Source organism: Hylobates moloch, unplaced genomic scaffold (genome assembly GCF_009828535.3).
Source record: "Hylobates moloch isolate HMO894 unplaced genomic scaffold, HMol_V3 SCAFFOLD_6, whole genome shotgun sequence".
Classification (NCBI taxonomy): domain Eukaryota; kingdom Metazoa; phylum Chordata; class Mammalia; order Primates; family Hylobatidae; genus Hylobates; species Hylobates moloch.
The window spans coordinates 5,527,905-5,599,488 of record NW_026652281.1 but is presented as its reverse complement, the minus strand read 5'-3'; the positions used below and the strand labels follow the sequence as shown (position 1 = coordinate 5,599,488).

General features: G+C 50.1%; 1 protein-coding gene across 1 annotated transcript; it reads right to left on the bottom strand.

Moving 5' to 3' along the window:
* Window positions 1-15,363: 15,363 nt before the first annotated feature.
* Window positions 15,364-67,871, bottom strand: COTL1 (coactosin like F-actin binding protein 1). Its single transcript, XM_032156298.2, has 4 exons — window positions 67,631-67,871; window positions 67,291-67,373; window positions 40,180-40,337; window positions 15,364-16,722 (listed from the first exon to the last, which is right to left on the bottom strand). The coding sequence occupies exons 1-4, from the start codon at window positions 67,705-67,707 to the stop codon at window positions 16,612-16,614; spliced, it is 429 nt and encodes a 142-aa protein (XP_032012189.1). The 5' UTR covers window positions 67,708-67,871; the 3' UTR covers window positions 15,364-16,611.
* Window positions 67,872-71,584: the final 3,713 nt, after the last annotated feature.

The following is a 71,584-nucleotide window of genomic DNA, read 5'->3' as shown; positions in this document are numbered from 1 at the left end:
TAATCTAATCACAGAGTGATACCCCCATCATATTTGTAGGACACTCTATCGGTTATAGACGTCAGCCTGCAGCAGTGTCTGTCAATAGGGGACTAGTTCATCTCCATAATCTCAAATACTGGAGAGTTTTTCAATAAATGAGATATCTCTCTATGAACATTTTCCTTGAGGCATTGTTAATGACATGCAAATAATTGATGCAATTTCATCAGTTTCCTTGATGTAATTGCAAAACTACACAGACACATATTATACATATATATATAATTTCATGTATAATTGTATATGTACAATTTCACTTACATATATAAAATTTCATTTTGTAAAAAAAAAAAAAAAAAATCTACGCATGGGAGCGGTGCCTCACACCTGTAATCCTAGCACTTTGCGAGGCCAAGGTAAGCAGATTGCCTGAGCTCAGGAGTTCAAGACCACCCTGGGCAACATGGTGAAACCCCATCTCTACTAAAATACAAAAAATTAGCTGGGTGTGGTGGTGGGTGCCTATAGTCCCAGCTACTCAGGAGGCTGAGGCACAAGGACCACCTGAGCCCAGGAGGCAGAGGTTGCAGTGAGTCTAGATCATGCCACTGCACTCTAGCCTCGGCGACAGAGTAAGACTCTGTCTAAAAAAAAAAAAAAAAAAAAAATCTGTGCATACTTATACAAGTGTGTGTATGTGTGTACATGCACAAAGAAAAGTCTGGAAGAATATAGACCAAACTATAAATAGCAAGTACCTCAAAGAAGGGAGGCAGTATGAAGCAGAATTTTCACTTTTTATTTGATATACTCTGTATTATTAAAATTAGTTACATTGAATATGTATTACTTTCACAGTTAAAAAGATTAAGGGTCAGGCGCAGTAGCTCACGCCTGTAATCCCAGCACTTTGGGAGGCTGAGGTGGGTGGATCACCTGAGGTCAGGAGTTTGAGACTAGCCTGGCCAACATGGTGAAACCCTGTCTCTACTAAAAATACAAAAATTACCCAGGCATGGTGGCACACACCTGTCATCCTAGCTACTCGGGAGGCTGAGGCAGGAGAATCACTTGAACTCGGGAGGCGGAGCTTGCAGTGAGCTCACACCAGTGCACGCCAGCCTGGGCAACAAGAGCAAACTCTGTCTCAAAAAAAAAAAAAAAAAGATTAAAACATTAAATTTAAAAAAAGCTCACAATGTAATCACTAAATTTTTAAGGTTCATGAAGGAAAGGTGGCCCCCCCTCACTGGCCTCCTCCTTACTGGAAGAAATTCTCAAGCCAGGCTTGTCTTTTGTTTTGTTTTTTGTTTGTTTGTTTTGAGACAGGGTCTCACTCTTTCACCCAGGCTGGAGTGCAATGGCACCATCACAGCTCATTGCAGCCTCAACCTCATGGACTCAGGTGATCCTCCAGCCTCAGCCTCCCAAGTAGCTGAGATTATAGGTGCGTACCATCACACCTGGCAATCTTTATTTTTCTGTAGACGTGGGGAGTCTCATTATGTTTCCCAGCTGGTGTCAAACTACTGGGCTCAAGTGATCCTCCCTCCGTAGCCTCTCAAAGTGCTGGGATTGCAGGCTTGAGCCACTGTGTCCAGCCCAGACTTGTTATTTTTCAGTTTTGAACTATTTCTTAGTGACTCTTGAACTTCCTCATTGTTAAGTGAGAGGTCTAGAAATCAGAGCGTGGTGAGGACCCGGAACCACACCCAGTGCTTTGTTCTCTCAGAGGGGCCCAAATACCTCTGTGCAGGCAGCTGCAGGGTAGAAGGACTGTCCACACTGGAGGTCAGCAGCACCCCTGAGACCTGAATCAGGCTGAGGGTCAAGAGCCGGAGAGGATGGAGCGGGACGGGCTCACACACCAGGCAGCAGGGATGGGTTCCCAGCGGGGTGGTATAAGTCAGGCTTGGTGCCAAAAGTAGGAATGATTCTATTCTGCCAGAGGGCCACAGACTAGGCCGCCCCAAAATATGCCATTCTGGCATCAGGATTATTTTGAGTTGAAGACAGCTGAGAAGCAGATGAAGGAAAAGCTTTGCCCTCCCCTATTTAAGCAGGACATAGATTTCTTTTTTTTGAGACAGAGTGTCTCTCAGTAGCCCAGGCTGTAGTGCAGTGACATGATCTCAGCTCAATGCAAACTCCGCCTCCTAGGCTCAAGTGATTCTCCTGCCTCAGCTTCCTGAGTAGCTGGGACTACAAGTGTATGCCCCCATGCCCAGCTTTTTTTTTTTTGAGATGGAGTTTCCTCTTGTTGCCCAGGATGGAGTGCAGTGGTGCGATCTCAGCTCACTGCAGCCTCCATCTCCCGGGTTCAAGCGATTCTCTTGCCTCAGCCTCCTGAGCAGCTGGGACTACAGGCACCTGCCACCATGCCCAGCTAATGTTTTGTATTTTTAGTAGAGATGGGGTTTCACCACGTTGGCCAGCCTGGTCTTGAACTCCTGACCTCAAGTGATCTGCCCGCCTCGGCCTCCCAAAGTGCTGGGGTGACAGGCGTGAGCCACTGTGCCCGGCCCTAAAAGCAGGACATAGATTTCTAACAGTGCCTCCTGGCCATCTTTCTACCAGGAAGGGCAGAAATTCATCACCAGACACAGCCCTAGAACCTTAGCGCCCAGATGGCACCACAGGAATCTACGTAACAAACGTTGCTAACTGGCCCTTATCTTCTATCAGTTTCCCCATCTTTGCCTTCCCCCAATCTTCTGTTGCCCCAGAAACTCCCAAGACCTTTTTTTTTTTCTTTTGGTCTTGTCCCTTCTGTACAGATGTGTTGCTTTTTTGGTTGAGGTAAAATGCAAGTTCAAGTTCTCACCACCCCTGGAGTTACTCGTCAGTGGGTGATCCTGGGTGTATTTGTGACACTCATGTTAATAAACTTCTGTTGGTTTTTCTCTTGTTAATATGTCTTGAGACAGGCTCTCACTCTCACGCAGGCTGGAGTGCAGTGGCACCGTCACAGCTCATTGCAGCCTCAATCTTTTGTCATTTCACAGGGCCTCAGCCAAGGAACCTAAGGTGGGTAGAGGAAAATGAACAATTTCCTCCCCTACATAAGTATTTCAGGCAGAAGACAACTGAACACAAAGTGTTTGATGCTGACAAAACTGACGGGTTGGATGGAGGGCTGTAAGGACCCCCCAGATGCTGCAGAACCGATTCACCAGCGAGGCTGCCATGATCAGGAATATGGAGAATCACAAACCTGCCTGAAGGACTGTTGAGCCAAGCACACCCTCAAGGCTGCAACCTAGGGATCGGAGGCCCCACAGCTGCCTCCGCACCTGCCTCTGCACACCCTCAGAGCTGCAACCTAGGGATCGGAGACCCCACAGCTGCCTCCGCACCTGCCTCTACACACCCTCAGAGCTGCAACTCTGGGGCCGGAGCCCCCACAGCTGCCTCCAAACCTGCCTCCTCACCTGCCACCAGGCACCCATGAAGCTGGAGACTGGACGCTCATATCTGCACAACCTTGCCTGCCAAAAGAAAATGGGCCACTGAGACATGCTTCTGCCTCCCTCCTGTCTTCCAGATCTCATGTGAACGTGCTTAAGTGTCACAGCCAAATGTGCCCCCAAAACCCCGGATGTCAGAGAGTCTGGGTAATTCATTTTAAGTTTTCAGTGTTGAAAGCCCTGGAAGGAAGTGGAAACGGATGCTGAGTACCAAGAGTCAATACCCAGGATGGGGACTACACCACGGGAGGCCGAGAACTCAGACTGGGGCTCAGGAGGCAGGAGAGAATCGAGCTACAAGGTCCAACGCCATGTTCACTGTCTGAGCGGGGCCACGCTTGCATTGCTCTACAGAAACACCTGAGACCGGATACTTTATAAGAAAAGAGATTTAATTGGCTCATGGTTCTGCAGGCTGTACAGAAAGCATAGCACTGGCATCTGCTTCTGGGAGGCCCCAGGAAGCTCCCAATCACAGCGGAAGGCAAAGAGGGAGCTCACGTGGCGTGAGCAGCAGCAAGAAAGAGAGCGGGCGAGGAGGGGCCACACACTTAAACAATGAGGTCTCACAAGAATTTACTCACTATCGCAACGACAGCACCAGGGCATGAGCCAAACCATCCATGAGAAATCCACCCCGCCCAGGAGGCGGAGGCTGCAGTGAGCTGAGATGGCGCCACTGCACTCCAGCCTGGGTGACAAAGTGGGACCTTGTCTCAAAAAAAAAAAGATAGAAATCCACTACCATGATCCAGTCACCTCCCACCAGGCCCCACCTCCAACACTGGGAACTACAATTCAACATGAGATTTGGGCAGGGCCAAGTATACAAACTTTATGACCACTCCAGCTGCAGCGAAAGCCTTGACACCTTGACCTGGTCCCCAGTCTAGGTTTCCTGGATGACCTTGTGGTCTTTAAACAGAGTATCGGGGTCAAGTTTCTCTGCTTTAACTTCAGTGTGGCTAAGCACATTCACTCCTGCGAAGCTTCCACTCGGATAATTATTGATCATCACAATCTTAGTGGCCGTTCTGCATTGAGTGGCCGTTGCTTGCCAAGCACTGCGCTGAGAGCTTCGTGAATTACTGTGCATCGGGTATTTTGCAGCAACCGTATATGATTAGGACTGTTGTTACTGTTATCGTTTAGAAGGTGATGAAACTGAGGCTCAGAGAGGTTGTTTTTGGAGACGGAGTCTCTCACTGTCGCCCAGGCTGGAGTGCAGTGGCGCGAACTCGGCTCACTGCAAGCTCCGCCTCCCGAGTTCACGCCACTCTCCTGCCTCAGCCTCTCCAAGTAGCTGGGACTACAGGCGCCCGCCACCACGCCCGGCTAATTTTTTTTTTTTTTTTTTTTTTTTGTATTTTTAGTAGAGACGGGGTTTCACCGTGGTCTAGATCTCCTGACCTCGTGATCCGCCCGCCTCGGCCTCCCAAAGTGCTGGGATTACAAGCGTGAGCCGGTGCGCCTGGCCTGGAGAGGTTTTATAATTTGCCCAAGGTCACACAGCAAGCAAATGACAGAGCCAGGATTAGAACCTATTTGCTGAACCACGTAATGACATTGGCTGCCACTATTCATTTTGATTTTATTTTTAAATCAGAAAACAAATCTGTGCTTCCTAAATCAAGTTTGTTTGGAAGGCAATTGTCCCAAAATATAAAATGCATGGGGAGGTGAATAGTAAAAGGAGTGCTTTGTAGGGAAAGAACCACAGCCTGTGGTACTCAGTGATCCCTGTGCAATTTCAGAGCCAACGTTCTGTTCTACAAGCATGCCTCTTTATTCCCTGTTCAATAGCTACTGGGACTGCATCCATGCTGGAAGTTACTACCCATGGAGCCACAGTGGGAGGCGGGCTTGGGGGAGGCGGGCCTGCTTCTTGGAGGATGCTCTGTGATCCTCCCTGAAGCAATCTACAATATGGTCCCAGAGTTGCCATAGCAACTCCCCATCTGGGCTATTTAAATGAAATAAAGGAAGCAACTTCTGTCTGCAGACTATTGTGACTTTGAAGAATGATTCCTTCAGCAGACATTTAACAGTGTCACCCAGGGGTGGCAAACGCAAATGCTCACAGGAAGCGAACAGACAAGGTAAAGGAGCTAAGGAAAGGACGGCAGGGAGGTTCAATGGGTAGCTGGGGGCTGGAGGGCCCTGGATAGTGCACCTCCCCCTGCCCCCATCCACGCAGGCAGCTGCAGCTCAATCATAGCCCCCTGTTACTCTGCAGGAATGTAAACCAAAGGTTACTGGATCTTCAGGTTTGTCAAGAAAAGCTGAAAGCTAGATTTTTAGGTGAAACCTTTGCATCTTTAAATGTTAGCACCCAATCCAAACTTCGGACTGGGGCTTCCAGGCACTGTCGTGCAAGTCATGCCCTGCACAACTCCGAGGACGTCAGTTTTGTGTTTGTTCAAGTGTGGAGTGCTCCCTGCAGTAAACTGCACACTGTGCAGCCAGATGTGTGTAGTCCTGTAATGTCAGGGGGCTGAATTTGGCTTGTCACCAGCACGCCAATTCCAATTCTAAGTATCCTGCTGTAGAGGTCTGGCTAGAGAAATTATTGTTCAACTAACCAGTATAAGCCACCAAAAATAGTGAATAGCGTTCATAGATGTGAAAAGGTGTTCACCATATACTGACATGTGAAAAAAGCACATTACAAAAATATAAACAGAGCATCATCTTAATTTTTGAAAATAAAGATGTACACATTTCATTAAAAAGTCTGCAAAGAGAGAGGAGGGAGGGCATTAGGAAAAAGAGCTAATGCATGCTGGGCTTAGTACCTAAGTGATGGGGTTGATAGGTGCAGCAAACTACCTTGGCACACGTTTACCTATATAACAAACCTGCACATCCTGTACATGTACCCCAGAACTTAAAATTTTTCAAAATAGTCTGCAAGGCTACACCCCCAAATGTGACAACAGTAACCTCAAAGAGGTATAAAGTCATTTTTATTTTCATCTTCTTTATCTCTGTGTTTTCTCAATATTTTTTAAGGCCTGTAAATACTTATAAAATTAAAAAATTTAAGTTCATTCCAAAAATTCTTCTAATGGCTGGATGCAGTGTCTCACATCTGTAACCCCAGCACTTTGGGACGCCAAGATGGGCAGGTCGGTTGAGCCCAGGAGTTGGAGACCAGCCTGAGCAACATGGCAAAACCCCATCTCTACCAAAAAAAAAAAAAAAAAAAAGAAAGGCTAGGCGTGGTGGCCTGCACCTGTAGTCCCAGCTACTTGGGAGGCTGAAGTGGGAGGATCACTTGAGTCTCGGCAGTCGAGGCTGCCGTGAGCCATGATCGAGCCACTGCACTCTAGTCTGGGCAACAGAGTGAGAGCCTGTCTCAAAAAATAATAACAATAATTCTTCTAAAATGAAATCAAAGTTTGTTTTCTAGCAAAAAGGAAGAGAGTAGGGCTGTGGCCAAAAGCAATGGTTTTCAAACTCCAACGTATTTCAGCATGGCCCTGGACAGTTAGCTCAAACACAGATTACTACCTGCCCTGGCTGTGCCTGGGATAGGTCTTGTGGAATGTGCTGTTTAAGCAAGTATCCAGGTGACGCTAGTGCTTCGGTCCCCAGACCATGCATTCCAAACACTGGAACAAAAGCCTTATTAGGTTCTATCCTCTGTAAAGATATTCTCATAAGAATATCTAAGAATCATCTGGTAAACTTGTTTAAAATGTAGTTGTGGGACCATCACCAAAGACTGAAACTCACTGGGTCTGGAGTGGGGCCCAGGAACCTGCATTTTCATAAATATACAGGGTGGTTTTGCTGTAGGTGGTTTCTGGGGACAGCCTTTGAGAAGGAGGGCTCTAAAAGCCAAACTGGAGATGGCACTGAGGGATTGCTGGTCTCTTTGTGGTATGAGCTCATTTAGGTGGCATCCATATATTAAGTGAGCAGCTACTGGGCTCCCACTGTTTGCCAGGCACTGGGCCAGGAGCTGGAGGAGCTGGAGGAGCTGGACAGATGTATAAGACATGCCCCTGCTCCACTAGGGATGATAGGGACTGTGGGGAGCCAGACGCAGCACCCAGGTGGAAGGCATCTGAGGAGGCTGGGGGATGGGGACAAGGGTACAGGAAATGAGGGCCTGGGCAGTGAGTGCTCCCGGGCTGAGGGAGGCCGTCTACAGGAGGGCACTGGGAGCTTTGGGGGCCATTCAGTCTCTTGACCTTTCAGACAAAGAATTTGGTTCTCAGCAGCAACCAGCCGCATTGTGGTAGCGTTTGAATCTTCAGACTCAGAATTCGTGCATTGAGCAGCAATCTGTCCTCTCTGTTCTTAATTGACCCGCTGTAAGAACCCTCAGTACTTTCTTCTTAGCTTCCGACCGACTCTTCCAACAGGTGTACTTTAAACCAAATCACCTGTTCCAGGTGAGCACTTTGACATTTCTCCCTCTGATTGACATGTACTACGTGAATTCCCTTCTTTGTTTAAAAAGCATTTCTTAACTTTAATACTCCAAACAGACAGAAAAATAGGCAAAATTATCTAATTTCCACCTACCCATTACACAGATGCTAACATCTTACTATATGCCTCTGTAAGGTGTGTTACCCAGATGCTAACATCTTATTTCCTTCAGCTTTTTAAAAATACATGAGCCCAGAAAGACACACCAAAACTCCACTCCAGCACTGTCATTCGCCTCTTCCCTCCCTCCTCCCACCCTCCTCCCAGGGCTCACTTGTCATTTTCATTGTGCCCGAAGCGTCTCTGCTCAGGTGGACCTACTCATAACCAAGGTCTTAGGATTTTGTTTGGATATTTAGCACAAGTGTTATCACTGTGCCCCTATCACTTGGTAAGCTGCCTTTTATACCTGCCTTTATGTTCTGAGGTTTGTCAGAGTCATCACAGCATGTCTCGCCTGTGCATGCATGCAGTGGTGTGGCCTGTCCTCAGCAGTAACACCAGACATGGGAACTGCTGGGGATGAATCAAGGAGCAAAGAATTCAGTGCCTGCTCTCATTCTCTCAGGTTTACCAGAAATAACCCATGGACCGTAGCCTTCAGTTCAAAGGGGCTTTTTCTTTTTCTTTTTTTTTTTTTTGAGACAGGGTCTTGCTCTGTTGCTCACTCACACTGGGGGGCAGTGGTGAGATCGTGGTTCACTGCAAACTTGACCTCCTGGACTCAAGCAACTCTCCCACCTCAGCCTCCTGAGTAGCTGGGACCACAGACACATGCCACCATGCCCAGCTAATTTTATTTTTCGTAGAGATGGGGTCTCCGGCCGGGCACAGTGGCTCACGCCTATAATCCCACGACTTTGGGAGGGTGAAGCTGGAAGATCAATTGAGTCCAGGAGTTTGAGATCAGCCTGGACTACATAGTAAGATCCCATCTCTATTTTTTTTTTCCCTGAAAGTCTCGCATTGTTCCCTAGGCTGGTCTCGCACTCCAGAGCTCAAGCGATCCTCCTGCCTCAGCCTCCCAGAGTGCTGGGATGGGAGGCATGAGCCACCGCTCCAGGCCCAAAGGGGCCTCTTTACTCGTTTATCTCCCAGTTGCAGTGGCAGCTCCCTCAACAAGTTCCCAGCATAGGCAGATAGAACAGCCCCTGCCCCAGACTCCCTGGTGTGCCTTTAGCCTCAGGGCAACACCTGCCTCTCCTGCCCCACCCAGAGGGGACCAAAGTCCCACACCTGGCACCTGGGGAGCACTTAGCAGAACCCAAAGCCTGGAGCGCACGGCAGCCTTCACAGCCCCCTCCCGGTAGAGGTATCTTAAGACTCCCTCAGAGACGATTAAAAGGGAGGAGGACTCAGGGTAATGGGGCCAAGCTGCTGGGTTGGAGGATCCAGACAGGTGGACAGGCGCACAGGACAGCTGTCCTCCAGGTCCAGCCCTGGGGCAGAACCAGAGGCAGGAGCCAGCACCCAGGCGGAGAAGGCCAGAAAGGCCTCTGGTCTCATTGCCTAGTTCAGCACAGACTAGGTTTGAGCCCCGTCTCAGCAGGTATGGATTCTGTGTGTGGCTCAAAGAGCTGGGCAGGGCCCCACCTCCTCCCCTTTCAGACTGGGGAACTCCACTGAAGCCGACTCACTGACCACTTAGTGAGCACCTACTGTGTGCAAGACCTCACGCCAGGAACTGGGATAGGGCACCTGCCCCAGAGAGGCGCACAGTTAGTGGGGGAGGGGAGAAGCAACTGGAGGAGGGAGGGAAGAGGGCGGACTCATTCCCCATGGCTGCCACAGCCAATCACTACACCGGGGGCTTAACACAACACGAAGATATTCTCTCACGATTCTGGAGGTCAGAAGTCAAAAATCAAAGTGTGGGCAGGGCCATGCTCCCTCTGGAAGTTCTAGGGGAAGCTTCCTGCCTCTTCTAGCTCCTGGTGGCTCCAGGCTTGCAGAGGCCTCACTCCAATCTCTGCCTCTGCCTTCACGTGGCCGTCTCTCTCCTCTCTCATCTCTCTTGCCTCCCCTCTCTCTTGTCTCTGTCTCAAATCTCCCTGTGATGCCTGTTATGGGATTTAGGGGCTGCCCTAAATCCAGGATGATATTTAGTTATATCTATAAAGACCCCTTTTCTACCTAAGATCACATTTACAGGTTCTGGGGCACAGACAAATCTTTTGGGAGCCATCATTCAGCCCACTTCACATGGCGCACAAGGAACCTTCTAGAAGAGGCAGACCAGCAGAGACCAGTCTCTCTCTAGAGGGAAAGACAGGAGCCTTCAGAAAAGTAGAGGAAGGATGTCAGGGCCCGGATGCGGGCATGCAAGGAGGAGGGTGGACAAGGTCCTGGCTACAGGGACATGCAGAGCCCCTCTAGCCCTTCTGGAAGTTTGCCCTTGACCACAGGATGCTGAGTGGGTGAGGGGTAGCAAAAAGCTAACATGGAGCTGCTGTTGGAGAAAGGTGAAATTCTCAGTTTAGGATGAACTGTTCTGATGGGCAAGGAAAGGCTCAAAATTAAGGCATACTCCTGCAGAAAAAAAAAGCTCTAAAAAATATTTTTCCCTTAGTTTCATGACTTAAGAATTTATTCGGCCAGGTGTGGTGGCTCATGCCTGTAATCCCAGCACTTTGGGAGGCCGAGGTGGGCAGATCACCTGAGGTCAGGAGTTTAAGACCAACCTGGCCAGCATGGTGAAACCCCATCTCTACGAAAAACACAAAAATTAGCCGGGCGTGGTGCTGCACGCCTGTAATTCCAGCTACTGAGGAGGCTGAGGCAGGAGAATTGCTTGAACCTGGGAGGCGGAGGTTGCAGTGAGGCGAGATCGCGCCACTGCACTCCAGCCTGGGTGACAGAGTGAGACTCCATTTCAAAAAACAAAACAAAACACACACACACACACACACACACACACACACACACACACACACAAATTAGCGGGGCACGGTGGCAGGTGCTCATAATCCCAGCTACTTGGGAGGCTGAGGCAGGAGAATCGCTTGAACCTGGGACGCAGAGATCGTGCCACTGCATTCCTGCCTGGGGGACAGAGGGAGACTCTGCTTCAAAGAAAAAAGAAAAAAGAAAAAAAAAGGAATTTATTTACATTCAAACAAAAATGGAATGTTGCAGCTGCCTCATCTGTCAGGCTGGGAGGAATCTCGGAGCTGAAAGCAACCCCGGGGCAAGGCCAAGCTTCTCTTGCTCCCAGAAAGTCTCACTGTATTGATGCCACCTGGTCAGCACAGTGCACCGCAGACCAGAACTCCCGGGCTCGAGGTGTCTTCTGCCTGAGCCTCCCAAGTACCTAGGACTACAGGTGTGCACACTGCGCCTGGCTAGCTTCTGTTTTTATGCTGTTGGGACACCATGGCCATGGGAAGTTTGACCGCCTGGTCCTTCCTCCTCTTTGGATAGCAACCTGAATTACTGAAATTCCTGCTCCATCCTTCCTCCAGCCTGCAGGGAGCACCTACAGAGGGAGTGCTGGGGAGTGCTGTTGTCCTGGTCCGTGAGGCAGCTGAGGACCCCGGCAGACTAACCAGTCTCTTTCCATTGCACAGAAAGTTAGGGCTCACTCATTCGTTCACTTCTGTGAGATCCTACAGCACGACCTCATGAAAAGATGCTTGAACCCGGCACTGTCTGGGTTCAAATCCTGGCTCAGCTGTTTCCTAGGAGGGTGTGGTAGGCTGTATTTCTCTTCACAAACACTTGGTGACCCCCCCTTGCAAGAGACTGGTGCATCCCTGCCCCGCTGAACCTCGTGTAGATGTGTGACTTACCTTGGAAACTCCTCAGAGGGGACAAGCGTCCTGACTAAGGTCACACGGCCTGTAGGCGGGGAGCTCGGGTTCCAACCATTCCCCTTACACTGTGCTGGCTCCCAGTCCTAGCCCCACCTTCCCAACAGGGATTGAACAGCCATGTCTTTTGCTCCCTCCCAAGCCCCGCCCAGGTGGAGACATTTGTGTATTCAAAGTGATGCCAGCCAAGCCCTAGATTCGTAAGAGCAGCCCACGAGTGGCGACATTGACAAGCAGGGGTAGAAGGATCAGACGGCTCCATCACTGCCTCGGGGTTAGGCCTGAGCTGTTCATGGCCACAGCCCTTGCTCCAAACGAGGATGGTCCCTCGGGACTGTGAAGAGTTCCCATCGGAATCTAACAGATCACACCACGCTAAGTACCTGGCAAGGCTCAGCTCACTTAGTCCTTATAATACATGCATGAGGGAAGTGCTGTGATCTTTAGAGGGGGAAACTGAGGCTCAGAGAGGTGACACTACTGGCCAAGGTTATCTGGCAGGTGAGCCACGGACCCTGGACTCAAACCTGAGCCCAAGGCTGAGCTCTGAGCCATGGCTGTGCTGCCCACTGTCTCTTCCTGAGTCATCTGGTGGCCGCGGCCGTTTCTGGTTCTTTCAAAAAAATTCTTTCTCCATCACTTGGACTGTGCACATTTTCTACTTCTTGTTTCTCTCTTTTATGGTTCACTAAGAAATGGGGAACAGAAAGATTTCAACGAGGGCAGCCCATCCTCAGGGCAGGAGCTGCAGGGGAACTTTCCGCCAGCCAGGGCAGCACCCTGGGCCTGGACCCTCTTACCAGCCCCAGATAACCTCTGGGGTATAAACACCTGGCACAGCTGAGAAATAGGGCCGAGTGTGGTGGCTCACGCCTGTAATCCCAGCACTTTGGGAAGCCGAGGTGGGTGGATCACAAGGTCAGGAGTTCGAGACCAGCCTGGCCAACATGGTGAAACCCTGTCTCTACTAAAAACACAAAAATTAGCTGGGCATGGTGGCGGGCGCCTGTAATCCCAGCTACTGGGGAGGCTGAGGCAGGAGAATCACTGGAACCCAGGAGGCGGAGGTTACACTGGGTCAAGATAGCACCATTGCACTCCAGCCTGGGTGACAGAGCAAGACTCTGTCTCAGAAAAAAAAAAAAAAAAAAAAAGCAAAGTTTCTCCGCCTTCAGTGGTGTCATGACCCCTTGGGATCCCCAGCAAAGGCCCAAGCTGCAGTTTTCAAGTTAAAACCAAGCTCCTTGACACACAAACAAGCTGCTTCAAATCCTGGCTCACCCGTGGGCACACATTCCATGGAGCTATGTTCACGCTTTCCTGTTCCTCCCCTCCTTTCCCTGAGTTCTCAGCTCAGGCACCACCTCCTTAGGGAAACCCTCCCCCATACCCCAGCCAGATCCAGGGCCCTCGTGAGTTCTCACGGAACCTGGGCTTTTTTCTCTGAAGGGGACTTATCCTCATCTGGAAACACGCACCCTCTGGTGGGACAAGCTAATTAATATCCATCATCCCTGCTAGACTCAGCCTCCTTGAGGATGGGGGCTGTATGGGTTTGTTCATGATCAAATCCCCATACCTAGGCCAGTGCTTGGCACATAGTAGGTGCTCAGTAAACCTGTCTGCACTTGCCCTTCAAGATTCCAGTCATGGCTGGGTGCAGTGGCTCATGCCTGTAAGCCCTACACTCTGAGAGGCTGAGGTGGGAGGATCGCTCGAGTCCAAGAGTTTGAGACCAGCCTGGGCAGCATAGGGAGACCTCCTATCTACAAAAAACACAAAAATTAGCTGGGCATGGTGGTGCACACCTGTAGTCTCAGCTGCTCAGGAGGCTGAGGCAGAAAGATCGATTGAGCCCAGGAGATGGAGACTGCAGTGAGCTGTGATTGTGCCACTGCACTCCAGCCTGGGTGGCAGAGTGAGACCCTGTCTCAAAACTAACAAAATAAAAACAAACAAGATTCCACTCACGAGAGGAACCCACGGAGGGAGAGGGAGGCCTCCCTTCCAGCCCCTCCTGCCCGGGATCGGGTCCACTTCTGCCGCTGTCTGGAAAGGAAAAGCTGTCGTTGGTTGAATCTGGCACTCCAATTTCACTAGTCTGGGATAGAGGCCTCATCTATATTTTCAAAGCTCCCGGTGATCCCAATTCACAGCCAGGGATGAGACCACAGGCCTAGGGGCAGATTTGAGAGCTGCTCATTCTTTCTAGTCTGCTTTGGGGCAGGGAGTGGGGTGGGCAGTGAGCGGGGTGGGCAGTGAGCCTGGAGGAGGGCTTGGCCGACCAGGAGATTCCAGGAGAGGATGGAAGGCTTGCGGGACGGAGTGCATGAGTGACATGAAGTCATGCACCTACTAAGCACATGTTCTGAACCGAGCTAAAACCCGTGCACTGGGAACGGACCTAGTTGTGCTCCCTCAGCTCTAGGTATAGGAAAAGACGGAAGCCGATAGAGCTAACAAGACCAGTGGCAGGCGTGAGATAAGAACGCTGCACCCTGACAAGCACCCTTTGCCTGCACAATCCTCGCTGCTCCTTAAGCCTTTCTACACGTAGGCAATGTTGTCTATTTTGCAGATGAGCAAACCGAGGCTGAGAGGTTAATTAAATTGCCTAAAGCCACACAGCTGTGAACACATGAGCAGAATTTAGAACCCAGACGTGGCTGGAGCTGGGGGTGGTGGTGACCTATGGCCCCCTGCCACCCTGGGCAGCATGATCAGGGCCTTGCCTGTACCTTGTAGGATTCCTTCCTGCCCTGATTTCGGCTTCTGCCCTCTCTCTGCACCCTCCCTGCCCCACACTGAGCTCCTCCAAGCCCCGCTGTCTGTGTCTGAAACTCCTCTGCCCTGATTCTGGGCTCCCATAGGGTCTGGTGTGCTGGAAGTCCAGTTTCTCAGCTGTAGGATAACCTCGGAAAGGATGTCACGGCCAACGAGGAAGATGCTTTCTCTTGGCTTTTCCTAAAAAGGCAGACGGGAGTTCTGGCCACTCAAAAAGAATCACTACCTGTGGTCCCATCGCTATCCCAAATGTGTGGCTTCCCTGCTCCCCTCACAAGCCACGGCACCAGGGGCTTCCAGAGACTTATTTCAAATCCCAGCTCTGGCCGGGTGTGGTGGCTCATGCCTGTAATCCCAACACTTTGGGAGGCCAAGACGGGCAGATCACATGAGGTCAAGAGTTCGAGACCAGCCTGGCCAACATGGCGAAACTCCATCTCTACTAAAAATACAGTAATTAGCCAGGCATGGTGACAGGTACCTGTAATCCCAGCTACTATGGAGGCTCAAGCAGGAGAATCTCTTGAATCTGGGAGATGGAAGTTGCAGTGAGCTGAGATCTCCCCACTGCACTCCAGCCTGGGCCACAGAGTGAGACTCTGTCACCAGAAAAAAAAAAAAAAATCCCAGCTCTGCCACTTTCTATCTGGGTGACCTCGGGTGAATGAGTCCCTCTGAGCCTCAGTTTTCAGGAAATGGGGACAAAAGCAGCACCTATTTCTTATGGTTGCTAAGAATTAAATAAGCTATTGAACGTGAATGTGCCCGGCCCCAGCAGCTCCGCAAACACCTGTTAAATCTGAAGGTGATGATGACTGCCTTTGTTTTTACAGCAAAAAAACAAAAGAACTTTGTAGGACAAATCAGAAACCAAACTGTTTTCTGAAAAACAAAAAAACATTTATTTCTGTAAACTGTCTGAGTGCAGAGATGTTCTTTACAATCCCAACACAGTACAGATTTCTTCCCCAAAACGAAATGAGCAAAGGAAAAAAAGAAAAAGAGCTATATCAAATGTGCTCATGAAGAACCAAGCCAACCTCATCTTTCTTTAAAAACAAAACAAAAGGATCCATTTGAATGTGTGGTGCAGGCATAGGATTGAAGCCGCAGGCTTTTGGGGTGCTGTGAGCCCAGGGCTTTGCTCAGCTCACAGCTAGCGCAGCGGGCGGAGCAACCCTTTGGCCCGAGCCATCCTCGCAGCTTGCACAGAAGCTTCCTGAACCTAAGGGATCCGTTCCCAGCTCTCCTTAAATTCCCAGTCCCCACCCTGGGCCTCTCTCCCTAATGATCTCGTCGCTTTGGGAGCCCCTGAAGTGAACCCTGAAATACTCCCTCCGTCAACTCTGGGCTCAGACCTTTGCCCTTCTCTGTGTCACAAGGAAATTTCGGTCAAGAGGGCAGGAACAGGTGGTTTCAGACCGTGCAGCAAAGCCACTGCCAGGCAAGTTTTAAGGCAAATGTTATCTCGTCTTATTCAGTTTGAGCCAGACCTAACCTTCTCACCACCGAGCAATCCTGCCTCTGCCGGAAATGCATCTTAGGCAACTCTGGATGGAGGTGGGATGAGGGAGCCCGGGGCAGATACCAAGAGGTCTGGGCCTGAGTAGGGAATGGACGTGTGTGCTTATGAAGGCTGCAGGCACCGGGCGCAGCTCCTGGCCCAGCTGCCCCTCAGCGGTACACAGGAAGCAGGGCCCAAGAAAACTGAGATGGCAAAACAGGCCCGGGCTCTGGAAAGCAACGTGAGGTCATGCAAATCTGACTAGGCAGACCTCGTCGCGTGGAAGAGAAATGCCAGGAAAAGGGGTCACTGCAGGAGGCACCTCGGATCTGATGGCAGGCAGGACCTTGCATCAAAATGATTTTTCTTTAGAACAAAAAAGAGGGAGAGAAAAGAAAAAGAAGATCAAAGAAAGCGGTTCCGTGAGCGTCATGAGATAGGGCACAGCAGGGTTCTAAGGGAAGCAGGAAGGTTGGGGCTGCGGACACAGGGTGGCGGGCGCTGCCTCTCATGGCTTCTTTTCTCCCTGGTGGGCTGGTGGGCTAGTAGCTGAGGCCGGCGGTCCTCTCCCCCGGGGAGCAGGCAGATGACTTTGGCAGGGGCGGTGTGGGGTGGGCTGGGGTTACTCCGTCTGGGCGTCGTAATTGGCTCCCCCCGCCTTCTTCAGCTCGCTCTTGATGAAATCTTCCTCCAGCTCCTTCCGATCACTGATCACAAACTCCTTAGCGAAATTCTGCAAGAACAAAGGAAAACAGCGTTCCTATTAAGAAGGAATGGACAGGATGTGAGGGTGGCTCAGGGAACACACTGAGAAGCAAAGCACTGAAAACCCTGCCGAGAGATGGAAATGGAAATTCGGCAGCAGACTCATCTGGCAGAAAAAAACCTGACTGGGGAGGAGGGAGTGGGGCCGACCTGATGCTGCATCTTCCCATGTCCGTGGGGATGACCGAAGGAAGCCAGGGCTTGAATTTTGGCTGTGTTACCTTGGCCAAGTCCCTTCAGTTCTCTGTGCCTCAACTTCCTCATCTGTAAAAAACTATCTTGTCAGGAGAATAATAGGTTACGAGGTTGGAAAGGCACACGGGTGTGCTGGTAAATGTTTAACACCAGGCACTCCAAAAAAAAAGAAAAAGACAAAAGCTCAGATTAGTCTTTTGCCCATTTCCATGATGTAAATAGTCCCACAGTGGCTGATGTCAGGCTATCAAAGTGATGTCACCATACGTGGAGGTGGAAGGAGACAGGCGTAATTGGCTCTCACCAGCTGGGACAAGCAAGCTTCAGCCACCAATGTTCCTAATGATGCAGAAGCCTCCAGTCCTGGGTCTGCCGTGGGCTCTCCACCCGCACTGAGTTACACGAGGGTAGAGGCCCTGCCTTCATTCAACAAACAGCATGCCAAGCTGTGGGGCTACAGGGCTGAGCAAAATGGATGCAGTCACTCTTTCCTCTTGGAATACACAGGTTTCACCCATAGAACCCGCAGGCACCCATGGTGCACTCAGTAAACGCTTGTGGCATGAATGAGGGAAGCAGGTGACCTGGCTTATCAGACAGCCCTAAGCCATGATGATACTCCGTTACTGCCATATGTGGATCATAAGACTTTAACAAACAAAATTTCAGGATGATGATGGACAGCTTGACAAAAAAAGCTATCAAAACTACAAATAACAAGTCTAAAGGTAAGAAAATCATCCACATTTTTTAAAAAAAGCCCATAAGGAAATAACATAAACAATGACCATCATATTCTTTTCTTCCTGAGAGAGAAGCCTGTTGCCCAGGCTGGAGTGCAGTGGCGCAATCTCGGCTCACTGCAACCTCTGCCCCGAGGGTTCAAGCCATTCTCATGTCTCAGCCTCCCATGTAGCTGGAACTACAGGCGCCCGCCACCATACCCGGCTAATTTTTGTATTTTTAGTAGAAGCAGGGTTTCGCCATGTTGGCCAGGCTGGTCTCAAACTCCTGGCCTTAAGTGATCCGCCCAGCTTGGCCTCCCAAGGTGTTGGCATTACAGGCGTGAGCCACCATGCCCGGCCAACCACAATTATTAAGCACTTATGTGTACCAGCACAGTGCCACAGTACTGAGAATGACACACAGTAGGAAACATGAATCATGGAAGGTGGAAGCAACCCCTATGTCCATCAACAGAGGAGTGGATTATCGAAACACGGTCCTTCCACACAATGGAATATTCCTCAGCCACAGAGAGGAACGAAGTGCTCGCACGCACAACTACATGGATGAACCTGGAAAACAGGATGCTGAGCGAAAGAAGCCAGGCATGAAGACCATGTATTGTCAGCTGCCATTGGTATAAATGTCTAAAAAAGGCAAACCCATACAGACAGAAAGCAGACTCGTGGTTACGTGGAGCTGGAGATGGGAACAGGAAATGACAGAGACGTTCTAAAATTGGGATTGTGGTGATAGGTGCACAAGTCTGCTAATTCACGAAAAAGTACTGAACAAGTACACTTAGGATGACTTGATTTTGTGGTACATACATTATACCTCAATCAAGTTCTTTTTAAAAAGGCCCGTACGCTGATCAACATTATTTCCATTTTAAAGGTGAGAAAACATAGGCTGGAGATTACAATGCTTGTCCAAAGTCAGACAACCAGAAAGTCCAGTTGACGCCAAAGCTGGCATCTTGAAAGAGCCACCACCTCCTTTTGGGGTAATGAAAAAGTTTGGGAACCAGACAGAGGTAGGGCTTGTACAACACGGTGAATGTTCTGAAACCCAGTGAATTGTACACTTTAAAATGGTTCAGGCCAGGCACAGTGGCTCACGCCTGTCATCCCAAGCACTTTGCAGCCCGAGGCAGGCAGATCACCTGAGGTCAGGAGTTTGAGACCAGCCTGGCCAACATGGCGAAACCCCATCTCTACTAAAAATACAAAAATTAGCCGGGCGTGGTGGCGCAGGCCTGTAATCCCAGCTACTCGGGAGGCTGAGGCAGAAGAATCGCTTGAGCCCAGGAGGCGGAGCTTGCAGTGAGCCAAGATCGCACCACTGCACTCCATCCCGGGCGACAGGGTGAGATCCATCTCAAAATAAATAAATAAACATAAACATAAAAAGGTTCATTTTATGTTACATGAATTCCACCACAATTAAAAAATAAAAAACAAAAGAGTCGCCATATCGCCAAGAATGATGAGCCCAGGAGCATCCTCAAGGTCAAGCTTTACAATAAAAAGACAATGCATTTGGCGCGCAAAGCCAATGACAACACTAACAAAGTGGAGAACGGGAGGTTAATTTTTATCAAGCAGCTGATGTGTGCCAGGAACAGCCTCACTCATGTTCTCATTCACCCCTCTCAGTATATTAGCTTTATTTTATTTTACTTTTTGAAGATAAGACTCATGGGCTGGGCTTGAAGAGATTTGCCCAGAATGACAAAACAACCTTTAGATCCTTTCTGTTCCCACCCCACTATAGTGTGTTACTAAGTGTATGTGATCAGTGCAATGAAAGAACACAAGTTGGATGTAAGAGCCAGAAAGGAGAATTGAGAATTAATGTATTTCTCAACCCTGAGCCCCACGGATTGAGGGAGGGGTAGAGAGCTTTCAGAAGGAGGAAGCCGACAGCTCAAGATGCTTATAGAAGAAAGTCCAAAGTTCCTCTGCTTTGTGATAGCTATATATGGCAATTACAGAAATAAGAACACTTGAAGTTCAAGTAGGTTAGCTATTAGAAGATTTAGATTAAGAATAATAAGTTTGACAGCCATGGATGGTGGTTCACGCCTGTAATCCCAGCACTTTGGGAGGCTGAGGTGAGCAGATCATGAGGTCAGGACATCGAGACCAGCCTGGCCAACATGGTGAAAACCTGTCTCTACTAAAAATACAAAAATTAGCTGGGTGTAGTGGCACACGCCTGTAATCCCAGCTATTCGGGAACCAGTAGCTACTGGGAGGCAGAGATGGCAGTGAGCCGAGATGGTGCTACTGCACTCCAGCCTGGCAACAGAGTGAGACTCCATCTCAAAAAAAGAAAAATAAGTTTGATAAGGTCTAAGAAATCTCAAATGAAAGATACATGGAGCTAGGCACAGGCCAACCTAAAACCACAAGTACTTAGGAAATCAAATTAGAATGAAACAAAAAGAAGCAAAACAGACAGCAGATCTAGTAAAACATAACAATAAATGTAAATGAACAAAATTACCTTTAAAAATGCTATGTTTCAAACTACAAAAAAACCCCTCAAACCTTGTACTACATACCAGAGACATATTTAAAATCAAAAGATTAGCAGAAAAATGATTCCAAGTTATACAAACAAAAGCATATACAAAAGCAACCATATGATCTCTGAAAACATTTAAAGCAAACTGAATCTCACAAGATAAACAGGGTCATCCTGCAACTTGATAACCCTCCTGGCTCAGCTGATGTTCTTTCCTCTCTGCTCAGTAGAAAGTAGAATGGAAGGTTATTTTCCCTGTAGAAGGGCTGTTTTTATTGTCAGTACTTGGAGAGGTCTTAAAAGACAAGTCGTCCAGCAATCCGATTACTGCCAAAAAGCAAAGGGTTAGAAAGCAAGTGTCTTAACACATTGAACTGGCTCACACCTAAAAGTCCTGTATTCATATTTCATTTCCAATTTATCCTCAGGGGAATACAGAGAGTTAGAATGTGCAAAATTGAATCTTCCCTCATTCCTTACTGCTTTTTTTTTTCCTTTTTTTGCCTCTTCCAATTACCAAGAAAGACAAAACTTTAAACATTTCTGAAGCTACAGTGACAATGGCCATGCTCTAGGCCCCTTTAGAATAGACTCCAGATTCTCTGTTCGGAAGAATCCTGACATACTGCCTCCAGGGGTGAGCTGAAGACCTTGTATTCAGACATGAGCCTGTTGGCTCCCTTCACCTTCAGTCTGGCTGACAGCTGGTGCATTTGGCTCTGCTCCCCTCCTCACACAAGAGCCCCCGCCGCGTGACTGCCAAGGTGTACAGCCTGGGACTCGACGCAGCCCATGCTGGTGCAAAGCCGAGCAGAGAGAAGGGATGGATGGAGGACACTGGAGGTCCGGGCTCCCTCTGGGCCTTAGAATCACCATGGCCTCATAGACAGCAGGGCTGGTGGTCCTTAGAGGTCATCTCTTGCCCCTCAATTCAGAAGAGGAAACTGAGGCTCGGCAAGTGACACCATGAGGCTGGTTAAGCGGCAGTCATCCCCCAGCCCACTGCTCTCCACCCTCGCACCTGGGTCCGCTCATCTCTCCCCCCTGCCCATCAGCTTCCCTCCCCTCTTTGTGTCTCCTCCTCGTGCTGCTCCTGTGTCTTGTCCACCCCTGCCCCGTTCTTTGAGCCTGGCAGTCACTCCTAGCACCTTCCAAATAAAGTGTCTGCATCTCAATCCAGTCATCCCCCTGGGACCGGCTCCCTGCTGTCACCTCACCGGCAGACTGGTCATGCACGGGCCCATTGCCTGGACATCACGTGGACACATGGGTGAGACGGGCCTGTGACCAACAGTGGTCAGTTCCCTTGGAGCCAGAGCTGGACCCCAGCCTGCTCCTGAGTGGACACCGAGCTGCTCCCACCTTCTATAGGGCCAGCACCAACTCTGCAGGGGCCCAGGAGGTCAGGCCGCATGGAGCGGCTACTAGCAGGCCTCCATCCTACACGGGGTGCTCCCAAGCCCCCAGAGGCTTACAAAGGTGAGCCAGCACCTTCCATTCAGGGCGTGGACTGCACAGAATGTCCCCAAAATGTCTGACGTGAGCCTCAGCCTAAAAACCAACTGAAAACGACCTCCACACCTCTCCACCTCCATGCCTTCCAGCGGCTCCCGCGAGATGAGGGAGTTGCAAGCACCACTGGGGAGTGGGCTTCATTGCATGTCTTCAAAATGAGGCAGAAGCTGAGCAAACACGGCTCTGGGCAGATGGACTCTGACTTGGGAGCAATGCCTGAGACTGGAGGGAGCCTGCGTGGAGCAGCTGAAGTCTGCCTTGCACCTGAGGCTGGAAACCACAGGGAACATATGTATGCAAAGCGTGGCCACCCCTACACCACACACACCGCCTCAAGACACAGCACTTGCCAGCACCCACATGCCACCAACACCCACAGGGGCAGGGGCAGGTGGCAAGACTCAGGAGGCAAGTCCTTCATCAGAAGGAGACTTCCAGGGCCTAGAGCAATGCGGACATATACAGAATTTTAAATTTTCTTTTTTTGAAACACAGTCTCACTCTGTCACCCAAGCTGGCGTGCAGTGGTGCAATCTCGGCTCACTGCAGGCTCAACCTGCTAGGTTCAAGCGAAGCGATCCTCCCACCTCTGTCTTCCTAGTAGCTAGAACTACAGGCACAAGCCACCACGTTCAGCTGATTTTTGTATTTTTCTGTAGAGACGTGGTTTCGTCATGTTGCCCAGGCTGGTCTCCAACTCCTGGGCTCGAGCGATCCACCCATCTTGGCCTCCCAAAGGTCAGAATTTTGAATTTTCTTTCTTTCCTTTTTTTTTTTTTTTTTTTTTTTGACAGGTCTCACTCTGTCACCCAAGCTGCCAGGCTGGAGTGCATTGGTGCAATCTCAGCTCACTGCAACCTCCACCTCCGGTGCTCTAGCAGTCCTACCACCTCAGCCCCCGAAGTAGCTGGGACTACAGGTACACACCACCATGCCCAACTAATTTTTTTTTTTTTTTGGTAGATAATGGGGTTTTACCATGTTCCCCAGGCTGGTCTCGAACTCCTGAGCTGACGTGATCCACTGACCTCGGCCTCCCAAAGTGCTAGAATTACAGGCGTGAGCCACTATGCCTGGCCGGGAATTTTCAATTTGCTACTAGCCACAGTGAAAAATGTAAAAAAGAAACCAGTGCCATTTATTTTAATAGTATTTTATCTAATCCAATATATGCAAAATATTGTCATTTCCACAATGTAATCGATGCTAAAAGTTACTGACAAGGTCCTTTACATTCATTTCTTTGGAACCCAGCCTTAGAAACGCTGTGTGCCCACCAGGTATACGGCACGCGGTGATATGGCTGGGTGTGCTTTCAGGCGCTCAGTGGCCACGTGTGGCCGGCAACAGCGCAGGTCTAGACAGAATATGAAAGAGTCTGAAAGAATAATGTGATCAGGCAAAGAGAATAATGAATTGCAGAGCATTAGGGCCCATCTGAGGGGGGTAGACAGCTGCGCCATGTCCAGATCCGGGTGGTGGCTTCAAAGGTATGCACCATGAACGTTCAAAACATACAAAACTTGAGCCAGATGCAGTGGCTCATGCCCAGCACTTTGGGAGGCCGAGGTGAGTGGATCACCTGAGGTCAGCAGTTCAAGACCAGCCTGGCCAACATGGTGAAACCTCATCCCTACTAAAAATACAAAAAATTAGCTGGGTGTGAGAGGCGGGAGAATCACTTGAACCGGGGAGGCGGAAGTTGCAGTGAGCTGAGATCGCACCATAGCACTCCAGCCTGGGCGACAAGAGCGAAACTCTGTCTCAAAAAAAAATATATATATATATACATATACACACACGCACACACGCACACACACACACTCATCGAGTAGTATTCCTAAGATCTGTGCGTTTTACTCTATGTAAATTGTGTTTCAGTTAAACAAAATAGTGAAGGGAGGTGGGGCGCAGTGGCTCATGCCGGTAATCCCAAGCACTTTGGGAGGGCGAGGAGGGAGGATCGCTTGAGCCCCGGAGTTCAAGACCAGCCTGGGGAACATAGTGGGACCCTGTCTCTATAAATAATAACAATAATAATAATAATAATAATAATAATAGTAATAATAATAGTAATAAATAGCCAACAGTGGTGGTGTGCGCCTGTTGTCCCAGCTACTTGGGAGGCTGAGGCAGGAAGATCACTCGAGCCTGTGAGGTCGAGGCTGCCGTGAGCCATGATCGCACCACTGCACTCCACCCTTGAGACCTGCCATTCACCTCTTCGTTACGTAGAGGACCAGGAGCAACTCAGAGAGGGGACACAATTCATCCCAGGGGACACAGCAACTTCCCGGCAGGGCCCTGGGGATGCGTTGCTGGTGCCAGCCCCGCTTTCTCCCCACATCCCGCCTCCAGGGGCTGCTCTAGACTGCCAAGCCCTCGAGGCAGCTGCCACAACCTGCCAGAGACTGCACAGCAACGGGTGTCAGTCTGGGGGCACTGTCACCTGTGGCTGAAGAAAGCTCTTTGTTTTGTCTAGGAACTCGGTGTCGCTCTCTCATAGCTGCCAGACGGGGGACTTCTCTTTTCTTGCCAAAGCAGGATTTTTTTCCAAGGGCCTCATCCAACTAAGTCTCACTCCTAGCAGCTGAAGCTGCTTGAATGGTTTAGAATTATGCAACCAGCAAGAGAAGACAAGTTTTTTTGTTTTTGTTTTTGTTTTTTTGAGACGGACTCTCACTCTGCTGCCCAGGCTGGAGTGCAATGGTGCGATCGGCTCACTGCAACCTCTGCCTCCCGGGTTCAAGTGATTCTCCTGCCTCTACCTCCTGAGTAGCTGGGATTACAGGCAACCACCACCACGCCTGGCTAATTTTTGTATTTTTAGTAGAGACGGGGTTTCACCATGTTGGCCAGGCTGGTCATAAATGAAGACAAGTTTTGTCCCTGTGACCCTTCTCAAGTGCTTATAGATTCATGCCTCAAAGATGCAAAACAAACATACAACGAAACTTGTCTCCACCTTTCTGAGGAGGGTAATATAGCAGAGGGTGCGGGTTAGGTACAGGGACTCTGTAGAGAGTCTCGCCGTCTATTTGCAAGGCTGGATTTTAAAGTGCATGTTCTCCTATCTTGGTTTTAAATCATCCTTTTCTCATTTATTTATTTATTTATCTATCTTTTGAGATGAAGTTTTTGTTCTTGTCACCTAAGCTGGAGTGCAGTGGCACAATCTCAGCCCACTGCAATCTCCACCTCCTGAGTTCAAGCGATTCTCCTGCCTCAGCCACTCGAGTAGCTGGAATTACATGCGCCCACCATCACACCTGGCTAATTTTTGTATTTTTAGTACAGACAGGGTTTCACCATGTTGGCTAGGCTGGTCTTGAACTCCTGATCTTAGGTGATCCACTCACCTCTGTCTCCCAAAGTGCTGGGATTACAGGCATGAGTCACCACGCCCAGCCCATCCTTTTCATTTTTATTTTTATTTATTTTCATTTTTTGAGACAGAGTCTCACTCTGTCGCCCAGACTGGAGTGCAGTGGTGCGATCTCAGCTCACCACAACCTCCACTTCTGGGTTCAAGCAATTCTCCTGCCTCAGCCTCTGAAGTAGCTGGGATTACAGGTACGTAACACCACGGCCGGCTCATTTTTGTATTTTTATTAGAGACAGGGTTTCATCATCTTGGCCAGACTGGTCTCGAACTCCTGGCCTCAAGTGATCTCCCCACCTCGCCCTCCCAAAGTGCTGGGATCACAGGCATGAGCCACCACACCCCACCCCTTTTTGTTTTTTAATGGCTCCCAACTGCCCGGGTTTAAACCCCAGCATGCTGGGAGTAGGTCCGGGCCAAATACAAACAGGCACCGTTGTCCACAGGCATCTCCAGTGGCCTGAGCCTCCCTGGGGACTCAACCTCCCTGAGCCTGAGTCTCCTCGTCTGCAAATGGGGACAATAGCAGCTTCACATCCCAGGCCTGCTGTGAGGGTCGTATGACCATAAAAGAGGCTTACACACTTGATGAGAATACCTGGTAGAAAGTGGAGTGCTCAACAGTCAGAGAGAATGTTTTACAGGACTGTGGGTTCACCTTCATTCTCAGGATCGTTAGGGGAATTTGAGATTTAATGAAGTTCCCTCAGCCACTCAGAGTGAAGACACAAGCAGTAGCTGGTTCCTCTTCTCATTCCTAACGTTTATTTTTTAACGAAGGGAAGTCCCAGCAATTCCTTGGAATAACCAAGTCAGTGAAACTGGCAGAGAGAAGACAACAAATCTGGCTGCAAACCCCAAAGCCAGGCCCAGGGTTAGCTTTGGGAAAAAGGCGGCCTGTCAGGGTACAAGTGTAGGGTCTGCTACTCAGGAGCGTTTGGGCTTTGAGGATATTCCTAACCAATGCGGAGAGTGTGGGTGCAGGGGAAGCTCTGGGGAGAAAACATGAGCGGGGATTCTTGGGCAGTTCCATTTGTGAAGTCAGGAATGCATATTTCTATGAAGTGGGGCCCAGGAGAGGAACTGATCTTCAATGTATTGAAAGACAATGAAAGTGACACAATTTGTTCTTCCCACGAACACACATTAGTAAACACCTGTCATATGCCACACACTCTCCTAGGCTCTGGGAAGTCAAAATTCTGGTACTTACTGGTCTCTCTGACAGACTGAGAATAGAAAAATAGAAGCAGCGGGCTCTAAAATGCCTAGAAGGCAATATTTAATGGCTCTGGGCCCTGGTTTCCACCTCTGTGAAAGAAGAAGACTGGACAACAGGGTCCCCCAGCCTTTCCCCACCAGTCATCCAGGGATCCTACACCTAAGCCTCCAGGGCGCATAGACACAGGATGAAGTTCCACCAGGGACACCAGATCCTAGGGCAATGGGGAAACCTGGCATGGAAAAGTCAGCTTTGGGATCACAGCATGGCTCTCACAACGAAGGATGCATACTGGCTTCAGGCCCATCCCAAATCCCCGTAACAAGGTGTAGGGACTAGAATCTCCCCTCCCGCAGGCATAAGATGGGGCCGGGGATAGATAAGACGTGTGCTGGACACATGAATGTGTCTTTTCCACAAGTGGGTGACAATGAATAAACCAAAGACCGTGAACTGCTAAAGAAAAGCAGCCACAGTCCCCAGCACCCTGCATCTTGCTAGGAGACAAGGCAATCTCCAAGGAACAGGAGCCAAATGAAAATGCACAGCTATGAAACCCACTGGGCACCCGCTGCCAACCCCACCGAGGCCCCTACACCTCCCTCCCACAACTATTCAAAGTGCTTGAAAGACCGAGGTTTTAAAAATTCCACCAGCAAGGTATAATTTACTCAAAAGGAATGGGTTCTTTTTTGTTTGTTTGTTCTGGTTTTGGTTTTGGTTTTTTGAGACAGAGTCTTGCTCCATTGCCCAGTCTAGAGTACAGTGGTACCATCTTGGCTCACTGCAACCTCCACCTCCTAGGTTCAAGCGATTGCCCTGCCACAGTCTCCCCAAGTAGCTGGGACTACGGGCATGTGCCACCACACCCAGCTAATTTTTGTATTTTTAGTAGAGACAGGGTTTCACCATGTTGGCCAGGCTGGTCTTGACCTCCTGACCTCAGGTGATCCGCCTGCCTCAGTCTCCCAAAGTGCTGGGATTACAGGCGTGAGCCACCAAGCCCGGCCGGAACAGGTTCTTATAATAGGCATGAGTCATTATAGATAAAGGGAAAAACTAACAGATCAAAATGGCACAGGCTAGGGTTTGACAGATTCAGGAACAAAGGCACCCTCGTAGCTCAGGAGTGACGTGACCCTGCTATACTGGGAGAGAACAAAAGCCAAGACAGAGGCACACGGCTGTATTTCAGGTGGACACACGGTAACCATCTAATGAAGATGGAAGGCATGGCGTCCTAGAAGCACACTGTGACGTCCTAGAAGCACACTGTGAGTGTTTTGGCCAAAACCAAACAGGGGCGGCTGTTCCTATGCCTGGATCTGTGACCCCAACAGGGCCCCCGGCCTCTTCAGCATTTGGGCAACTGCCTGGAGTCTAAGGCTGGGATTTCCTGACCACAGAGATTTACAGAAGCCCCAAACGCACCTTGCCTAATTTCTAACTACAGCTTCATCTAGACCAGGCATGTAAAGCATGCGGGAAATGTACTCTCCTCTCTCCAGTGTCCACAGCAGACATCGCAAATTAATCATGGCACTTTCCCCACCGAGTCCAGGCTTAACCTCAGAATCCCCCTTAACCCGGAGCTCCAAATAGCCCAGGCTTATTGATCAGTTGACAAGCCAGAGATTAAATCCAGGTTCGGATCTTCAACTTCTGCCCCATCAAAACTGTGCCCAGCATTTCTTATTCCTCAGCCACATCCACATTTGGGAATTTTTCCCAAAGAAATAACAGAATTTTTAAAAAATAACAACGTACATACTCAAAGATGTTCATTACCAGTAAATACCAGGCTGTTTCCATTTTTAGCAAAAGTTGGATAAATAAACAAATACTATCTACGTAACACTTCATATACACCAGGCACTTATTATACATGGTATCTTATTGAATTTTCACAATTCCATGAGTGAGATATTATCATACACATTTTTCAGATGAGAAAATTGAGGACAAGGGAAGTGAAGTAGCCAGCAGATCACAGGATTCACTCCACGCCAGGGAACTCACCGGGTGGAGGAACAGACGCACACAGGCATGCACGCACACACACACAGATATGCACACACCAACACACACACACGCAGGCATACACACACACAGGCATGCACCCACACAGGTGCATGCACACACACACAGGAATGTACCCACACAGGTGCACACACACACACAGGCATGCACACACCCTCTCACACACATACATGCGTATGTACATACAGGCATGCACAGACATACACACACAGACACACAGGGATGTGTCCACACAAATGTATACACACATAGGTGCATAGAAACACAGGTATGCACACACACATGCACATGCAGGCATGCATACACAGACACATGCACACAGACGCATGCATACATACACACAGATACATGCATGCACACACAGGTGCACACACAGGTATGCACACACATGCACATCCAAGCATGCATACACACATATACACATGCATGCACACCCATCCATACTCATACACAGCAGTGCACACACATACACATATATACACACAGGCACACACACATCCACTCCCACACACAGGCATGCACACACACCACCATACAGAGGTGGGCACACACACAAAATGGGTATCACAGACTTACATACGTTGTACTACATCCACTTACAAAATAATATTTGGCCATTACAATAATAAAAACAGGCCGGGCACAGTGGCTCATGCCTGTAATCCCAGCACTTCGGGAGGCCCAGGCAGGCGGATCACCTGAGGTCAGGAATTCGCGACCAGTCTGGCCAACATGGCATCTCTATTAAAAATATCAAATTGGCTGGGTATGTTGGCATACACCTGTAGTCCCAGCTACTTGGGAGGCTGAGGCAGGAGAATCACTTGAACCAGGAGGCAGAGGTTGCCATGAGCTGAGATCGTGCCACTGCACTCCAGCCTGGGAGACAAGAGCAAAATGCCACCTAAAAAAAAAAAATTATAAAAACAAAAAGTATTTATGAAATGTCAAGAGAAAGGACACAGGCTGTATCTCTGCTCTGCTAAAGGCTGTGGCAAGGGCTCCACGGGAAGGGGCAGACCCCTCTGTGTGAGGTAGGGGGTAGTGACTGATCACTTAGCTCCTGTATTTTGTCAGAACCCTTTCGGCAAACCACAGCGACTTGGAATAGAACCACCATGGAGCGAAGACTGAGTGTGTGTGCTTGTTTCATAAGGGACTCTCGCAAGGCAAGATGTCCGGGAACACAGAATAACAAGAGGTGGACAAAAGCGTGCAGGGGTCCAGGGAAGGGGAAGAGAAGACGGGGAGGAAAGACACTCGTACATGGGGCAAGATTTAGAGTGCAGTGAGCCTTCGGCCTTTCATGAAGGCTAGGAAACATGCACTTCACACACAAAGAGCTCTCCAGATTCATTTCTTCAGGTTAAGACCAGTACACGTTCGAATGCTGCATCCTCACGGCACAGCAACTGTACACCGTGCTAGCGACTGTGTCAGGAATCACTGCACCAGAGCGTCCGGATGCCAGCTGCCGGCAGGTGCCTGGGGCAGGTACCAGGCTAGGGCAGGCTGGCCAAGGGCTGGCACTGGTCTGGAGTTTGGTGGAGGGCAGCCAGGTCACAGCCCGCTGGGCAGAATTCTTTGCTTATTAAGGTGGCTTCATTTACATGCCAGGCCCAAACCTAGGGTGCAGGGATCTCCTTCTTTCCCCTAGGAGACTGTTTTTTCCTCTAAGACTTTTTTTTTTGAGATAAGGTCTTGCTCTGTTGCCCACACTGGAGTGCCAGTGCATCCTCACAGTGGTGTGATCATAGCTCACTGCATCCTTGACCTCCTGGGCTCAGCCTCCCGAGTAGCTTGGACTATAGGTACATACCACCACGCTCGGCTAATTTTTTTATATTTTTTTGTAGAGGCAGGGTCTCACTATATTGCCCAGGCTGGTCTGGAACTCCTGGGCTCAAGCAATCCTCCCACTTCAGTTCCCCTAAGGGCTTTTAACCTCTTTAGTGAAAGATCCACAGAGCAGACCCATTGCTCTTGAGTTTCAGATCCCCCCAGGGCTCCTCACTGCCCTCCCATTATAAAAGCCCCACATTTAAAGTGGCCTCCAGTCCCCCACCATCTGGCTTCTGCCTGAACACTCACCTGGGCTCAAGAACTAGTCCTCTCTAAGCCTCAGTTTCCTCATCTGTATATTGGGGTCAGTACAGCCCCCAGCTCATGGATGAATAAGCCTGGCCCTCCATATACGAAACCTGATCCCACCATTCACAGGCTGCATCGGAGCTTTTATTTTTCAATTGTGCAATTTGTATTTTAAAAATATGGCCGGGCGCGGTGGCTCACGCTTGTAATCCCAGCACTTTGGGAGGCCGAGGCGGGCGGATCACGAGGTCAGGAGATCGAGACCATGGTGAAACCCCGTCTCTACTAAAAAATACAAAAAATTAGCCGGGCGCGGTGGCGGGCGCCTGTAGTCCCAGCTACTTGGAGGCTGAGGCAGGAGAATGGCGTGAACCCAGGAGGCGGAGCTTGTAGTGAGCCGAGATTGCGCCACTGCACTCCAGCCTGGGCGACAGAGTGAGACTCTGTCTCAAAAAAAAATATGACATGAGGCCGGGCGCAGTGGCTCACGCCTGTAATGCCAGCACTTTGGAAGGCTGAGGTGGGCAGATCACCTGAGGTCAGTTTGAGACCAGCCTGGCCAACATGGTGAAACCCCATCTCTACTAAAAATACAAAAATTAGGCTGGGCATGGTGGCAGGCACCTGTGGTCCCAGCTACTTGGGAGGCTGAGGCAGGAGAATCGCTTGAACCCAGGAGGCGGAGGTTGCAGTGAGCCAAGATGTCGCCACTGCACTCCAGCCTGGGCGACAGAGTGTGATTCCATCTAAAAACAAACAAACAAACAAATATATACATATGTATATATGTATGACATGAGCAACAAGAAACGCCCCCGGCCTGAGCCCAGGCCCAGGTGAAATGCATCAGGCCAAAAAGGCCCTTCTGGTTATGCAAATACAGAGTCCTTCCATGAACCACTGGCTTAAGGAAGCGTAAACACTCGACATAGAAATAAACAGCTGAAACCCTTTGAAGGCAACGAACAGTCAATGGATGGTCCACAGAGTGCTAAGTGGTAACTCATGCTTTCCAAGGGGGAACCGCAGCCTTGTAAATCTCATCCCATGGAGGGGTGTAGGTTCTCCTGGCTGCCCCAGTCAGCTCTCACTCCTGCTTTCTCTAATTTTTGTTGTTGTTGTTGAGATGGAGTATCGCTCTGTCGCCCAGGCTGCAGTGCAGGTGGCACAATCTCGGCTCACTCCAACCTCTTCCTCCTGGGTTCAAGCGATTCTCCTGCCTCAGCCTCCTGAGTAGCTGCGATTACAGGCGTGTGCCACTAGGCCCAGCCTAATTTTTGTATTTTTAGTAGACACGAGGTTTCACCATGTCGGCCTGGCTGGTCTCGAACTCCTGACCGGTCTCGAACTCCTGACCTCGGGTGATCCACCCGCCTCGGCCTCCCAAAATGCTGGGATTACAGGCATGAGCCACCGCACTCAGCCTCCTGCTTTCTACTGAAACAGAAGCAGAGATGTGGAAATTTCAACCTAGCCCCAAGTCCCCTGAGTGTAATTAGCTTCCACAATTTAATTTAATGCAGAGAACAGTTACTGAGCATTTATAAGCTTCTGTCCTGGTAATACACAAAGAGCCTACATGAGCAGATTCATTTCTTCATTTTTTTTTTTTTTTTTTGAGAAGGAGTCTTGCTCTGTTGCCCAGGCTGGAGTGCAGTAGTGCAATCTCGGCTCACTGCAACCTCTGGCTCCTGGGTTCAAGCGATTCTCGTGCCTCAGCCTCCCGAGTAGCTGGTAGCTGGGATTACAGGCACATGCCACCATACCCAGGTAATTTCCGTATTTTTACTAGAGACAGGGTTTTACTATGTTGGCCAGGTTGGTCATGGACTCTGACCTCAAGTGATCCACCCATCTTGGCCTCCCAAAGTGTTGGGATTACAGGCATGAGCCACTACGTCCAGCCCATTTCTTAATTTTTAAAAATTATTTTAAAATAGAGACGCAGTCTCACTATGTTGCCCAGGCTGGTTTCAAGCTCCTGAGCTCAAGCAATCCACTTGCTCTAGCCTCAAAAAGTACTAGGATTACAGGCATGAGCCATGGCACCTGGCCTCATTTCTTCATTTCTTAGCCCTTGTTATGTGCTAGCACACAGTAATCTTCCAGCATTAGGAGTACGATTCACAAAGCAGCCATGGCTTCTGCCTTTTAGGAGATTATGTCCTGGTTAGTAAGTTAATTATAATTCCTTAATTATAATACTATCTAGACCATAGTAGATACAGATACAGGCACAATTAATTCTGATTGAGGCTGGTAGGAGAATGGGATAAGAAATCAGGGTTTTGAAGGATGAATAGTTCACCAGGCATCAAAATGCAGAAGCCCTTTTCACACCCACTGCTTTTCTTTAATCATTCCAATCGCTCTGTGAAATTTTACATTCTCTTTTTCCTAAGCGAAAACACAGAAATTCTAGTGATAAATACCTGCCCAAGGTCCTACACCTGTGAGCTGATGGAGCCAGAATATCAACTGGAGTCTCACTCCCCTACATGCCGTAACTTTCTCCATTTCACACAGCAGCATTTTTTTAAAGTAAGCACAGAGCAACAAAGTTCACGTTCCAGTTTAAAGTTTCCACCAAGGAAGACTGAGAATCAGGAAACTTAAAAACTAATTGCATGTGCAACACGAGTCTACAAAAGGAGTGTCCGGCCCTGCTTGCGTGCGGCCTTCGAACCTCTTGCCCGGTGCCAGAAGGCTTGGGAAATGTGCAGTGTGGTGAAGTGGCCGTGTCGGGGCTCTGAGCCCACAGCCTGGATTCCAGGCATAGCTTTGCCATGTCCAAGCACCCGGACTTTGAGCAAGTTACTCAGCTTCCTCGGATCCCAAGCTCCTCATCTATAAAACAGGGCAAGTGGCAGACCTGGCCTCGTGAAGGACAAATGATTTAATACATGGAAAGTCCTTCAGAGAGTGTCAGGCACAGAGTAGGGCCACAATAAAACTATTGTTATTCATATTATTGCCACACTGGTACCCAAAAGAGGCCCTCAGAGGGGAGGGGTGGGTAAATCTGGTCCCAGAAATTAAGCCGATCCTGCCCCTGGGGTTTATTTTTATTTATTTATTTACTTATTTTTGAGACAGGGTTTTCCTCTGTCACCCAGGCTGGAATGCAATGACAGGAGCACAGCTCACTGCAGCCTCCAACTCCTGGGATCAAGCGATCCTTCCACCTCAGACTCCTGAGTAGCTGGGACTACAGGCATGCAACACCATGCTCCAGCTAATTTTTTTTTTATTTTAGTAGAGGCGAGGTCCCACTATGTTGACCAGGCTGGTCTCCAACTCCTGTGCTCAAGCAATCCTCCTGCCTTGGTCTCCCAAAGTGTTGGGATTATAGGTGTGAGCCACTAAGCCTGGTTACTCCTGGGGCTCAGAAGCCATCAGAATAGACTCCAATTTGCTAGTTCACACCATCCCTGGCACGTCCGTCCTTCCCGCCTCCACTCCTCCTTGGAGGCAGCAGCCTCTGTTGTCCTCTGTTCCTGAAAGCTGAGCTGCACGCCCTCTGGATTCCTGGCTCCGTGAACATTCATATTATGTTAAAGAATAAATAAAAGGATCAAGTGAATGAACCCATCCTGCAAGACAAGCATGATGCAGCATCGCCCAAGCATGGCTCTAAATCAAGAGAGCTTGGCCCTGGCACATCGCAGGTCACTACCAGCGGTCACTGCATTGTCCCCACAATCCCTCAGAGACACGAGAACAATAGGACCGAGGTTCTGTCCTGGGCACCAGCCGGGTACTTCTGTGTGGCAGACAACAGCTGTGGCCAGCCAGCCGTGCGTGCTGTGCGTTCAGCGCATTCCCCGGACTCGGGTCTGGGCATCGCAATCACCCCGCCCAGCTTGCCTGGCAGCCCCTGCTGCCCCATGGCCTTGCTGGCATTTGTCTTGTTTTCCCCCAGCCACAGACGCCTCTCAGTTTCTCAGGCTCTGAATACAGACTAAAGAGGATCAGAGTCGAACTTCACCCTTAATTCTTCCAGGCTCTAGCCCCAGCTCTGTCACTCATTAACTGTGAGTTTAGGGCGGGTCCTATCACTGCTGTGGGCCTCAGTTTCCCCGTATGCTGATGCACCTGTGTGCTGGCCACAGGTGAAGTATGAACTTTTTGAGCTCAGTTCTGGCAAGTGCGGGTGAGGCCAGACTCTTCCTGTGTGGCTGATGGCTGGCAATATCGGTGAACAAGATTCACGCCCTGTGCCCTGGAGCTCAGCATCTGTATCTAGCGTCTCCTAAGGAAATACTCTACAGAGTAGAAACATTTCTTGCCTGAACTGTGCATCACGGGGTTGTCTAAACGGAAAACTGGAAATAACAGCTGCTACTTCCGGGTCCCAGAAATTAATTCATTGTTCTAAGCACTTTCCCTATATTTGCTCATTTAATCTCCACCACAACCCTGCAAGGCAGGCATTATATTACCCTTATTTTATACATCAGGTGACTGAGCCCAGAGAGGGTAACCCATGTGTCCAAGGCCACACAGTAAGTGATGGAGCTGAAATTTGAACCCACACCATCTGGCTCCAAAGTCCACTGTACTACACTTTCCCCCTTGGCAAAGTAAAATAAGGTTCATTTAAAGGTAAAATGCCTTCATAAACAAATTACTCCATTAAAACGAAAGAAAAGAAAAATTTCCAGAATACGCCAAAATAGAATATGACACAGCAAGTCAACTCATCCAATTCTTCATTTTACAAATGAGGACACTGAGGCCCAGGGAGGGAGAGACTTGCCCATGGTCAGGCAGGTGGTTAGCGACATACAGATCCCTCCACTAAATTAGCCGGGCGTGGTGACACACACCTGTAATCTCCAGCTTCTTGAGAGGCTGAAGCACCAGAATTGCTTAAGCATGGGAGGCAGAGGCTGCAGTGAGCTGAGACTGTGCCACTGTACTCCAGACTGGGTGACAGAGTAAGATTGCCTCCAAAAAAAAAAAAAATCGCCCCCCTGGATTCAAGTTCCTCCACATCAATGACCGTACAATTAAGTTACGCTCTCCATGTTTCACACAAAGCACAAGAACACATGTGCATTACTTTATTATAATCAAAGTCAAGGGTTTATTAATATAGTAATCTTAAAGCCAATCTACTTCTTCTTCACACGGAAATGATCGCAAAAAGGCAGCCAGGGAAGTGACCTGGTCCCCAACACATGGCACCCAGAATGGGCCCATCTGGAACGTCCCTTAGAGAACATCTGCTCTGAATCCCCATGATGCAGAGGGGAAGCTGATAGGCATGCCGGTCTCTGCATGGTTTTAGCAGCTGTGGAAAGATAGCATTATACCAGCAGAATGGACCCTTTGTAACCTAAATGGCTAGATTTGCAACTGCAGCATAAATGTAAGGTCTTGTAGCAGCTTCAGATAATTAACATTTTTAAGTGGAGAGGTGGAAAATACAAATGATAATGGTCAAAACATGAGCCTGCACCTGTAGTTCAGGACAGTATTCCAGCTCCCCCACTGCAGTGCACATCTGCGCTTCTTCATTCACCAGCATCCCTTTCTTTAACAACTGGGATCACGCTGGAGCTGCCAATCATGAAACCCCGCCTCCCTGCCCAACGGGGTGTGCATGTGACCCAAGCTGGGCCAATCACGGTCCTCTTAAGAGATTGACTGACACTGAGGAAAGAGGCCTCTCTCTTCTGGGATCCTGACCCAGAGGGACCACCATAGCATGGACCGTTTCTTTGGCTGTGCAGAGGCTGCCTGACGCCAACCCCAGAGAAAAAGAGAACTGAGAGATGAGATGAAAATACTGCGTGAGCCCTCGATCTAGCCACACCTAAAGCCAAAACCCCTGCACTTCCCACTACCAAGAGCCAAGCAATTCCTCTTTGTGCTTCAACTTACTTGAGCTTGCAAACATATGAATTATCACCACTACTCCCACCGAAAGGTTCCCACCAGGGAATTAATTTCCTCCAATCCCCCTCAGTCACCAGCGCACCTACCCAAACTGAAAAAGAGTTCTAGAGAGGAAAGAAACTCTGCAGACTGCCTTAGTGGGTATGAGGTTTCCTTTGGGGGTGATGAGAAAGTTCTGGAACTAGACAGCGGTGAAGGCTACACAACATTGTGACTCTGTTTAATGCCGCTGAATTGTACTTTAAAATGGCTAAAATGGTAAACTTTATGTTATTGTATTTTACAATTTTTTATTATTTATTTATTTAATTTATTTTAGACAGTCTTGCTGCGATCTCGGCTCAATCTCCTGACGTGATCTCCTGGGTTCAAGCAATTCTCCTGCCTCAGCCTCCCAAGTAGCTGGGACTATAGGCCACGCGCCACCACGCCTGGCTACTTTTTTGGTATTTTTAGTAGAGATAGGGTTTCATTGTGTTGGCATGTTGGCCAGGCTGGTCTCGAACTCCTGACCCTCAGGTGATCCGGCTGCCTTGGTCTCCCAAGGTGCTGGGATTACAGGCATGAGCCACCACACCTGGCCTGTATTTTACCACAATTTTCAAAATGGGAAGACAAAAGGGAATCGCAAGATCTGCAATGTGGTGCCCCGTGTACACATCCTGGCGAGTGCTCCCTCCCTCTGCTCCCTTTCCTCCCGGCTACGTCCAGGAGTGGGCCAAGCACGGAGGGCGGAATTCAGCAGGAGACCTTTGGCCACAGAACAGGCCTTCTTTTTCATTTTCCGTCCTGCTGCTACTCGGAAGACCCCTGGAAGCTGGTTAACCATTAAAACCGAACTGGCCCGGAGAAAAACAGCCTGTAGGGTTGAAAAAGTGGTTTTCCAAAACAAGGGCTCCCGGGCCAGACAGGGTGCAGACAGCAGTGTCAACCAGGAACGCTGACTAGCATGTGAAACAAACGGCCTTTGTCAGCACTTCCTCGGTCCCAGGCAAAGCGCTTAGCACTGCTCAAAGCCAATCTGACGCCCATACCTTTTAAAAATGATTATCTCGCCTCTTAACTCCAGAACCCCACCTCCCGAGATTGTTTTCTAAAAGAATAACTCAACAGAAGAGAGAAAGGAGCTGCTTGTATTATAATGTTGGTTGGAACATTCTTTATAAAAATAAAAATTAGAAGCAACTTAAGAGGCCAAGAACAGGGGAACATTTCATACATGACGGTACACTTGTGAACCAGAACACTCTGCTACCAGAAAACCACGAATTACAAAGGTGGTGCAGCCATATCATTTATGAAATTACATTAACCTTTAAAAAAGCAGCTGCAGATGACAGTGTGACCTATAGGCTGGGACCACAGCAAAGCCAAAAGGCAGGAGGCGAGCTCGTCCAGAGAGTGGCCAGGAGGGATGTCCAGAAGGGGGAACTGACAGGGGAACCACAGGACTCTATTATGTCCTATCATTATTTTTTATTTTATTTATTTATTTATTTTGGAGACTGGCTCTGTCCCCCAGGCTGGAGTGCAGTGGCTAGATCTCGGCTCACTGCAACTTCCACCTCCTGGTTTCAAGAGATTCTCCTGCCTCAGCCTCCTGAGTAGGTGGGATTACAGGTGCCCACCACCACACTCGGCTAATTTCTATATTTTCAGTAGAGACAGAGTTTTGCCATGTTGGCCAGGCTGGTCTCAAACTCCTGACCTTACGTGATCTGCCTGCCTTGGCCTCCCAAAGTGCTGGGATTACAGGCGTGAGCTGTGACACCTGGCCATATTGTTATTTTTTAAATAAAAGTCTTACTTTGGGCTGGGCGTGGTGGCCTATAATCCAAGCACTTTCGGAGGCTGAGGTGTAGGAACGCTTGAGCCCAGGAATTCCAGGCCAGCCTGGGAAATATAGTGAGATGCTGTCTCTCTTAAAAATAATAATAATAATAATAATAATTTATTTTAGAAGAGCTTTGGAGTTACAGAAAAGTTGCAAGAGGTAGTACCGAGTTTCCATATTACCTTCCTCTTAACACACACACATATATATTTCACCACTGTTAACATCTTACATTACCGTGGTACATTTGTCACAGTGAAAAAGTCAACATTGGTACATTACAATTAATTAAACTCCCGACTTTATTTATATTTCAACAGCTTTTCTGTTCTAAGGTCCAATTCAAGACAGCACATTGCAGATAGCCTATTTTTTTTGTTTGTTTTTCTTTTTGCAACAGGGTCTCAGTCTCATTACATTCACTCACGCTGAGTACCAAGGCAAGATCTTGGCTCACTGCAGCCTCGACCTCCTGGGCTCAAGTGATCCTCCCACCTCAGCCTCCGAAGTAGCTGGGACTACCGGTATGCACCACCACACGTGGCTAATTTTTTATTCTTTTGTAGAGATGGAGTATTATTAATACTATGTTGCCCAGGCTGGTCTTGAACTCTTGGACACAAGCAGTCCTCCCACCTTAGCCTCCCAAAGTGCTGAGATGACACGTGTGAATCACTGTGCCCAGCCTGTTTTTGTTTTTGACAATTCAGTGATTCTTGGTACGTTCACAGATATGTGCAACCACCATGATAGTCAATTTTAGAGCATTTTCATCACCTCAAAAAGAAACCCTGTGTCTTTAGCTATCACCCACTTCCATCATTAGACTATTATTTTTATTTTTATTTATTTATTTTGAGACAGGATCTCGCTCTGTTGCCCAGGCTGGGTGCAGTGGTGCGATCGGGGCTCACTGCAGCCTTCACTTCCTGGGTTCCAGCGAACCGCCCGCCTCAGCCTCCCAAGCAGCTGGGACTACAGGCATGTGCCACCAATGGTGCCTGGCTCATTTTATTTTCTTATGTTTTGTAGAGATGGGGTCTCACTATGTTGCCCAGGTTGGTCTCAGACTCCTTGGCCAAGCAATCCTCCTGCCTCAGCCTTCCAAAGTGCTGTGATTTACAGGCGTGAGCCATCGCACCCGGCCGAGTCTATTATTTTTAAACGTTTGCTTTATCATGGACCAATTACACTGCTTTGAATCTTTAAAACAATGTGCACGGTGGAGGACGGGCAGTGGTACGCCCGCCCCCCGCCCTCTGTAACAGACAAGCTGCTGAAGGTGCATGTAACACACTATTTCTGGTCACCTGAACAACAGTTTAAAGGGGCGGTAACAGGGACAGATTCCCTACTTCACGGGTGGTGAGAAATCCTTTCGCAAAATGGAGATCCCTTTAGTAGGGAAAGACCTCTCTTCCCTCATCTACCCTACCCCAGGATTACCTTTTTGGAGTTCAGATTTTCTTTTCTCAACATGACCCTGTTACCCGTACCCCAAGTGAACAACCTTGGAAGTTTCTGACATTGAAAATGTCTATTTTCTTTAATGGCCAGAATGGAAAAGACTTAAAGTAGGCACTGTTCAGAGAGGGCACAAATGAATTCTCCCATGGGATCCTTGCGACCACCGCCGACAGTCAGTCAGGACGCCACTGGGTAGTGGCCGCTCTTCTGGTGCCCCCACCAGTCCCCGTCTCTAGAAGCAAGCAACTTGCCCCACCCACGGAGGCAGGTGCCCAGCTGCCATGCTTCTGTGATGGGATAGGTGGGATCACAAACACAGTTACCTCCTCCTAGCCAGCATCCTGAAACAATTCTGGTGACATTTCACCAGTGGCTTTACTGGTGCAGAGACACAGCATGGCTTGTCCCAAGTCACAGCTAAGCTACAGACCCAGGAGTCCAACCCAGCCCTCTCCCTCCTTGCAGGATGGTGACCCTTGGTGAGTTGCGACCTCCAGACTCTGGAGGAACTCAGTACCTGTACGACCTCCTTCACCAGGGTCTTGTCCGTCCCGGTTTTGGCGCGCTGCAGCCCACTGACATTCTCACCGATCCATGTGATGAGGGCAAACTTGGACCTCTTGCTCATGGCATCCCCAGTGGTGAAGCGCACAAAGGCATACAACCGGACGTCATCTGTGGCCAAGGGTGAAAAGAGAACATGGTGCTCTGTTAAAACACCCCAACGTCATGTCCCTGAGGAGAGGCCATGAGCCACGAGTGCCCCTGGAGCAGCACGGCAGGAGCCCGGTGCAGTTCCCTGGGAGCGCCATGTGCAGAGGGCAGGAGGGAAGCACTCATCCGCTGCCCTTGTCACTCTCTCCTGAATCCTGGCAACAGTGCTGCAGGCTTCATGCCCATTTCACAGATGGGAAATGGAGGTTCAGAGAAGTCACATGGCACTTTCAAGGTTGTGAGGGAATTCAAGGTCATGCTAGGATTTAAACCCAGGCCTTTCTGGCTGCAATGTCTACAGCCTTCCTACAATCAAGGCTCAAACTCTGGGTGGGCCCATTGCACAGATGTGGGCGCCGCCAGCAGTGCCAGGGCCCAACCAAAAAAAATTTTAAAATAAAAATTTAAAAAGGCTTAAATTATGAATCTTATTTAGGGACCAGAAATTCATCCTCTTTGTAGACCAGAAATTCATCAACTCTTTTTGCCTCAATCTTTGCAGTCCTACTTGGAATGAGACTCTACACTGTAGAGAGACGGGGGTGGGGTGGGTATGAAGAGGAAACAAAGAAAGTGGCTCTTGATCTGGCCTGGGATATGACTCCGAGGATATTTCACTTATGACTAGACAATTAGGTCACCAGTGAATTCTGAACACGTTTCCATTGGCTGTGTTATGCTTGTTCTATCTCATATAGTCATTTTTATTAAAATGGCTTTAAGGGCTATTTTGTTCCATTGATCCACATTAAGTTTTATTTCAATGCCACAGTTTTTATTATCATGACTTTAAAATCTGTCTCACAATCCACTATGCTAAGTTCCCCCATCCTCCACTGCTCTGTATTATCAAAATATCATTTGATATTCTTGAATTTTTTTGTTTGTTTTTTTTTGAGACAGAGTCTCGCTCTGTCGCCCAGGCTGAAGGGCAGTGGCGCGATCTCGGCTCACTGCAAGCTCCGCCTCTGGGGTTCACACCATTATCCTGCCTCAGCCTCCCGAATAGCTGGGACTACAGGCGCCCACCACCACGCACAGCTAATTTTTTGTATTTTTAGTAGAGACGGGGTTTCACCGTGTTAGCCAGGATGATCTTGATCTCCTGAACTCGTGATCTGCCCGCCTCGGTCTCCCAAAGTGCTGGGATTATAGGTGTCAGCCACTGCACCTGGCCTGATAATCTTGAATTTTTAAAGTGATGTGTGTATTGGCCGGGTATGGTGGCTCGCCCCTGTAATCCCAGCACTTTGGGAGGCAAAAGTGGGAGGATCACTTCAGCCCAAGAGCTTGAGGTCAACCTGGGCAACATGGAGGAACCACCTCTCTTAAAAAAAAAAACAAAAAATTAGCTGGGCACAGTGGTGGGCACCTGTAGTCCCAGCTACCAGGGAGGCTAAGGTGGGAAGATCACTTGAGCCCAGTAGGTTTGAGACTGCAGTTGAGTAGAGATCATGCCACTGTACTCCAGCCTGGGGGGCCAACTGAGACCCTGTCTCAAATAAAATAAAAATGAAATGAAATGAAATGAAATAAAATAAATAAAATAAAATAAAATAAAAATGTCTGTGTGCACGTGTGTGCGTGTGACATGCAGGTGCATGTGTACCCCACTAGGATAAACCAAAATTGTTCAACATCAGCTCAACTGGCATCTGGGGCCAGATCATTCTCTCTGGTAGGGACTGTCCTGTAAATTGCAGGGTGCTGAGCAGCACCCCTCACCTGGCCCCACCACTTATGACAAACAAAAACGCCTCCATACATTGCAGATGTCCCCCAAAGGGGGCAGAACACCCCTAGTTGAGAATCTCTGCTCTAAACCGTTGGTGTCCCCATTTAATTGGGACTGGTTTTGTGTTTTCCAACAAAGTTCTGTGCCTCTTGAGGGGATCACATATCCTTATTCAGCTTACTTCACAAATAGTTCATATTTTAATTGCCATTATCACGAGGATCTCATTACAATTCCCAACTGGTGGTTGCTGGCGCATAGGGATGCCACTGGTTTGGAGTCATTCACCTTGTATTAGCCACGTGCATGAACTGATGCTCTGTCAGGGCATTTCGTTGCTGGTGTGAGGGTTTCCCAGGCACCCAATGATATCGTAGAGCGATAAGTTTGCTTCTCAAACATTGTGTGGATTTGAATCACTGGGGAAACGTTCCTAAATGCAGCTTCTGATTAAACAGGTCTGGGGTCTACACTTCTAAGAAGCTCCCCAGTGATGCTGATGCTACTGATCAAAGGATCACACTTTGAGTTAAAAAAAAAATCAATCTGCGTTTCTTCCTAGAATCTAAGTACCTCCCTGCAGATCCCACACAAAGCATGTAAGTTAGCACCAAGACCCAAGGACACAAACCCCCTGTCTAAAGGAGACACGGGCCTGGAGCTAAGTTCACTTCCTGGTGCTTATCTCGAAACCGGAGGGGTAACCAGCAAGTTCGCCTTCAACAAGAAGCCGGGGTGGTCTAATGGGTCATCCATTTGTCCCCGGGAGCTAAGGAACACGCAGCTCTCAGCAGACCATGAATGCGTGATCCTAACTGCAGTCCAGGGTCAGGGACTCCACAACACTTACTTCTTAAAGGAAACTGATCATCATCACCACTCACATTGGCACAGCACTTGTCAGTTTACAAAACATGCTTCTATTTCATCTCATTTGGTCTTTGTAACAATGCTGGGAGGTAGATGAGGTAGAGACATCATGGCCACTTTCATCATCAACATCTAAATCACCTTCATTGATAAGGGCTGGAGGCTCACAGGCCACGTGATGTGGCCAGTGTCACAACACAGTGAGGCCAGAGCCAAGGGCCTGGACACCTTGGGTGTGTGTGCTCAGCCCCCTTTCTCCAGGGAACTGCCCCACCAGGCCATGGCCATCTGGGGGTCAGTAGGTGACAAGGCAGCAGGGATAGAAGGAAGGATGGTCTCAGGGACACTGCGCAGGTGAATCCACAGGGCCTGGTGACCAACTGGATGTGAGAAGTGAGGACAGAGGAGTCCAGAGCACAGAAGACCACGAGGGGTGAGAGCCCCACCTCCCATGCCCTGAGGACTGTGCCTGAATTCCCAAACATCAGCCTGGGCTGCTTCACCTGTAAAACACGTTCTTTTCTTTATTGAGATAAAAGTCACATAACCTAAAATTCACCATTTTAACCACTTTAAAGCATACAATTCAGTGGCTTTAAGGACACTCACAATGTTGTGCCATCATCGCTACTATCTAATTTCATCACTCCAACGAGAACTCCCGTCCTCAAGAAGAGTTACCCCCCATTCTCCACCCCACTCCCCCAGGCCCTGGCAACCACTCTTCCACTTCCTGTCTCTAGGGATTGGCCTGTGCTGGACATTTCATTGAAATGGACTCAGACACTATGTGGCCTCTGGGGTCTGGCTTGTTTCAATCAGTGTCACATCTCCAAGGTTCATCCCTGCTGCCGCGTGTGCGGGTCACAACTTCATTCCTTTTATGGCTGAACAGCACTCCACTGTACGGAGAGAGCACATTTTGCTTATCAGTGCATCAGTTGATAGACATTTGGGATCCTTCCAAAATGGGGTGATTTCACGCCTCCCTTATCAGTTGACCATGATGATTGAAAGTGAAAGCTACAAAACCCACCTAGCCCGTCAGGGTGGAACCTTCAACCTAAAGCTCCTGACACAGGGCGGGGCTGCCAGGTGGCCACAGCGCACAGGAAACGAGACTGGTGCAAGAGACGGCAGTTCCTCACTTGTAAGGTGCAAAGTGCACAGCCACAGGCGGCTGGTGCAGACTTGAGGTGTGGGGGAGCAGCCCTTTAGCTCAAGAGCATTTCTCAGCAGTTCCCGTGGTGTCTGGGAAGCCAGGGCTCTGTTTTGAGGAGTGTTGTCAGAGCATCAACACCAAAGTGCTTAATTAAATGGCAGCCTTGACCTCAGGGGGAGGAGGGGCTGAACATCCGCCTCCGACTGCATTTCAGCAGCAAAAGAACACAGTGAGTCTGTTTCCATGGTAACCGCTCTCGGGTTCCCATTTCCACACTGGTCAGCTGGGATTTGGATCCAAACTGCCCATCCCTGGCCCAAGCCTCCATGGAGGAAAGTTACCAGCCCTGCTTTGGGCCAACGCAGTTTTTGGGGACCCCGACCATGTGTTCAGCCTAGTGCCAAGCCTTAGGGCTGAGCCAGCTCTCCCTGCCTCTCTCTTCTCAGTGTCGCCCCCTCCCACGGCTCTGGCTGGCTCCTCTATAGAGCGCCACAGCTTTTCCAGCGACTGCCCTCTCTGCTGGCTGCCAAGTGCCTCCACATGCCGGCCATGCTCTGTGCACCTCCAACCCTCCACATCCACCCTTCCCCTCTTTCAGACCTCCCCGGGTCTACCTCGGGCAACACCCTTTGCCCCTGGAGGGTCACAGGTTCTTGTTGAAGAACCACAAGCATTGTCCCTGTGTCCCAAGTACCAGCCCAGGGCCTGGCACAAGATAGATGTACAATAAGTAAGTCACACCCCCAACCCCAAGGACACTGGGAACCTTCCAGAACCACAGCCTGATGTCATTTAAATGATCGTGGGGGAGTGGGGTAAAGAGGGACACGGTTTGCGAGGTGACTGCTGGGTGCTTATCTAACAATGGTTTGGTCAACAAGATTGCTGACAGGCCTGTTTTTGAAAATCCGAGTCACATTTTGCTTACAAATGTTTGCTGCTAGAGATCTGGCACAACAGTGACGGGTCAGCTGAGTCGGAGACGGAAAACCTGTTGGTCTGCGCACCGTTTTTGCAGCTGCCCAGCAGACTGGAGGCCTCTCCCCAACCCCGCTCACCCTGAAGGAGGTTCTCGGCCCCTTTTGACCTCACAGTGGGCAGTGGAAGGGGAAGCACTAGTTCTTCATCCCTGGTTCAGCTACTTGCCCTCTTCTGAACAAATCGGGTCCACAAACCCCAGTGGCAGTCACAGCCCTGCATCAGCAGTGGGGAGCCCTAGGGTCCCTCGTCTACCTCGGGCTATTGTCACTCCTGTGCACAGGAACACTGGCATATCTACTAAAGGGCACAGAGAAACGCCATCATGTATATATTAGTGTGATGTGTGTGTGTGTGTATATTTGGGTATGTGTTTATATACATATATTCGTGTGTATAATACTTGTATATATGTGTATAGGTGTGTTTGTATATGTGTGTATATACATACATTTGTGAGTACAGGTGTACATATATGTGTGTGTATATATTCATGTATTTGTCTATGTATATGTGTGTTATACATATGTGTATGTGTGTGTGTATATGCACTAAGATGGCAAAACTGCCCAGAAGAAGGTTGGTACCTGGGCTTTCCATCACCCTCACTGTGCCACTTGGTTCCCAACAGGGCCAATGGTCCGTCTCTTTAGACTGAGGTTGAGAGTCCAGGTCTAGGCAGAGGAGACAGGGAGACTGGGCAACCCCAGTGGGGGACGGGGGACCCAGGACTTCCCCCAAACACAGGCACCAGAGACAGATGCCATGAGCTCCTTCTGCTGGAACCCTCAGCACAGTGGAGCGGTCCATACCCTTAACCTTCTCCGCAACGTCCAGGGTGCAAGTTCAAATTCCAGAATCCTTTAGAAACTTACCCCCACATGTACTAGCCTTATGACCCAGACCAGAGTCCTGAATGTCTCTAAGCCTCAGTATCCTCATCCACAAAATGGGTCAAATACTTACCTCATAAAGTGGTTGGGAGGATTACATGAAAAAGAAATGAGATATGAAGGGCTTGGCTGATGGGAATCATTGCTGTTTTTTGACCCCCAACACCTCTCCAGTGAAACTGCCCTCAGGGGTCCACAGGAGCCTCCTAATTGCCAAAGCCAACAGCATCTTCTCCATGCCCACTGGTGGCATTTCACACCATCGTCAATTCTGCCCTCCTTGAACCTCTCCCTTCCCACAGCACCCAGGGCATGGTGCCATCTTGGCTCTCAGAGCGCTGATCCTGCCTTCTGCCTTCTCCCTGGCTCTTCCATCCCCTCTGTCTCCACACAGACACTCCCGAGGGTTCCACCCCGTCCTCTCCTTTCCCCTGACACTCTCTTCCTGGGAAACCTCAGCTACCACCACAGAACACTGGCGCACCAGCCCCTGCACTCACAACTGTCCACTGCTCTGTCCTTAACAAGGTGGGCAGAGTCTGACATCCGTTTCTCGCCATTTCCTGGCACCTTGCACCCCTTACACACAACTGTTTGCTAAGGCAACCTGGCGCACTGAGAAGAGCACAAATTCAAGAGATCAGCCAGCTAGGGCCGTACCCCAGCTGGCTTCCTTCTAGCTATGAAACATCAGATGAGGGTGCTTCGTGCTCTGAGCCTCAGCTGTTCCAGCTGTAGAATGGGGACAACTTTCTGCATCCAGCTCTGGGTTTCCGAGTGGGGCACTCCGAGGCATACAGTCACGGAGTCACTCCTTCTGTGAGTCTTTCTTGAGGAGAGATGGAAGATAGTGAAGGTCTGGGAGGTAACTGAGCCTCAAGTCTACTAAGCACTTATGAGGGGCCAGGCCCCACTCTAAAAATCTGCACATTGCAGATTCTTCTCCTCCGTGAGGGCAGCACAGATCACAGTCCCATTTCACAGATGCAGAAACCGAGGCTTGGAGAGGTGAAGTGAGAATGAGCCACACAATCCTCCCTGCCTGCTGCAGAGCTGCTGAAGTCTACAGCAGCAGTCCTCAAAGCGTGCTCTTCGGATCAGCAGCACCATAGCACCCAGGAACTTACCAGAAATGTGGGTGCTCAGGCGCCACTCAGCCCTACTGATCCAGACACTGGGAGTGGAGCTCTGAAACTGTGCCCGAATGAGCCCAAGGGTGATTCTGAGGCTGCCAAATCTTGAGGCCCACTGACTAGAGGAAGACATGGAGAAGAGGAAATGGTGAGAACTCACTGTTGGGAGAGAGGACGAGACAAAGGTCTCAAGAGCAGAAAAGTTGAAGTGCTCAGAGTTCAGTCCCCACGCCCTCCTTGCTGCCTGTCTGCCTTTTATTTTAAGCAAGAGACTGCACGAAGTAGCTTCCTGCAGAGGCCGTGGTCCCTGAGCACGCCCATCAAAGACCACCAGGACAGTCCCTCCACTGCTCCCCCTCCAAAATCCCACACCCCAAGAGAGGGAACAGCCATCATTAGCAAGAGAGCTACTGAGCATCGGCCCTGGGTACCAGGAGGCCTTTCTGCCTGTGCTGCCTCTAGCTCCTCTGCTTGCCCATAAGCCACGAGGATTCAGATGCACATCATAGCATCACACTGAGCCCCATCTCAGGGCCGCCGTCACTGAGGATACAGCAAGGTCAGGAGCCCCATCCTGAGGACTGTGGTTTCCTTCTTGTTGGTGTCATGCACTCAGAGCCCAGGCCAATTGCACGCTGGATGTTCCCGATTTGGAGACTATGGACGCCCTCCCCTTCCCACCCAGAGAGAGTCTTGCTCGTGAAAAGACACAGCTGTCATGTTTAACGTTAATAAAACTCCACTCTCAAAAGAGCCTGACCCTTCCTTCCGCTGGTCTATGAAGCCTCATCAGAGGCCATTGATGGAGCTTTGACTCCTGGAAAGGACCCATGGGGACCTAGAAGCCCCAGGCAGGGCCCTGCAGGTAGGTAAAGGGAGCCTCAGGCCGATGCCCAGGTCATCTCTTCAAGATTCTCTGCCTTCATTTGCTAAGTAAGTTCCTCTGTGTCAACAAAATAGCATCCTAATGTTCTCAGGACACCTCCTGGCGCAGAGCTGTGAGCTCAGCAGCCCGCCCTGGTGGCTGTTACATGCTCTTCTCTCTGGCTTTTCCCTCTCCTGGCTCTCCTCTGACCTTTCTGCTGGGTCCTGGAGGTGCCTTTACGCTTCTCCCACCTCCTCGCCATCTGTGCCTTCTCCTCCCCTTCTTCCCCACTCCCGACCTCTCTGGAAGAGAAGGATGGGGCAGGGAAACGCCAGAGGGGGTAAAGGAGAGACCGTGGGGGTGGGAGGGACCACACAGGGAGACCAAGCAGGGGACCAGACGGGGCGGCAGGGACCAAGAGGCGGCGCGGGGGGTGGGGGGAGCAAGCGGGGGGGGGGGCCCAGGCGGGGGGGGGGGTGGTCAAGCCGGAGCTGCTGAGCAGTCAAAGGGATGGGGATGTGGGAAAAAAACCCAGTGACAACAAAAACAGAGGGTGACCACAAAGGCGCTAGGAAGGGGGTCAAGGCAAGAATTCTCTGTAATCACCAAAGCCACCAGGATGAGCCGCTCTAATAATTCCCCAAAAGTTACAAACGGCATATGGTCCCCACTAAGCTCTGAAGGCCTGCCCCTCCCCCACTTCCCCCTCCCACCCAAACTTGAAATATCAGGCTCAGGTCAGCACTGAGGAAGAGATTCTGACCAGGCACCCAGTGTTCTCACCAGGGCGACCCCGACACAGGACCCACATTGACTGGGGGCCCGGCCTTCTCCCCAAAGAGATTCTAGTCTCCTCTGCATATCGCCAAAGCCAGTCCTGGCTGGAGGACCAAACCCTCGAGGAACGAGGATCTGCTATGGGCCGAGCACTGCGTAACTTTCTTAACACTTTTGCAAATGTTTTGAACAACCTTTTTTCATTACAAAAACACATACTAGGTGTAGAATACTGAGAAACACAGAAAAGCAAAATGAAGAAATTAAGGATCCCCCCGCCACCCTGGAAACTTTTTAGCGTAAGTCTTTTTGATCTTTTCAGCTACTTTCACATCTGTCTGGGTCTTGTTACGGCCCCAGCACTGATCACCATGCCAGGCATGACATAGGCACCTTATATGTTATCTGTGGGCCGATGGAAATAAAAAAGAGAGAATCATTTCAGAATTTCCACCCAACACTGAACTTTAGAGCAAGGTCAAAGAAAGGGGGAAGGGGAGAACAGGAGGAAGTTGCCCCAGAGAGCGGCAAGATTGCAGCTCACTCTAAAGCTGCCCTAACTTTACAGAGACTCCGGAGAGGTTATGCAAACACGGCTCAGGAAGGGAAAAAACAACCCACGCACCAAAAAGCTGAGCTGTCGGCTTCCACCGAGGGAGCTCCCTGGAGCAAGGATGAAAGGAAATGGGAAAGAATTCTTACATCCTGCTTCCCCGGAGCAAGGGGACAGCTGGGCAGTCGCCATGGCAGCGGCTGGCTTCTAGCAGGCTGCTAAGGGGAGAGAGGGCAAGGCTGGGGAAGGAGAAATGTCTTCTGGCCACCAAAGAGGAAGGAGGGCTCAGTGGGCGCCCACGTCTGTAAGAGGGAGGGGACCCGAGGCTGGGGCTGGAAGGGGCCAGGTTCGTTGCTGAAGTTGAAGGGAGAGCTCTCATTACTAAGAGGCCTCATATCACTATATGACTTGCTTTTTTCAGAGTGACTTTCATAACTCCCCCCAGTTGACAAAAACAAAACCAAACCAAAAACACCCTCCTGTCCTGCTCAAAAAACTTTGCAAAAATATTAAAAAGTATAAAAACTAAAACCCATTACTCTAGAAGTAAACTCCTTTTGGTTTATTCCTTACAAGGCATGAATAAAGGCTTTTTTTTTTTTTTTGAGACGAAGTCTCACTCTGTTGTCCAGCCTGCAGTGCCGTGGCACAATCTCAGCTTACTGCAACCTCTGCCTCCTGGGTTCAAGCGATTCTCCTGCCTCAGCCTCCAGAGTAGCAGGGATTACAGGGACCTGCCACTATGCTCAGCTAATTTTTGTAGTTTTAGTACAGTAGGGCTTTCACCATGTTGGCCAGGCCAATCTCGAATCCCTGACCTCAGGTGAACTGCCCGCCTCAGCCTCCCAAAGAGCTGGGATTACAGGCGTGAGCCACTGCGCCCGGCCAAGGCTCTGTTTCTTTATGTGATCCGCATTGTGTGGGTATCTGCGTGTAGGCACATCGTTTCTGCATTGGAGCTCACACCGTAAATGCAGTTTGATATCCAACACAGGAGACTCCTCAAATGATCCCCGATTCATTGCATTTTCACTAGGTGTGAATGACCCAGCTTTCCTAGCTTGACAGAGAACAGAAGAAAATGAAGTACAGGATGGCCAGAGGAAAAAAAAGATGATTACTTCCGCAGAATCTCCAGGGTATAAGCTGATCTGGATACCCAAATTAAACCGAGAGCTAAAGGTTTTCCCCCTATGACAAAGCACTAGCACTTTCTTTCATGATAATTCTCTACTTCCTTAAATGGGAGTTAGTGTGTTAGACCTGACTCCACCCTCTGACTTAGAGAAGAGAGGCTGTAAGCAGTCCCTGGAGGCTCTGAGGACCTTATTACAGTATCTGTAGCATCTACAAGGAGACGCTGGGCCACTGAGGGGTTCGGTGTCTGGCTCCCAATCACTGAACAGCCCTGGCACACACTGCTTTATACTCTTGTGTCTGCTTTTCACTGTTGTGCTGCCTCTTCCATCGCTGTGGGTTGATATTTGACACTCACTGACAATCTGTGATATAGGGATTTTGCTGAAAAACATGCAGTCCCTACCCTCAAAAAATATACAGTCTACCATGGCAAACAAAAATGTAGTGTGTGAACACCATGACATTACTGCTATGGCAAAGAGTTGTGACTGGCAGTTTCAGGAGCATCAAGGAAAGAAGGAAATCCGCTCTGCCTGGGCAGCTGTGACCAGGACAGGCTTTGCAGAGGAGGTGATGTTTGATTAGGGTCTCTTTCTTTCTTCCCCCTGAGACAGAGTCTTGCTCTGTCGCCCAGGCTGGAGTGCAGGGGCACAATCTCGGCTCAGTGCAACCTCCGCCTCCCGGGTTCAAGCAGTTCTCCTGCCTCAGCCTCCCGCGTAGCTGGGACTACTGGCATGCTCCACCACACCCAGCTAATTTTTGTATTTTTAGTATAGACGGGGTTTCACCATGTTGGCCAGGCTGGTCTCGAACTCTTGATCTCGTGATCCCCCCCATCCTGGCCTCCCAAAGTGCTGGGACTACAGGCATGAGCCACCGCACCCATCCTGATCCGGGTCTTGAAGGATGACTCAGAGTTCCTCCAGAGAACAGGGTAAGGACAAAGAGGGTTCTTGTTAACAATTTGAGAGAGAGAGTGTGATAGAACTCCAGACAAAGCAACAGCCTCTGCTGGCAAGTTCAAAACGCCTTCCTCCACCAGCCCTTCTCTCTGTTTCTGACTCACCACAAGCCAGAAGGGCATATGATGCAATTGATTATAACTGTGTGCAAAATAAGAGCTTAAAGGCTCAGAATGAGCTGCAGGGCTCCTTCAGCTTCCTCAGCCCTACTCCAGGAGGGAAGGAACCTTGTTCCCTAGCACATCCAAAGCACCCAGACAATGCCCCACACGTACTCAATACATACTTCCTGAATAAATGAAGGGCACCTGCATGGCATCTTTGACTTCTCAGAGGCTTTTCAGTTCCAAATTTGCAGCTGCGCTTCAGTTCAACAGGTTGGCGGGAGGGGGGTGCCATTTTATAAGAGTAAAACCAAGAAGATGGGCACAGTGGCTCACACCTGTAATCCCAACACTTTGGGAGGCCAAGGCAGGAGGATCGCTTGAGCCTAGGAGGTTGAGGCTGCAGTGAGCTATGATAGCATCACTGCACTCCAACCTGGGGCACAGTAAGACTCTGTCTCAAAAAACTTTTTTTCTTTTAATTAAAAAAAAAAAAAAAAGATTCAATTCCTTCTCAGGATTTTTAAAGTGTGACTTCCACCCCCAGAGAGCAGGAATGAATAGACAGGCAGGAATGAACAGATATGGACAGACATAACAAGTGATTTGTTTTGACAAATTTGTGGTTTAATAACAGTGCATGTGGCCAGACGCGGTGGCTCATGCCTGTAATCCCAGCACTTTGGGGGGCCAAGGTGAGCAGATCACTTGAGCTCAGGAGTTCGAGACCAGCCTGGCCAACCCGGCAAAACCCTGCCTCTACTAAAAATACAAAAATTAGCCACCCATAGTGGTGCACACCTGTAATCCCAGCTACTCGGGAGGCTGACGTAGGAGAATCGCTTGAGTCCAGGAGGCAGAGGTTGCAGCAAGCTGAGATCATGCCACTGCACTCCAGCCTGGGTACGTTGCTGGAGTCAGCGATGCCACAGTCAGCGATGCCTGCGTAATGAGGAAGCTGCTTCTCCACCTTTCACATGCACCAAGGACGGTAGCCCAGAGGGGTGTAGCTGGCTTGAAACCTCAGCGGCACGAGAGCCTGGAGACCAGGGTTCAGGTCCTTTCAGGCTCTGCCCCTTTCCTCCCATGTGACAATGGCCCAGCGACTTCCCCTCTCTGCCCCCCAGTTCCCCGGAGGCCTCTCCATCTCTGCCTGTGAGCTCCTGGTGGGTGGGGGCAGACTCGCAGCCGGTTTTCCTTCCCTGTGGACTTTAACAACACTCCAGCCCGCAAGCCTGCATACACCAGCCCCCACGGGGACGGCTGACTCACTTTCCTCTTCTACAGATTCACTTATTCATTACCCCATGCAACATCCGAGGCAGAACCTCCCCTCTTCCCAAAGGACTGAGGCAACGAAGCGTGACTCAGCCAGGGCCCTGCGCCAGGCTCTGGGTGAACACACTGGAAACCCGGCCGCGGGTACGACACGGCATCACAGCTCTGCCCTAAACACAAGGGGACCCACTAAGAGCCCAGGAGACCAGCAAGCCTCCCCCAGAGGTCTCCTCATCGGTGACACGGCACGTTGATCCTCATCAGAGCCAGCTGAGGGGGTGACGCCCTGGGAATTGGGCCTGCCACACAGAAAGTGTTGAGAAGCGCTAGGTGAGGATGATAAGGACAAGGCGGCCTTGGGACCAACGGTGACAATGGCAACAGACTATGAAGCGAATGGAGGCGGTAGGGGAGCCGAGAGTTCAGTGGGGAGAGGCAGGGCTGCGCTCAGGGAAAGAGGCCGCTCAGGGCCTGTGGGGTTGGCACATCATCCCTGGGGACCCAGAAGAAGTGGCAGAATAAGACCGCCCAGCTGCGAATGAGCCACAAAAAGGGCCAAGGCAAAGTTCTAGGAGGACATGAAACAAAAGTGATCAGAATAAAACGCATGCTGCTCCAGGAAAACCCGGAGGCTTCACGTGGCTCCCAGGCTCCCGGGGCCACTGCGCCCTGGGCCCTGCCAGCTACCCAGCCCCGCTTTCTACCCCACACTCCCCACCTACCTTCCTCCCCGATGGCCCCCACCCCATGCTCCCCACTCCCTACTACCCCCGCAACTCCTCTCTCCCTCCCGCTGCCCCACCACAGCCCGACCCCATGCTCCCCAACCGCCTTCCCACCCATGCTCCCCTCCCACTCCCCACCCATGCTCCCCCCTCCACAGCCCTCACCCCATGGCCCCCACCTACACTACCCCCCACTCCCCAACCCCTGTGCTCCCCATCCACACTCACCAGCCATAGCCCTCATCCCACAGCCCCCACCCCCTGCTCCCCACCCCACACTCACCCTCTACAGCCCTCACCCCCTGCTCTCCACCCTCACTCCCCACCCACTCTCCCCTCCCACGGCCCCCACCCCATGGCCCCACTAGGTTCCGGCCCTCCTGCCCACCCAGGAGCCTCACCTTCCTTTTGTCTTTACGCTTTTTAAACCTAAGATATTATTTACGCAGCATGAACTGCACCTGTTAAAGTGTACATTTCATTGGTTTTCGGTCCATTCACAAGGTTGTGCACGGTGATGCACCCCCTGAGCTCTCCCAGCACGAGTGCCCAACAGACCGTGAGTGCTCAGTTTATATTTGTTGGGGGGATGAGTGATCAAAGTCACCCAGGAAGAGAGTGTGGTGTTCCCAAGAATGGGCCACACAGCAGCCAGGTTTGGCCAAATCCAGAGAGCTGCAGGGTGGACACAGCTCTCTCTCTGTCCCTCTGTTAGGCAGCGGCCTGGAGGGGGCTGTGGCTGCAGGGGTCACACAGGGGCCGCCAGGAGCCTGGCTCTTTGCATCTCAAGCCAGGTTCTTTTCACTCCTCCCCCAGCTCCAGCTGACCCCTGGCCCGCCTGAGGCAGCAGCAGCTTTTATTTGCAAGCCATGAACAATACACTCCATTTTATAAGCAGAGTAGAATTCTAGCCAGAAACGGGGAGAAAAGTGCTTCCGGGTCAGATCAGACCGCCAAAGGCGAGGCCTTGAGGCAAAAGTAGGGAAATCGGGATTTCCTGGGAAAGTCTCTCCTGGGCAGGAGGGAACATTTGGGTTCAGGAATTAAGGAGCATTGCTCCCCCAGACACACGCACAGGTTTTCTGTGTCAACAACAATGGCAGCAACGGCCTCTAAACAACAGTGGCCTCTCAACAGTCCCACGGCTCCCCCATGGCCTGGGCCTGGGCCTTAGATCTGCCCCTGGGTGTTCCACAAAAGAGCCTCCCGGGGTCTTCCCTTCTTGTTTCACAAAGATTTTACATTGCAAGCTGGCGTGCAGGGGGTGTCAGGAGTGGGGGCGAGAAGCACACGCGCCAGGTAAGAACTGCAGCCCGGCCTGCGTACTGCCTCGGCTGCGAAATGGGATAACAACAGGGCCCGCGATGCAGAGTCACTGCACGTTTTAAATGAAATCACAAGTGACTGTGGCAGGCAAAACAATGGCCCCTAAGACATCTATGTCCTAAACCCCAAAACTGTGAATATGTCCCTCACGTGGCAAACGGGCTTTGAGGGTGTGATTAAAGTAAGGATCCTGAGATGGGAGATTCTCCTGGGTTCTATGGGTGAGACCCATGTGATCACTGCAGTCCTTAAATGGGGAAAGGTGGGGAGGAGGGCCAGAACCAGAGAGATGGCATCATGAGGACTCGACCTGCCACTACCGGCTTTGAAGACAGAGGAAGCGGCCACAAGCCAAAGAATGCAGGCAGTCTCTCCAAGCACACAAGAAGGCAAGGAAATGGATTCTCCCCTGGAGCCTCCAGGAGAAACCAGCCCTGTCCACACCTGGATTTTAGTCCTGTGAGGCTCATGGCAGACTTTTGACTTCCAGAACTATAAGATGATGCATTTGTGTTGTTTTAATTCCCCAAGTTTGTGGTCATTTGTTACAGCGGCCATAGGAAATTAACACAATGGCCTTGGCTAATGCCTGGCCTAATAAAGGTCCACTGTTAACCACTGCTATTATCAACTTATTTATTTATTACTGACGAGGAAGCTTACCTAAGTACACAGGAGACAAAGTAAGAATAAGTGCATGAAGAAAAGCGTGATGACCATAAACTAAGTACAGAACTAAAAACAAGATCTATGGCGGGTTAATTTCAAAATGCACTCAGGAAATAAAACATTAAACGCTGAAGTGCCATGCCTGCCTTCAAAAACCAGCCTCAGGGGACCTGCCACTGCTGAGGCCACTGAGCTGAATGAGAAAAGTCACAGGCACTTGTTTAAGTGGGAGAGGAAGGTGGCGATGCCTGGGCTCTGGAGTAAGATGCCTGGGGCCACAGCAGTCACATGGCCAGTGGTAGCAGCCGGGAGCCTTGTGGGCCACTGCGCTGTTACTATGGAGGAGGGGACAGCAGGCCCTCCTGTGTGAGCTTAGCTCTCAGACATCGGACTGTCACTCATTTGCCTACTCAACGACATCTGTGCAGGCTGCCAGGTACCGTTCCCAGCGCTGCCAATACTGCAGAGAACAAAGCTGACCAGGTTGCTGCCCCACGGGGCTTGAATGCTCCCAGGAAAGTCACACGACAAACAGGTGCATAACTGCACATGTGGCTATGATCTTAGGCACTGCTAAATGCTGCAAGGAGATGCTTTTTGACTCCTTGTCACCTTCTCGAAGGCCAGGTCTAGTTTCAGTGGTTGTGGGCACAGCCACTTGGGTACACCATGACATCCTGCCATGTCTAGCTGCTCAACCTCACAGAGGCACAGCCTGGAGTGCAGAAACGCTAAAGCCCCTAAAGGACCCCTCAACCAATGGGGGATAAGAGTCGGTGGCTATGTGCCCCCGCCTCCCAGGGCTGCACCCTCCATGTTCCTCTAAGGGTCCCTGCGGGATTCTGTCCCAGGTGCCCACAGCAGTAACTGTAGGATTCTGTCCCAGGCGCCTACAGCTCATAAGAAGTAGAGCTGAAGTGTGAACCCAGGCATTATGGGTTCTCTTCTATAAGCAAGAGACAAAGGGGTGGACAGCCAGCACTTGCTGGGAAAAGCCTATGACCCAGGATTCAGCCCCTGACTTGGGCCCCCTCAAGGGAGCAACACACCCATGGGGGAAAGAGATTGGGAGCCAGCTAACTATGAAGGATGGGGATTCCCCGCCAAGGATACCACCCAAGGGACAAAGTCCCTCTCTCCAGGAGGACTGCGCCAAGGAGCTGAAGAAACAGACATGCACACAACCACCACACGGGACACCAGCACCACGAAGACAAGGAGGGCATCCGAGCAGAGGGAACATTCACACTGGGCCTTGATGGGTGTGTGGGAGTCCTCCAGGAAGGCAAAATAGATGAAGACAGTGCAGGCAGAGGGAAGAGAGTCCACAGGCCTAGGGAAGCGGGAAGGAGGGCAGCGTGGCACAGGGGAAGAGCTGGGAGCCTCGGACACAGATCTGGATTCAAAGTGAAGCTCTTCCCAACTGCAGCATCTCCAGCAAGCGACTCTGGCTCTCCAAGGAAAATGTCAGGTTTCTCCTCAGTGAAGTGGGGATAACTTCTACTTGTGGGTGTCACTCTGCTCATTACTCCCTCAGAGAGAAGATAAATTAGATGAGCTAACACACGCAGAGCCCCTGCGTAGGGCCTGGGACTTGGGCATCCCTGAGGTCAGCATCATGTGTGTTGGAGACACGCACTGGAGGGGTTGGCTGGCCAGCGCCTGTCATAAAGGGCACCCCGTGTCATGTCTGAGCATTTGGACCTTATGGGGAAAAGGTGTTGGGAGTGGCAGGCGGGGGAGCAACCTGACCTGAAGGTTAGAAAGCCACCCTGGCCTGGACTGCAAGCTCACTGGGGTCAGGGAAAGGACTCAACTCAGTACTTGGCAAAGGGCTTGACACATAGTAGATGCTCAAGAAATATCCTGGAGAAGACAAGGTCATGATCAAGGGTGGAGCCCTAAGAAACGCTTAGACTTATCAGGCAGGAAGCAGAAGAAGCAGCAGAAGGAAGTGAGAATGACAGGAGAGAGACATAAAAGCAGAACTAGGCAAGTCTAGCCATGCAGAAGCAGAAGCACAAGCGAGGCGGACTATCTTTTCAGGAGGTGCTGGCCACTGGCAAATGCTGGAGGGAGGTAAAGTGGATCAGAGACAAAGAAATGACCACTAAATCTGGCAACTGGAATATTACCAAAGACCTAGGCATAGAGCTCCATGCTCTGGGTGTGGGTGGGCACCAGAATGAAATGGGGTAAAGAAAGGATGGGAGACAAGGAGGTATTTATAACACCTATAAAACCTGTAAGCAATGCTTTCAAAAAGTTTGCATTAATTTCTGAATATTTTCAAGGGGCAAAAACCCAATTCAACTAGTGTTTAGGGAATGCTTTTTTTGAACTTGAGACCCTGTACTTACCAGGACGATACACATCTATCATCCTTCATCATGGGTGACACGGCCACAAACGGACAAGAAAGCACAAACATCACCACGCAGTAGACTGAAAGAGCCACCACAAAGCCCACGCCCCTGTGGACACACAAAAAAGCTATGCAGCGTGGCTCAAGGCCTCCCAGCAACAGATGTGTGGGCAAAGAAGGCAACGGGAGACTGGAAAGTGCAGAAAATTACAAAGGTAATGTTTTAGCAGCCCTTCAGGGTACCACTTAAAAATAAAAACCCAGCCAGGCGGGGTGGCTCACGCCTGTAATTCCAACACTTTGAGAGGCCAAGGCCAGTGGATCGCTTGAGCACAGGGGTTCAAGACCAGCCTGGACAACATAGTGAAACCCTATCTTTACGAAAGATACAAAAATGAGGCAGGCGTGGTAGCAGGCGCCTGTAGTCTCTGCTATTGGAGACGCTGAGGTAAGAGAATCGCCTGAGCTGTGGGGCAGAGGTTGCAGTGAGCCAAGATCGCGCCACTGCACTCCAGCCTGGGTGACAGGGCACGACCTTGTCTCAAAAATTAAATTAAAAACCCAACATTGTTTCTGGAGCAAAGTAGGAACTCAATAAAATGTTTGTCACATGCAGAACGGACAGACGGTTCAGCACTTTGTAACTGCCCAAAGCCCTGTCACAGATTTGGAGCTTCTTTTTGATGTCACCTTCCCTTAGACCTCAGGAAAGAAAGCAGTTTCTCTCCTTCCCTTCTGGCCCAAATTTCTGAAACCCGTGTGTGTATGTGCAGCTAGGGAAAAAATATTCAGGTGCAAGGCCGGGCGCGGTGGCTCACGCTTGTAATCCCAGCACTTTGGGAGGCCGAGGCGGGCGGATCACGAGGTCAGGAGATCGAGACCACAGTGAAACCCCGTCTCTACTAAAAATACAAAAAATTAGCCGGGCGTGGTGGCGGGCGCCTGTAGTCCCAGCTACTCGGAGAGGCTGAGGCAGGAGAATGGCGTGAACCCGGGATGCGGAGCTTGCAGTGAGCCGAGATCGCGCCACTGCACTCCAGCCTGGGCGACAGAGCGAGACTCTGTCTCAAAAAAAAAAAAAAAAAAAAATATTCAGGTGCAAAACAGCATGATAAATAGACTGCCAACTCTCTGTGTATTGTATTGCCATACATGCAGAGGTCATGCACAAGTGAATTTGACTCCTCAGCATTCCAGCTCCCTTCTTTTGGTAACTATACTCCAGTTTTCTGTAGGAACCACCTCTCTGCCACTCTCAGTCTCTGTCATCCAGGTAGGGCTGATCCCACCTCCAAGAGGCATCCCCTAGGCCTGCACTAAGGCCAGTCAGTCTTCCTGGAGGCATAGCAGGCCAGAAAACGGGGCTGTGAGACAGGAGAGCGCAGAGGCAAGGAAAGCCTCCTTCAATCCTTTCTTCAACATCTGTGCCAAGTGGTTAGCCAGACTCTCCTGACATACCTCCTATGATGGGGACCTCACTTTCTCCTCTGGTAGCCCATTCTACCTTAAGGGCCTCTTCCTCTCCAGGTCAACCCAAAATCTATCTGATAAGGTTTGGCTCTGTGTCCCCACCCAAATCTCACCTTGGATGGTAATAAGTGTCAAGGGCAAGACGGGGTGGAGATAATTGACTCAGGGGGACAGTTTCCCCCATACTGTTCTGATGATAGTGAGTTCTCACAGAACTGATGGTTTTATAAGGGGCTTCCCCCTTCACTTGGCTCTCAGTCTGTCTCCTGCTGCCATGTGTGTTTGTTTCCCCTTGTGCCATGATTGTAAGTTTCCTGAGGCCTCCCCAGCTCTGCAAAACTGTAAGTCAATTAAACCTCTTCTCTTTATAAATTACCCAGTCACGGGTATTTCTTCATAGCTGCATGAGAACAGACTAACACACTATCCCTGAATTCCTACTGCGTGGTCCCATTTACCACATAGGGTTGGTGTAAGGTAGGAACACAAGAAGTCCACACTTTCCACGTCACAGCCCCTCAAACATCTGAAGACAACACTCGTGTCTCCCAAGGATCTCTCCTCTTGATCTCACAAGGTTAAATATGCCCAGTTTCCTCAGTCAGTTCTCACATGAGAGGCTTTAAATTCCTTGTCCAGCCTGGATTCTCCTCTCCTCTGAGACTGTGTCCAGCTGCCTAACCTGGAGACTATGGCCAGGACTCTTTTAGATGGAAACTAAATCCAGAACCCACTCACACTGGCCTAAGAAAAAATATTACTTGGCTCATGAAAGTGAACCATCTAAAGAGAAAGCTTCAGGCATGGCTGGATCCCAGAGTTTTAAGGCACGTCACCTGTCTCCACCCCCACCACCAGGCTCTGTTCCTGAGTTCTCAGCAGGTACTATCTATAAATGGTAGACACACCCTGTGAGCTCCAAGCCATCATCATTCTTATTTGTTTTAATCCCGGAGAAAGATAAAAAGACTCTTTACCAACAACTCTGTCCAAAGTCTCAGGGATAAATCTGATTGGCTAGAATTGAGTCACAAGGGCCCTTGAACCAATCAGTTAGCAGAAGAGTGGCTTGCTCTGATTGGACAGGTCTGGGTTATGTGCACTCTCACAGGAACTACATTGCCTGACCAGGATTATTATGAAATGGAAGGGAGAGGTTCCCCCAAAGGAGGGAATGCTGGACAGAAAAAAACATCAATCCCTACATCTCTATCTGTGACGTTTTGGGTTAAACACTACTGGCTGACCAGAGCCTCATGGGAATATCATCTCCACCCAGACCATCATCCAACAAATGTCACAGCGCACCTGCCTCCAACCAAGCTGATGCTGCCCTTCATGAAGAAGGCTTTTCTGGTAACCACCCCACATCTCAAATTTATTTCAGCCTATCCATTGCTATGGAACACCTTCCGAGGGTGCTACTTTAACAATAACCACGTTTATTGAGCATGTACTCTGTGTCAGGCAGTACTCCACAAGCTTTATATGGAACATGCCAGTTTATCCTTACAGCAACCTACAGGCAGTCATTATCCCCATCTTTACAGACGAGAAAACAGAGACTCTGGGAGATCTGCCCAAGGTCACACAGCACAGCAAGGCTATCGTTCAAAGCAAGACGCCCCAGCACCACCACTGATGCTCTTAACCAATCAGCTCTAAAATCTGCGCCAACAGAAAACTGGACTCATTCCCAGATGCCTGGATTCCTTCTAAAATAAAACTGCTTGCAACACATAATTTGAGGTCCATGGATAGAGGATTGGTTTAACAATGTTACATTTGTAAGAGAGAAACTACGTAGCCATTTTTAAACTGGTATTGCAGAATAAGAGGGGAAGATAGGGAGGAAACTTTGGAATTGCAGTTGTTGGGGGAGGTGGCTCGAAAATATCTATGATCCCCTTTTGTAGTAGAATTACACACAGAAAAATATTTCAAGAATATAGATAAAAATGGGACCAGTGGTCTGTCCTGGGAGATGACAATAAAATGTCAGCTCCACGAGGACATGGGCCTTTTCTGCTTCTATATTTATCCTCAGTGCCTACAATCGTGCCCCACAGAGTAGCAGTCCCATATGTTGAATGAATTAAATGAATAAACAGGAGAATGAAGGAATAAACGAATGAAGGAACAAGTTCCTGAGTGTTTGCAAAACTATATCTGTATTATATCTACTTGGTATTCTATTCTTTTGGTTTAGTCTTGGTTTATGAGTATGCTACAAAGAACATGGATTATTTGAATGGTGCAGAAACAAAATGTGATTTCATAAACAGCCCCAGCCACTGCCTCGCCACACATACATGATCTGTAAGCCGTTTCTGCTGTGGTCAGGTAGATCATATGACCAGTCTGGTAAATGGCCCCTTTCCCTCCACCTCTGCCAGTTGAGCCCTGATTGCTCCTGGCTCCCAGTGGCTCTGTCAGGTGAACCTGTGACCCTCCAGCCCAGCTCGGCACCCATTTCCTTCCCATCATCTTTCCCCCTTCCGTCTTCTTGGTGCTCTTGAACGCTACTTCCACATCACTTAAATTCCACAAACAAAAATGGCAATCACAGTAATTGACATTTACGGAGCGCTCACGATGTCCTAAGCAGCATAAGGACATGCTTCCTTAATCCTCCTAATAACCGCACTGTAGCAGGTTACCAGATGGGTAACTCACCTGCTCCAGAGCACACGAATGGCAGGTATTTGAACCCAGGCAATCGGACAAAACCCAAACCTTGAACCACTGGGCTAAGCACCTCTCACCATTCTCCTTCATGCAGACCCGGGCCAAGGGTCTAATGTGTGTCCACATGGGGCCAAATGCCTATTGCATACCAGCCTGAGCCAGGTGCCTACTTTGTGCTGAGCGGGGACGTGTACTGAAAGCTTCCGAATGGAAAGCATAATGCCTCCACGAGTGCCATCAGAGTAAAAATAATTACTTGAGGCCGGGCGCGGTGGCTGACGCCTGTAACCCCAGCATTTTCAGAGGCCGAGGCGGGTGGATCACTTGAGGTCAGGAGCTCGAGACCAGCCTGGCCAACATGGTGAAACCCCATCTCTACTAAAAATACAAAAATTTGCCGGGTGTGGTGGCACATGCCTGTAGTCTCAGCTGCTTGGGAGGCTGAGGCAGGAGAATCACTTGACCCCGGGAGGCAGACGCTGCACTCCAGCCTGGGCGACAGAGAAAAACTTTGTCTCAAGAAAAAGAAAAGCAGTGGTAAGGGTAGCCAACACACACTGTGGCCTGTGCTCTCATTTTAGGTGCATTACTTCAGTGAACCCTCCCAGTCACCCTCGGAGGTAGGCATGTCAGGATCCCCATTTTACAGACCTAAAAACTGAGGCACAGAGGGAGGGACGCACTTGCCCAAGGCCACACACACAGTGAGTGAGAAGCAAGGCTGAAATGTCAATCTAGAATGTTTCTTTTCTTTCTTTCTTTTTTTTTTTTTTTTTGAGACAGAGTCTCACTCTGTTGCCCAGGCTAGAGTGCAATGGCGCGATCTTGGCTCATTGCAACTTCTGCCTCCTGCATTCAAGTGATTCTCCCACCTCAGTCTCCGAGTAGCCGAGATTACAGGTGCCGGCCACCATGCCCGGCTAATTTTTGTATTTTTAGTAGAGACAGGGTTTCACTATGTTGGCCAGGCTGGTCTTGAACTCCTGACCTCAAGTGATCCGCCTGCCTTGGCCTCCCAAAGTGCTGGGATTACAGGCATGAGCCACGGCGCCCGGACTAGAGTGTTTCTGATTCCAAAGTGTACTCAGAGTTGAAATGAAGAAGGAATCACACTAAGCTAGGTGGGTGGCTGAGTCCTAAATGAGTTGAGATGGGGAAGAGGAATTCCTCATGGTAGAAACCTCCAAAATCAAAAGCACCAAGACGGGAAATGTTACACTGCTGGGTCGCAGGTGTGTGAGGGAGGCTGTGTGGAGCTACTAGAGAGGAGATATGGGTGGGGACAAACAGACTAGAAAGCCAAGCAGACAGCCTGAGTGTAATCCAACGGGCAGAAGGGAGCCATAGAAGGTTAATGAGCAGAGGAGTGACTTGATTAGAAATGTACAGTAGAAAGAATTACCCCAGCAAGAGAGGACAGAGTGGATACCAGACAAGGAAGATTACGGGCAAATAGACTGTTGCTATAAAGAGGAAGGCAGAGATGTTAAGGGGCAAATGGACACTTTTGTGAAAGCGGCATGCCATTCTTCCCTAGGAAGCCTCCTCCCCAAGTCAGTCTCCTGGTTTGGGTGCGGCTGCCCCACCCCCTCCCCCCCTCCAGAGGTGGGCATTTGATCCAGGCCTGGCCGTGGTTGGTCTAGGGATGGGCACATGACCTCAGGGCCAAAGACAGTCCAGGGACCCCCAAAATCACTGGCAAAGAGGCTTGCTCCGTCTCTCCACCAATACGGCTCTGCCCAGAGGCTAAACCTCCCTGTTCCCTGCAAGAATGGAGGTGAAGGATGAAGACAGAGCTAGGAGGAGGAGGAGAGGCTGTTTGGAGTTTGGGCAGCCTTTGCTGCTGCTAGAACTTCCCCTGGAGTTTCCAACCTAGAGACCACAGTGGATTTTCTGCTTACGTTCATCTGCACTGGGCATCTCTCACCACCCTTGCAAGGTCTCTGACCATCCCAGGCAAACTGAGCCACGGAGCAAGAAGCAAGAGCAGAGGTAGTGGAGGAGCAGGCAGCGAGGAAGGCCGGGAGCCAGGAAAGCTCGGGAAGAAGCAGCGCAGACCCAGAGCAGGCAGAAAGATTGGGAGGATGAGTGCGGGGGTCGGGGGGGAACTGGCCTGGCAGCACAGACACCCAGTGGCCCTCTGGAAAACAGCTCCTAGGGAGGAAAGGCCAGGCCAGGAGGCTGGGGAGAGATGAGGAGGGGAGGCTGGGTGGAGACATCCCATTCTGGAAAGCCCTGGGAGAGGAAGGGGAGAAGGGACAGTAGCCTGAGGTGGGAAGGCCAGGGAAGGGGGTGTTTCAGATAGAATGCCTGAGTGCCACAGCAGGGAGGGTTGGGAGAAGAGCAGGACCCCAGGAAGGCCACACCCTGAGTTTATAAGGAAGAAACTGGGTGCTGTTTCTGGCCTTCCAAGTCTGCTGGCCACCTTGTGACATGTTTGGAAGCAGGAAGCCTGAGCCAGAGTGGAACCTTTCTTCTCAGGCCTGGCAGGATACCGGGCAGGGAATTGGGGCCACAAAAGAGCCCTCTCTGCGTCACAAGTGGGCAAAAATGTCATTTGCAACCTGCAAGCAATCCCACGAGAGGTGAGAATCTAAACGACCTCCTGAGAAGCCAACAGCACATGCCCCGAGCCAGCCTGCCTGGGTTCAAGTCCCGACTCTGCCATTTTCTAGCTGGATAAACGCAGGAGGCCTATTAACCTCTCCGGGCCTGTTTCCTCATCTGTAGAATAGGAACAACCTTAGTACCTGCCACACCGGGCTGTTCTGAGGCATGACCAAGATAACGCACGTCGAGCGTGGTGACTACTATCCAGCCAGTGCCAGTGTTGAGTCCATTGTCCCTGGGTTATGAGGACACGACGGCAGGAAGGAACAAGCTTTTCCGAGAGGAACAAGAGCAGACACGGCAACCATAATTCTCCTATGCATTGGTCCAACAGATGGCTGGGGAAAGAAAGCACTGCAGCTGAAGCTCCCATGGCCCATTCATGAGGATCCACACACAGCAGGGGAGCATTTTTAGCTTCCTCGCCAGACGCGCCACTCCCTACTCCCGTCCCTGGGGGGCAGGGGGTGGGTCTCAGCAGAAAACCACAAGCCTGTGGGAGGAGGGAAGTGTTCTCCCACTACACCAGAGTGGGCCGAGGCCTGGGAGCATATACCAGGATTCTTCTCATGGGATGGATGCTTTTTTTCTTCACCTTCTACTTGCTGGAGAGAACAGGAGCTTCAGAGGCAGAACATGGTTCCATGGGGGAAGGGAGCGATGGGTGACCAGCGGGAAGAAAGAAGCTGAATTTAGGGAGGGAAGCTGGTCTGTAAAGCGTAGCCTCAGACCCGGCAAAGCCCCTGGCTGTTCACTAACTGGAGGGGAGAAAGTTAAGAGTTTGCACTTACTCCACTTGCAAAAGCATTCAACCACAGAGGCGGAGGGACAGAGGCCTGGGTTCAAATCCTGCCCTGCCAACTCTCCACATCGTTGCAGTGCCTTATGCTGCTATTTTAGGCCAACTGTTTACCAAAGCAATGAATGAATATCTAGAGGCAGCGCTCAAGGAATAATTTTAGTTTTGTGTGTGTGTGTGTGTGTGTGTGTGTGTGAGAGTGCGTGCACGCGGGTACTTAGTATCACCCAGCCTCTAGTAGTCACTCCACAAATATCCTTTGAATTGAACTAAATGCAAAATGTAATTTGATTATGGAAGCAGTTAAGGAAAGAAACACCCACATGATCCCTTGGCACAATTTTGTACATTTTATTTATTTCGCAAACAATCATGTAGCTTGTACAGGCACTGTTCTGAGCACTGTATACATACTGACTCACTTATCCTCACAACAGCACTGTGAGAGTGTAGGTGAGGAAACCCAGGCCCCCACAGATTAAGGAACTCGTTCCAAACCACACAGCCAGGAAGCAGCCGTTCAGGGATTCAAAGCCACACCGTCAGCCAGGCGCGGTGGCTCACGCCTGTAATCCCAGCACTTTGAGAGGCCAAGGTGGACAGATCACCTAAGGTCAGAAGTTAGAGACCAGCCTGGCCAAAATGGCGAAACCCCCGTCTCTACTAAAATTACAAAAAATTAGCCGGGCGTGGTGGCGGGCGCCTGTAATCCCAGCTACTCAGAAGGCTGAGGCAGAAGAATCGCTGGAACCCGGGAGACAGAGGTTGCAGTTAGCTGAGATTGTGCCATTGCACTCCAGCCTGGGCAACAGAGCAAGACTCTATCTCAAAAAGAAAATAAATAAATAAATAACCCACACCGTCTGGCTCAGGGTCCACGCCCTAACCTCCGGGCTGTGCTGCCTTTGTCGGAAAGTTTGCATCCAACTAAAGACCAGAGGTGGGAGGGAGTCGCATTCTCCAATCTCTTTAAAAGGTCCCATTACCAACATCACAGAGCCTCTGCCACTACTGAGGGGTTTATAGCGATGCCTGCCACGTGGTCTTTCTTTTCATGGTTCACAGACCACAGGGAAATGCCTAAGGCACACATATCTGAAGTATACAGTCTGATGATTTTTCACGTGGGTACACACCTGCATAACCCCCTCCCAGATCAACAAATGTCTACAGAGACATTTTCAGCTCCCAGCGGTCCGAGTGGTGTGCCCCTCCCAATCAGTGGCTATCTACCCCCAAAAGCTAACCTCGATTCTGACATTCACACCATAGATTAGTTTCGCCTTGTCTAGAATTTATAAATGGAATCATATGGTGTGTACTCCTTTGCATCTGATTCTACTCGTCAAATTAAAAATCACATAAAATCAGCACACAAGCAGACAATGATAGTGGGAGAAAGGAGGGCGCGGCTGAGTTTCTTTCCCCTCCAAGCAGCCCCCTAGCCTGTTCGTATTTGGGCTCAGTGAGTGGTGAAAGGGGACAGTGGGAAGAGCTGGACACTGGAGTTTGGAAACACAGAAGTTGACCTTGGAAAAATCAGTGAACTGCAGGGGGCAAAAGAGCTGCCCCGCCTGGAGAAGGCATTGTGGGATGGCGGAGGCAGGTGGGTCACTTCTGTTGCTTGGGATGTCCAGAGGGGAGAAGGTTTTATGAAGCCTTAAAACGCTCACATCGGGTTCCTCCCACGCCATGCGCCAGGGGCACCCCATGCGGCCACCGGTTCCTCCCGGGTTCGCTCTGGCCAGGGCTCCCCGGGTGCAGACAACCTCCCAACGACCGCGCATCCGCCCGGCAGGCGCGCCTCCCTACCTGTGCACTGCTGGATGAAGTGCTGGTACTCCGCTCCCTGCTCGCCGGGGACGATGGTGGAGCCGTCATATTTAAAAGTCACCCTTTGGATTGGGAGAAGAAAAAAACACACACACACACATCAGCGCTGGTGGCCGCGCGGCGCGGCGCTTGCAGAGGACAATCTAACAGACGCGCTGGCCACGGAGAAGCCCGCGGGGGCCTGGCACGCCGTCCCGGTATAAGGCGAGGAAGACAGCGCGGGAGGCCCCGAATCCGTCCCGCCGGGAGGCCGGCTCGGTGCACGAGGCCCCGCGCAAGCCCGGGGAGCGGGGCGTGGAGAGGAATGAAAAGTTCCTACCAGATGACGGCCGAGCCGTCGTCGCGCACCAGGTTGTACGCCGCCCGGCAAGCCTCTTTGTCGATCTTGGTGGCCATCGCCTCGGGGCCGCAGCAGGACACTGTCCGGGGCGGCCGAGCGCGCCCCTGGCCGGCGGCGGGGATGGGAGCGCGGCGGGTACGCGCCGAGGGCGCACGGGCTGGCGGCGGTGGCGACGGCGACTCGGCGCCTGCAAGCTCCGAGCGCGGCGACGGCTTCCACTGCGGACGGAGAGCGCGCGGGGACCCGAGGCCGCGGGCCGCCCCGCCCCCCCACGCCCATTGGCCGCCCAGGCCGCGGCCCGCCTCTTCATTGGCCGCCGGGCTGCTTGGGCGGAGCGTCTTGATTCTCCGGCGGCCAATCCCAGCCCGGAAGGCTTGCGCAACTCCGCGGTGGGGGCTGGAGTAGGGGCTTTGCCTCCTCCCTCCCTCTCACTCTCCCTCCTCTCCCCACCCCCCCGCTCTCTTCTCCTCCAACATCCCTCTTCTCTCTCCTTCTCCTTCTCCTTCTCACTTCCCCTCCTCCCCTCCGCACCCCTCCTGGAAACTCCCACTACCCCAACCCCCTTTCCCACCCCGCCTTCCTCCTCTCCCTCCTCCTTCCTCTTCTTCCCCCCACTCCTTGCTTCCCCCACTTCCCTGACCTCTTCCCCTCTTCCCTCCCCCTCTTTCTCCCTTCCCCCCTTATTCTTCTTCCTCTCTCCTCCTCCCTCTTCTTGCCTATCCCAGCCCAAAACTTCTCCGCCCTCCCTATTTCCTTCTCCCCAAGCTCTCTTCTTTCCTCCTCCTTGACCCCCTCCCCTGCTTCCCCCTGGCTTCCTGTCCCTCTTCTCCACTTACCCTCCTGCATCTCCTCCCTCCCTGTCCCCTACTCCCTCCTCCTATTCCCCCTCTCCCCCTTCCTCATTCTCCCCACCCCCCTGCCCCTGAGGCTGCAGGGCTGCGGAGCTCCGCAGGGGACCTCCACGTGGATGATGTAATGCATCAAACCCAAGGAGACAGGCTGGCCACTGTCCCTACCCCAGCGTTTGGTTCCATGGATTCTAGGTGGAGAGGAATTGGAAAGAATGAAGCATTTTAAATAGGAGGGGGTAGAAAGTGGACTGCTTCCAAAACGCTGGTGGGCTCTCGTTTACTCTGGATTCTGGTCATTTGCATTCCTATCTTAACCTCTCCCTTTGGGCTCCTCTGAAAGCAAGAGCTGCCTCATTCTGCCTTCCTCATTCCTTCATTGACTCATTCATTCATTCCCTCATCCAGCCATTCCACAGAGGCCACTTACAGCGTCCAGGTAGGTAAAAAGGCAGGATCCTGAAGACTAGGCTCTTGAATTGCATCCAGTACTGCCACTTTCCAACTGGGGGCCATTGGAAAGCCTCAAAACCTCTTTTAAATGACTCCTCAAATGGGAAAAATAGTATAACTCACATCACTGCTTTGTTTTAAGTTTAATTGAAATGATATGTGGAACAAATATACTAGACATTCGATAAAATGTCATCATCGTTGGTTACTAAGTGATAAAAACAAATCCTAAATAGAAACCCAAAAGGTCAGGGACAATGTCCAATTAATATTAGAATTCTCAACAAGCAAAAAAACAAAAACGAGAAATTGAATGAAACAGTCAGTCAATCAATGGGTAGTTGAATGGGTGGGTGGACAGGAACACAGTTTCAGAAGAGTAGAGGCAGATGCTGTTATAAATAAGACAAAAAGAAATTCTCATTTCATGCCCCACAAAGCAGTTCCTACCTAACTCCTTGATAAGGGTAATGGGACAATTGGCCATTAGAAAGAAGAACAAAGATGGATCCTATGATCAGGGAAAATTCCAAAAGGATCAAAAATTTAAACACAAATAAAGGAAATCAGACCAGTCACAGTGGATCACGCCTGTAATCCCAGCATTTTGGGAGGCTGAAGTGGGAGGATCTCATAAGCTCAGGAGTTCGAGACCAGCCTGGATAACATGGCGAAAGCCCATCTCTACTAAAAATACAAAAATTAGCCAGGCGTGGTGGTGAACCACTGTAATCCCAGCTACTTGGGAGGCTGAGGCAGGAGAATCGCTTGAACCTGGGGGGCGGAGGTTGCAGTGAGCTGAGATTGCACCACTGCACTCGAGCCTGAGCGATAAAGTGAGACTCTGTCTCAAAAGAAGGAAATCACAAAAGTGCCAGAAGAAAATATGGGAAGCTTCTTTCTAAACATAAAGCATGTTACCCAAATCCAAATCCAAAAGCCATTGAAAAGATGAATACATTCAAGCATATAAAAAGTGATCCAGGAAAAAAACAAAAACAAAAACAAAGCCATACAATACCACCTCTTGCAAGGTGTAAAAATAAAAAGACAAAGCAGTAAAAAGTGTTTGCAACTCAAGTAAATTAGTCTTGCTAAAATATAGATAAGTCAACCTTAAAAAAAAGAAAATGAAAAGAACAATTGGCACAGAATATAACCAGACAGATTAAATGATCTTAAACATGCGAAAAGCTGCTCAACCTCAACTCCTAGTAAGAAAAATGCAAATTGAAGCAAAATTGAGATACCTTTAAAAAATAAATAAATAAACTAGCAGGTTGGCAAAAATAAAAAACTTTGACAAACCCACTTTGCTGGGGAGGCTGTGAAGATCCAGGCCCTCTTGTACATTGCTGGTGGGAGTGTGAATTGACGCAACCCCCACAGAGCCGCCATAGAGGCCAGTTGGCAACGTCTAGCAAATTTACAAGTCTTTGTGCCCTTGATCAATCCATTTACCCTATAGGGTCAGTGGTGCCCAGCCCTGGCTGGACATGGGAATCACCAGGGTCCCCTGATCCCACACCCAGACATTCTGGTATAATTGGTCTGAGATAGGCCCTGGGTATGGAGTTTTTTTTTGTTTTTTGTTTTTTTGTTTTTTGAGATGGAATCTTACTCTATTGCCCAGGCTGGAGTCCACTGGCGTGATCTCGGCTTACTGCAACCTCTGCCTCCTGAGTAGCTGGGGTTACAGGTGCATACCACCACGCCTGGCTAATGTTTGTATTTTTAGTAGAGACGGGGTTTCACCATGTTGGCAGGCTGGTCTTGAACTCCTGACCTCGTGATCGGCCCGCCTCGCCCTCCCAAAGTGCTGGGATTACAGGCGTGAGCCACCGCACTTGGCCTTTATTTATTTATTTATTTATCTTTAAGACAGGGTCTTGCCTGCCTGAAAAAACTCTGTCACCCAGGCTGGAGTACAGTGGTGCAATCTCAGCACACTGCAGCCTTGACCTCCCAGGCTCAAGCGATCCTCCCACCTGAGCCACTGAAGTAGCTGAGTCTACACGCACGTGCCACCACGCCTGGCTAATTTTTGTATTTTTTTGTAGAGACAGGTTTTTGCCATGTTGCCCAGGCTGGTATGGAACTCCTGAGCTCAAGTGATCTGCCCGCCTTGGCCTTCCAAAGTGCTGGGATTAGAGGTGTGCGCCACCCGTATAGGGATTTTTGTAAAGCCCCCTAGGTGATGCTTATCTTCATCTGGGGCTGAAAGTCACTGCTATAGATAATAGATACAACTGTATGTGTGCAAAATATATCCAGGGTTATTCATTGAGCTTTATTTTTGAGGCAGAAGGTGAGAGCTAACCTAAGTCCCCATCAATGAGAGGCTAGACGAATAGGTAATAACGCTGGTGAACCATGCAGGACTATGATGAGGCTGTAAAAGAAAGAAAGGATGGGGACCCTCTGTAGATGCTGATATGGAACATTCTACAAGATAGATCATGAATAAGCAAAGCTAGCTACTGAACAGTGTGTTCAGAACAATACTACCTTTTGGGTAAAATGGGGTGGGGTGTTAATATTGTATTTGTTTTGTTTTGTTTTGTTTTCAGACAGAGTCTCGCTCTGTCACTCAGGCTGGAGTGCAGTGGCGTGATCTCGGCTCACTGCAATC

Bases quoted from the DNA above. Each gene is read 5' to 3' on its own strand.
- COTL1 (XM_032156298.2), bottom strand. From the start codon at position 67,707: ATGGCCACCAAGATCGACAAAGAGGCTTGCCGGGCGGCGTACAACCTG. The intron at 67,374-67,630 runs GTAGGAACTTTT...CCCAATCCAAAG, and splicing joins GACGGCTCGGCCGTCATCTG to GGTGACTTTTAAATATGACG. The intron at 16,723-40,179 runs GTACTGAGTTCC...TTGTTCTTGCAG, and splicing joins TGGTGAAGGAGGTCGTACAG to AATTTCGCTAAGGAGTTTGT.